Raw genomic sequence first — 72,089 nt, forward strand, 5'->3', positions numbered from 1 at the left:
TATCAAATGGACAAAAGCCCAGCTCACAACAGGCCCAATCCAAAGGCAGCCCAAAATAGCTTGCTCGCTAGGCGAGCAGTCCCTTCGCCTAGCGAACATTTCATCATGACACTCGCCCAGCGAAGCATCAGATCCAGGAAAAAGCCCAGAACTAGCTTGCTCGCTAGGCGAGCAATTCCTTCGCCTAGCGAAGCTTGCGAAAATCTGAAGTTTTGGACCTCATTTTAAGCCCATTAGGTCACCACCACTACTACTATAAATACCAGCTCCTCAGCCACGAAAAGGACAGACACACAGACCCAGAGGGAGAAACACAGAAACCCTGCTGATCCAGAGAATTCGGAAGACGGAAACCCTGAAGGCCGCTCACCCGCCTCGAATCTACAGTTGATTGAAAAAAATGTTGGTGTTAAATGTAAAGTTTTTTAAACAACACTTAGCTAAGTAGATTATCTACTAAAATTAATCCAAATTTACCTGAAGCATGTAACTGTAATATGCTCGACATGACACTTTTCGTCCATTGCAATTTGTTGTCTTGATGTCCCAACCATGCGTCCCAAATGGAAACAATACAGGGTATTGCAAAGGATCCTAATATCCCTTTGTCTCTTGAACTTTCTTGAGATTTCCATCATAATGAATGACATTAATATCCCTTCCATAATCCATAGAATCTGCATCACATCCAACTGTTGGTGTAAGCCCTAGAGGTCAATACTTTTGGTACTTGTATCGAATTATTTATTAATAATAAAAGGCATTTTCTTTATTATGGTTGATTAATAAAGTCCCTAGAATAGATAGTCCGTTTAATGTATTAAGTGTGACTTAATCATGAGAACACATTAAACATAAGGGCACTATTCTTAAAGTATTCGTAGTCGAGCTTTAATGTGAAGTGGGATAACATTAAAGCATTAAGACTATTATGTTTGTAGACTGATGATCACATCTCATGGATCATGGATAAAGAGTTATCAAGTCTTAAACGTAGGTATGAATATTAGGAGTAATATTTATACCGGATTGACCCGCTATGAGAATACTATATAGAAAGTTATGCAAAGTGTCATAAGTTATTCTCATGGTGATAATAGTGTATACCACTCTTCGACCTGAAACCACTATGGATCCTAGATGTAGAGTTGAGTGCCTTATTACTGATCCAACGTCATCCGTAACTGGATGACCATAAAGACAGTTGATGAGTACTCCACGAAGCATGCTGAGGGACATGAGTGTCCTAGATGGAATTTGCCAATCCTGCTTAACAGGATAAATGTCTATGGGCCCAATATTGAACTGGACAAGGGTGACACGGTCTATACCTTGTGTTCAATATAGACATAAGGGCAAAGGGGTAATTATACACATAATTATTATCACAGGAGGTTTTGTCAGATCACATGACATTTTCGTGACTTGGGTAGCAATGATGTGTTGCTAGATACCGCTCACTGTTTATTATGTTAAATGCGTGATTTAATATAATTGCCAACGTCGCGAAAACCTATAGGGTCACACACAAAGGACGGATTGATGAGAGATAGAATAATTAAGGAACACTGTAAGGTACGGTGCACTTAAGTGGGAGACGAAATATGGTAAGGTACCAAATACTTAAGTGATTTTGGCATATTATTAGATATGGGCCAAAATGCACTTAAGTGGGCTTTTTGGCTTGAAGCCCACACAAGTGGTTCTATAAATAGAACCCCTTGGGTAGAAGCATTGTCACTCCATTCCACTCAGACAGAAATTCAAGTAGAGACTTGGAATTTTGTTTCCCTCTTTCTCTTACTCAAAGCCTTCATTCATAACAGCTAGCACTGCGATTGAAGGAATCCGTTCGTGTGGACTGAGTAGAGACGTTGTCATCGTTCAACGTTCGTGATCGCCCCGTGGATCTGTATCAAAGGTTTTGATTATTATCAGAGATCTGCACCAAAGGTTTGAATCGCCACAAGAGGTAACGATTCTATCACTGATCATGCCCATTCGTAAGGATCACTAAATGGAGAAATTTTTAAATTCAGAACGTATATCACTTTGGTGCTCTTTAATCCACCTCAATCTCCCTGATTCAATTTTGACATATTTGTCTACAACATATTATTGCAACAGTCGACCCGCATTTAACAACATTGATTGATCATTTGGGAGAATCTACAGTTGATTGAAAAAAATGTTGGTGTTAAATGTAAAGTTTTTTAAACAACACTTAGCTAAGTAGATTATCTACTAAAATTAATCCAAATTTACCTGAAGCATGTAACTGTAATATGCTCGACATGACACTTTTCGTCCATTGCAATTTGTTGTCTTGATGTCCCAACCATGCGTCCCAAATGGAAACAATACAGGGTATTGCAAAGGATCCTAATATCCCTTTGTCTCTTGAACTTTCTTGAGATTTCCATCACAATGAATGACATTAATATCCCTTCCATAATCCATAGAATCTGCATCACATCCAACAATAATTGCCGCAACTTGCTCAGCAGTTGGAAGATTGTATTGATGGTGATTACTTGGACGCTCCTTAAGTATGAGGCTACATTCACTGATATTCGGAAGTATTGAAAGTTGCTTGAACCTAATTACAAAAGGATTAAACTGATGGAGCATTTTCTGTAATTTGTGAACTACATTTAGATGCAGCTGTGGATTTTCCTGCATTCTATTATGTAGCTCATTATCGGTGTCGTAGATGTATAGTTGTAAGAAACGCGGCCTGACACCATCATTTGGATAGAAACCTCCTATGTTACGGTAAAAAGCACCTTGAGCACGAAATGTGTATATACCACGACCAGATGCAAGAATATTCTCATCAACATGAACACCAATTGAAGTGAATGAAAGCACATGGTTATAACTTCGAATATGTTGCCTAAAATGTTTTCCTTCAGCTGAACCATCCAAAAATAATTGTTGCAATTCTATAGGAGCATCAACCCGTGAGAATGATACATTTCCACCCTTACAACACGTGTCACGTGATTCATGATGAAACAATCTTGCATTGCAGTGTCTACAGGTAAATGGATGAGGCAACCAGGATTTTGCCATCATCATATTATTTTTGAAATTTCGAGCAATATTGTGCTTTGCTCGAAAAGCATGTCCTGATTCTACAGGCAAGAGTTTGATATTGATTACTAAATATTATCCAAAATCTAAAATACAAATAAAAAATATATGCAAGATGCCTCAATTATTATATTTTAATATTGCATGATTTTAAGTTTTACGTCACATGAGCAAAGGCTACATTTATTTGAAGCAAAATTTTTACGAACATACCTTGAGGACGACGTGATAATGCACCATTTTCTCTGGCGTCCATGTTAACATATGATATTACTGCATCCTACAAAGCTTCATCAACATCCATATCATCTGATACAAAAATAATAATTAATATATATACATTTGTAAAAATGAATACTCGCATACTTAGAACTATATCACTTATACCTGTATCGAATTGGCTCGTGTTGTTTCATTGATTAGGTGATGTGCAATTACAATCTGCGGGTTTAAATACATAAAATAAGATATGACGAAAGCGAACAAAATTATGAAATGTAATATATATATATATATATATATATATATATATATATTATATATATATATATATTGATAATCACCAACCAAGTGCAACATCATTAACATGTGTAATTCTACTTGGGCCGGCTTCACTGTCATGAGTTCCTTGAAAGTGTGATCTTGGAAAAGTCATATTTGTAAAATTTTGAAATGGAACTCTCGACTGAATGTTTATAGGGCGAGATGTTTGAGCTTGTTTCTCTTGCTCTTTTCGCCGCCTATAATTTTCACGTCGTCTCGACAAATTGTTTTCTCTCTGCTCGTTGCTCATATTTTGTCTCCTCTTCCTTTTATTTTCGGACCTTCTTGACCTCTATTATTGACTTGATATTTGACGGGTATTATTTTCCATTTTATTAATGTAATTTTCAACTGGAAATTATACTGAATCCTCTACAAAAACAATTGATCGAAAACTGATATATCATCAGAAGATGATTTGATATAAATTTTCTTCTTCAATCACTACATATTATAGACTAAATAAAATTAATTATGCATGTTATAAGTTACCTATACCTATATATAGATGCCATAATTTATCTTTAGTTCTTTTTAAATAAATAACACAATATAATTAAAAAAATTGTGTACTTGGTAATTATTTTCATACTATATACTAATTTAACTTGATAAATAATTTACGTTAAAATTAAAATTTAAAAAAATTGTATTCTATAAGAGAGAACAAAGTCAAAATGCAATGCAAAATAAATATGAAAGAGCATATCACAAAGTTGATTATACAAATATTTTGAAGTTATATTCGTTTGTATTTTGTTACTTATCCTTTCTTATTTTTGTTAGTGGTGTGGGGTGTTTCTATATGTATCTTAAATGATCAATGGATGCAACAAATTCTAGTCACATTATATTGTTCATGTGTCTACAAAATATGCACTTATAATTGTAAATGAGTTTAAGTTATTACTTACATGTCAGCCACGTGTGAAAGAAGCATTTATACCTGTTACTACTTAGGCTCCATTTTTACTTCATCTCTTCAAAGTTTACACTTTTCTCAAGTTTAGTTTATCAATTCTTCAAAACATCTTTATCCTTTAGAACACAACTACTCACCATGACTTGCTTCAATCCTAATCTCCCACTTCTTGCATCTCTATGTGCTTTCCTTTTCCTTTCTAATCCAGCTCACTGTAGTGATACTTTTCTTCTCTCTAACACTTTCTATTCCCTTACATTTTTAAAAATTTTTTTATCTCTTTTGGTTACTTTTCCATAAACTTTAAATTATTTCAGTAACTTCAATTGAGTCATGCATCTTTTTCATATTTCTGCATTAAACTTTGAGAGTTTTTATAAGAACACCACACAATTTCAAGTATACTATAAATTTAAATATGTTGTTGATTTCCGCAAATAACCTACATAAATGTTGCATGACGTACATAAATGTTGATAAATTGATGTTAACGTTAACACTACAACAGATGGAGTCATAATATAAGAATTTAATTATTAAAAGTGAAATAATTATAAATAGGTATAAGTGATATTTTTAGTGAGATTTCATTTCCGTTTTTTTTTCATATAATATTGAATTTGCGCATTCAAAATAATTTTAATAATTAAATTATTTCTACTTAATCTAACACAGTTAAAATACATTAAATATATCACTTATGTAATAATTATGTAATATATTATTGTATTACACTTTATTTAAAATACGTTAAAATAAGTGTTGCAGTGAATAAGATGATTTTATTATTCAAATTATGAAAATATATTAAAATAAGCATTACATTTTGTATGTTACCCAAAATACGTTAATATTGTTTTCTTTTAAGTAATAAAATATTATGTTACCCAAAATTTCCACCAATTTATTTATTATTAATTAATAGTTAAATTTCGTTCAACTAATTATTTTAATAATTAATTAATAATTAAATTATTATAGTATGTCAGTCCATTAAATCAATTTAAGTTGTGAACATCACACCCCCACTAAATCAGTTGTGGATTCTGTCTGTTGCATTTTGTTTAGGCCGTTACCTAAATATATAGGTGGTCTTTTTATTTTATTTTTAAGTTAATTAATATAATTAAATATAATACATTACATAACTTCGATGGATTTATATTTTGATTTTGGAAACAAACTCATGATCACAAAAACTATCATTTCACTATCTTACTGAGCATATCAGTTTGCGAAATTGTCGAAGAGGACGGAAAGGACTACAACATAAAGAGAAGACATACAATGGGTACTGAAGTAACACATTCTATGGTGAAGATTAAAAAACTTTTCTATTGAATGTGATTTGATTTTGTTTATTTAATTTAACATGTTCAATATTTTTTAGTGTGGACATTTAATATATCTATACAGTAGAAATTGAGTGTTTTAAAGTAAGTTACTCTAGTGCTACTGCTTGTATTTTTTCATTATCCTTTTGCTTCTTCAATAAGATAGTCATCCATAGAGTAGCGATAGCTTTTCTAGTCCAATAATTCTTTACTGAATGATGAGTAATTTTATGTTTATTCCTAAGAAATATATGATCTATTTTATGCTCGATTAATATGCTTGCCCATTAGAGTAATGACTAATGTCACTCGGTTTGTTTCTTTGTTTAGTTATCTTTTATAGCTTAGTAGCTTTTGTTCAAATATTATCATTTTCTTCATATGTTTTTTTCCTTTATGTGACCTTCCATCACAGCTTTTGAAAAAGTGCTAATATGACAAATCTCACACCATAAACTTTGAACCTTCTTTCTTTTTGTTAATGCACTTTTCTTTTCCACTTTCACAATTGCAGAATGAAGGACTATAAATAAGTTAAAAAAGTTGATTATACAAATATGAACGAATCCTAACGAAAATTCCAGTGTTGCTTTCGAAACACATAAAGCAAAGAAGTCATAGATAGTAGTTAGAATTTCACGTACCTTCAAGAAGTTTATGGCAAGGCAGTTCAATCGCGAAGGTGGCCGTTGGATGTATCAGCGGTGATGTCGGAAGTTCAACGGTGATGTCGGAAGTTCAGCGGTGCTTTTGGTTGTTGTTGTAACCGGAGGAAATGAAAAAAATGAAAATCGTGAATGTTCGTAGGATCGTTGTTGGTGGTGCTTCACGTGAGAGATGAAGGTTTATGTTATGGTGAAAGGTAAATATGGTTGGTAATTGTTTTTGTAGCAGCCAATAATAAGAACATTGATATTGAGAAGTTAAGGAAATATTTTGGTGATGTCACAGAAACTCCCATTTACACTTGGATTTTATGTGTGTAGCCAATGCATCCATTATTTAAAATTAAACTGCCATTTCCTATATGTTGTAATTGCTATTCCTATTTTGTAGCAGTTATGCTAAATTTGATAACAGGAATAAAAATGTGAGAAGTTATAAAGTGAAATATTTTGTTAAACTGTTCCATAAGTGTAGGATGGTATGAGTGCCACATATTATTATTGGATAAAAAGAATTAAAAAATATAAGGGTAAAATCGGGAGAAAAATAGGTCACTCTAACTAGTTGTATCCCCTTTATCTATAGGTATAGATCTATAAATAGATTAATATTGAGATTGTAAGGTTAAATTAATTTTTTTATTAATCAAATTATCATTAGTTGATATATTATTTAATTAGGGTCATAATTGGATTAATAGTATTATTATTAAGATTATTATTATATACTCGTTAATGTTGTTCTATTTCGAATAAATAGAATTGCTTAGTTGGTTTCAAAATGAGTACAAAGAGTTAAAAAAGAGAATGTGTTCAAATCCTATATTTTTCACTTTTAGTGTCTTTTCTCTTTTATTTTTTTTCTTTACTTCTAACTTTTCTATTTTATTTATTAACCTAATTTTACCTATAAATAAAATTCATACCTAATTTTACCTATGAATAAAATCCATTTTTCTCATATTTTTCTCATCCACAATTTATAAATCATACCCTAAAATGTTGTTGTTCTTCATATTGAAGAACAATAACACTGAAATCCTAAAGCTCCAACGTCATCATCATCATCGATCTTTTCTAAAAGGACGCGGGAAAAGAAGAAAAATTGTGAGAAGGTTGGGATCGAAGACGTAAAGAACAAGAGGGAATAAAAAAACGAATATTATCTCATTTATAGAATTGGTTGAATTGTTTATGTTTGGTGGATGTTTTATTTCGATATGACTTCTCATATTTTATTATGGTTTAAATTCGTTAGTTAATTCTTCAATCAATTTTTTTATCTAATATTATAAGGCATTTTTTTAAAATAAATAAATTCTTTTGAATCAATTTTTAAAGTAATTTTTTTTACTAATATCATAAAGCATTTTAAAAAGAAAAATAAATTTTTATAAAAAAAATTTAATAACTTTCTTTAACAAATACAATTAATTAATATAATATTTTAACATGAATAATTTTTTTTAATAAAATCATAATATATTCAAATCTAAAAAATGAATACCTGGTTTAATTTTTAAACTCAAATCTCATAATTTCTTTCAAGTTAAACCCAAATCATATTTCAAATACTCTAAAACACAATTTCAAATCTTTAAAAATATATCATAAACCTTCTTAACAAATATCATAAAATCTATATCATAAATCTTTTTTTAACGAACAACATCCTATTTCAAAACCACTAAATTTTTCAATAAAATACATACGTCAATTATACTAAATTGAATAAAACTAAAAACTCAAATTTTAATTATTTTAATTATTTATAATTTATATTAAGAAAAAGAAACAAAATTGTTTAGTTTCTAACTAATAATAAGATAAAATAAATATTTTATTCCCAAATAATAATTATAATCAACATGGAATGAAAATATAAAAAAATATGTAATAAGGGTTGGGATTAGGGATTAATTCTAGAATAATTAGATATATTGAAATTAGGGATTAATTTTTAAATGAGTTAATATAAATAATATAAAAAAATAGGGTTAATTATGGGATATTAACTAATTTGGAAAATTATTGTTAATTTATGGGATAGAATAATTTAGGGTGATAACAATTGGATAATTTAGGGATAATTATGGGATAAAATCAGGATAAAAGATATATCATTTATCATTTAATATTTAATATTATCATTTATTTATTTTCTTAAATAAATTAAATATTATAATTTTTTGCAAAATAATTAAAGAATAAAATCAATTCATCACACTTCAAACTGTAAGTCCTCTACCCTAATGTATTGAGACATTTTCCTAAAATCAATTACTTCTCCTCCCCCGATGCGTGAAAATTTTCAAGGGATAAAAACAATCAACAAACAATCTTTTTATACAAGAACTACGGTACTATGATCCCTTGCCTAATGTGAAGGTACATAGGCATAGAGTTGTAAACTCTAGCGAGTACGATAATAAAAAATCTTTTTTGGATCTCCCATTTGTTTAATTAAAATATTTACTCAATAAAAATATGATAAATAATTAATAATTACACAATAATCAAACGAACATCTGTAAGCCCACACTAACCCTAGAATTGAAGGAGGACCTCATTGAATGCAATGAAGGTAAGGGGTGCATAGTATATTTTCCGTACTTAACTGACTCCCGAACCTAGCATCTCACCCTTAGTTATTAGGTATTCTCATTATTTTCATGTTCCTTAGGAACGAATAAAGGATGATGATGACTCTGTCATTTTTTCATCCACGACAACAAAGATTGAGTTTTACTAATTAATTTTAAAAAAAATGAAGAAAAAAAATTTTAACAAAGAAAAAATGGAATTTTAAAAGGCGCCAAGTGAGAAATACTAATTAAACAATTGAAGAAACATAAAAATGAAGTAATCGGGATTCGAAACGACTTCCCTAATATTTATATTAAAATTCGAGGTAATAGGTTATATTAAAAATAAAATAGCCGAAACTGTTAGCTTCTTATTTTTTTAACTTTGACACTCCCAATGTATATATATTTTATCTAAATTTTCTCTAAATAAAGAAAATTAAAATTTTTAGAATTTTGAAAAACTTTTGTGATGTATCCGATATTTGGATAACTATATTGATTTTTTTAACAAAATCTTTGAGTTTTGGAAATATGAATGAGTTTTACCGGATTTTCTTAAAATCTACCAAATTTTTTAAGAAATCGTGAAGATTTACCAAATCTTTTGGAAATATTTGGTTTAATTAAATTTTGTTTGTTATATTTTATTTCATTTTTTTTTAAATACATGAAAATGTGTTGGGTTTTTGAGAAAATCTGGTTTAAGCTAAGTATTTTGGTTGATTTTTTTTATATTTTTTAGAAATACATGAAAATTCACTTGAATTTTTAGAAAAATCCAGTGTTGGACAACTGTTTTAAAAAATCCAAGAAGTAACATCGTATATAGGATATTCTAAAAAATCTGAGAAGTAACATGGTATATCGGATATTTTAAAAATTCAGTATTTGTGTCTCTTTATTCACCGCTGAAGCTGAATATATTGCTGCATGGAGCAGTTGTATCCAATTGCTTTGGATGAAATAGATGTTGAAGGAGTATAATGTCGAACAAGATGTCATGATATTATTCTATGAAAACACGAGTACCATTAATATTTTAAAGAATCATGTCCAACACACTAAGCCCAAGCACATTGACATAAGACATCATTCCATCAGTGAACTTGTGGAAAATAAAGTTGTAAACCTTGAGCATGTAGTAGCTGAAAGATACTTGTTGGCATATTTACTAAGGTCGTAGATGCAATTCAATTTGAAAGGTTAAGGGGTGCTATTGGTATTTTCTTATGTGAGAGTTTATAGTAATCAAAGCTAGGGAGGTGTGCAAGGAGAACAAGAAAGTATATCTCTCTCAAGGTCTATGTGCACGTGAAATGAGGTTGATTATTCCAATTTCAAACTCTCATTTTGATTGGTCCATCGTTACAAGCAAGGAATGTATTCTTCTCTTTCTCTTTTGGACTCGGAATTTTGTTCAATTTCCCCTCTCTCAAGTCTTTCTATTTTTTTCAAAAATGACACACTCATCTGAAAAGCTAAAGCTAAAGAGGTGAATATGCTGGAAGATAAGTCTGGGAAGAAGGCTAGCGCTCAATAGTCACTGAAGAAGGATTTGAAAAAATCTAAGGTTGGGACACATGTTGGACCATCTGTGACTAGGAAGAGGCATGTCACGAAGATGAAATATTTGAAGAAGAAGCCTCTTCAAATATATGATTCTTACTCAGATACTGATGAAGATTGTGTCACTTTCATTTAATCAAGTGGTTGGTCTGAAGATCTAGCATGAAGTTTAATATTTCCAGAAGTTTTTGTATGGTTGTATGTTCCTTATTTTTTGGTCTATAATAATTCCTAAACATTCATGGATATGTTATGTTAGTGCTCATCTATTTTTATGGTTATGTTACCACAAACAATGTTTCGCTGATCTGATCTATTTTCTATTTTTGCCAAATTGTGGCAAAAAGGGGAGTAGTGTGTGTTAGTAGTGTGTTCTAACTACTAACTGGGTTTGTGGAGCTTTGTTTAACATGAGTGTTGCAAGGTGTGTATGTGTTATTGAAGTATTGATGTGTGTGCTCACATGATGGATCATCTATCCCCTGAGCATGTGTGAGCTGATCTACTAATTATGTGTATGAACTCTGATGTTATGATGTTTGATATGTAGTAGTTATGAAGTATGCTAACTTCTTATTTGAATGACAACTGACTATTGACTCTAATTTGTGCACATGCTGACTAATTGTGTGTTTGTATAATTAAGGAAGCATCATTGTGTGATTGACTGACTGATGTGTAACAACCACTTGATCTACTGATATTTGAAGGTGGCAAGAAACACAAAAAATGGGGGTTTGAATTGGGTTTCTAAAAATGAAAACTTTTTCAAAACCAACTCAATCAAACAATAACATGAACAAGAAAAATAACAAGGTTATTTTTAAATTGGTTCGCTATTAACGAAGCTACCTCCAGTCCATCCTACCAAGGTGATTTTGTCTTCTCAACAAGGACTTAATCCACTATAACTGAAATTGATTACAGACACCACAAAGACAAATCGTCTTTGTGTTTTTGAGTCTATCTGACTAAAACCTAGTCACTCAAGGAAACCACTCAAACAATTTGGGATTTATAAGTATGTGTTTACAATATTGCTTCTAGAAAAGCAGATTAACAAAAGTTAAGTATAATGAATCTCTCACACAGTAATGAGCAAAAACTCTATGTGTGTTTACAAAAACTATACACAAATAAAATCAAGTTTAACAAAGAGCGTGTGTATAAGCGTGGTATTGAACAGTGAATTAGCATTAGCCACCTGTCCAATCTTCCAAGTCTTCTTTATATAGGCAGTTAAAAGATTCATTGGAGGGTAGAACTGGAATAACAAATTCTTTCATAACGGTTTGCATATATGAGGCAAAATGGTACAATAGTATTGTCATTAGCCTACAAAATCAGTGTAGTGGAGGGAAAGGTGATCTTATACTGTGTACTATTTTCCTGACATAAAACCTTTTGATCTTATCTTATAATTTTCAGAGGCTTGTAATGAAATGACGTTGAACCATGCTTAGAAGGATAAAGAGACTAATTGAGAGAATCTTCAGAACCTCGATCTTCAGAGTCTTGACACATTTCCTCAGAACCTGCATTTGGGTCAAATAAAAGGGTTTACACATATTTATGTGCCAGAAACCCCATGTTTAGGATCAGAATCACTAACAGGTCACTCTACTATGAAGAATGTACGGATAACGGGCTTAATGTGATTGCTCCTGAATGAAAAGGACCCAAAAAGAGATGAAGAGGTAGGCCTAGGTATTGTGGGATAATATGGGTTGGTTAATATAGGAATGGAGTTTATGTCTGTGTCTGCGGACAAGTGTCATCACGATACCCTTGGTTCGCTCAGTTAGTACCTATCACGACATCCCGACTTGAACTTAGAAGCCCTTTTAGCCTGAATCACTCGTCGACACCGGTTTTTCTTCTTTTGAGCTTTTAAGTGTTTTGCTTGAGGACAAGCAAGGGTTAAAGTGTGGGAGAATTTGATGACACTGAAATTCACCGTATTTTCGACTCCGATTTCGCATGCATTTTAGTTGTTTTACTGTTATTTTGTTATGTTATTACTATGTTTTTCTTTGTTTTCAGGTTTCCAGTCTAATCGGAGCCCCGATCGAGAAAAGGAGCGAAAATGAGCTAAAAAGCCAAAAAATCAGCATTTTACACTTGTGGCTCCCACTGTGGTTGGCGCCATGGCTCCAGCCATGACGTGTCCCAAATCTCAACCTCTCCTCAACTGCCACGCCTCCCATGATGTCCACTTGGGCGCTGCACTTTACTCCTATGGCGGGCGCCATGATGTTGTGGCGGGCGCCACAACAACAAAAATGTTTCCCTCCCAATTTCAAACTTAGGGGCATCCTTGTAATCTCCTTGTTTTTTTCTTGCCTATAAATAGAGCCTTGATTTCACTTGTTTAGGCATCCAAACTTAGTTACAACTAGGCATATATCAGTATTGTGTAAAAGTGGTAATCGCTTCACATCGGAGTGTTGCCACACTGTGTAATCGAGTTTGTAATCGAGTTTGGAGCACTTTGGAAGGAAGTTTAATCCTGCCACCATTTTCATTTCTGTTTCGCAGTTTATTCGACTCTCTAATTGGAACAGGTTTTATTGTTTTACCTTTGTCTACTTTACTTTCCCGCATTGTCTTTATTTTGTTTACTTTCCCGCACTTCCTTTATTTTGTTTACTTTCCCGCAATCTCACTTTACTTTGTTTATTTCTTGCACCGCACTACTTTTATTTATTTCTTGCACCGCACTACTTTTATTTACTTTCCGCATTCACACTACTTTTATTTACTTTCCCGCACTCGCACTTATTACCTTTTATTTTATCCGTTTTTATGGTAAAAATTAAAATGCATTTTTACTTTACCATGTCTGGCTAAACCTATAAAGGTTAGAATGTAAGGATCGTAATTGAACCGATAATCCGTACAATTGTTCGTAAAAACACTTAAGGGCTATTTTGACTTTCAACTTAAGTTTTCCTGCATTTAATTTCCATTGGGTAAGATCGAAAGTCGTTTGACATCTGTTTAAACTTAGTTGTTTTTAACTATTTCAAATACAGCGAAATTGCTTTGTTTAGTTCATTAGGAGTTTTTAACTTAAAAAGAAAAGTGATTTTAAAACTATTTTCGGACGCGTTTATAAGTTTAGAGTCTGGTTCGTGAGAACCTCTTTTGGTTAAGAAATCCAAGTCAAAATACTTTTCAACTTAGTCAAGACACTATATTTCTTAAAAATAGGTTTACTACTCTAACGCAATGCGCGCTTTTTTATAAGTGACAATAAGAGGGTTTGATTAGGGAGTACAACTCGGTTCTGAATACGCGAAAGCGACAGTTCCCGTTAAATTGATTCTTTTCAAAGTAGGAAACACTGCCCATAAGAAATTCTATTAGCAAGTACTTGGATTATTAATTTATTATGTGAATTACATTCGAACATGTCTTTATTAATTGAATTTAATTTAATACTTTATTTTTCATTGTGCACTCTTAAAAACCCTGTTTCGATTACCTTAGATAAACACCGTAACAATAGATAACGATAGATTGACATTTGGTCTCTGTGGATTCGACAATCTTTTATATTACTCTGACGCATTCGTATACTTGCGAAAAACACGCATCAGTGAGTAGGTTTGGTAGTTTTAGAACCAGATGGTGTTTGATGTTGTGACATCTTGTTGTTTTTGTGGAAAGGTTTCAGTTTCCCTAGCAGAGAAGTTTGATGAAGTCGCAGGAAGTTGGAAATGTTTGAGTAGAGGTTGCGTGTGAAAAGGTAATAGATGGAATTTCCAATACTAGGTGATGATTTACCATAAATGGGGCACTTTATTTTAAGTAAGCAGACAATAATTTTATTACCTTTTCCACTCCAAATTAATTGCTACAAATTCTCATAAATAAAAATCCCTAATTTCCCTCTTAGAAATTCAAATTGATTTGCATCCAAGGCCTTTGTAAAAATACCAGCTAACTGCATTTCAGTAGCAACATGCTCTAGGGCTATAATTTTATCTTCCACTAGTTCTCTAATAAAATGATGACGAATATCAATATGTTTTGTCCTGCTGTGCTGAATAGGATTCTTAGAAATATTTATAGCACTCAGGTTGTCACAATACAATGTCATGACATCTCGTGTGACATTGTATTCAGTCAACATCTGTTTCATCCATACCAGTTGAGAACAACTACTTCCAGCTACTATGTATTCAGCTTCAGCAGTGGACAGAGACACACAATTTTATTTCTTACTAAACCATGATATTAAGTTGTTCCCCAAGAAGAAGCATCCTCCTGATGTGCTTTTCCTATCATCAGCACTTCCAGCCCAATCAGCATCACAGTATCCAGTCAGCACAGATCCAGATCCATGAGTGTACAACATCCCATAGTCACTAGTGTCATTGACATATTTCAGGATCCTTTTCACTTGGTTTATGTGACTGACTTTTGGTTCAACTTGATATCTAGCACAAACACCTACAGCAAAAGCAATGTCAAGTCTGCTTGCTGTGAGATATAGCAGACTCCCTATCATGCTTCTGTAGAGACTTTGATTTACACTAACACCATTTTCATCTTTAGAGACTTCCAGATGAGTAGGAGCAGGTGTCCTTTTGTGACTTGCATTCTCCATGCCAAACTTCTTAACAATATTTTTGGCATATTTGCTTTGAGATAAAAAGATAGAATCTTCCATCTGCTTGACTTGTAGCCCAAGAAAATAGGTCAACTCTCCAACAAGGCTCATTTCAAATTCAGACTGCATTTGTTTAACAAAATGTTCCACCATCTTATTTGACATCCCACCAAACACAATATCATCCACATATATCTAAGCCACCATGAGTTTTCCCCCTTCATTTTTGACAAATAAGGTCTTATCAGTGCCTCCCTTCCTATATCCATTGTCAATGAGAAACACTGAGTCTATCATACCGAGCCCTAGGAGCTTGTTTCAAACCATATAGGGCTTTCCTCAACTTATACACATGCTTTGGAAGATTTGGGTCTGTAAACCGTTTAGGTTGTTCAACATACACTTCCTCATTTAAGTACCCATTGAAGAAGGCACTTTTTACATCCATTTGGAACAGTTTAAACTTCAGAATACATGCTACTCTGAGCAGTAGTCTAATGGACTCCAGCCGAGCTACAGGGGCAAATGTTTCATCAAAGTCAACTCCTTCAACTTGAGTGTATCCTTGTGCTACCAATCTTGCTTTATTTTTAGTAACCACCCCTTGTTCATCAGATTTATTCTTGTAAGCCCACTTTGTTCCAATAACATTGACTCCTTCGGGTCTTGGAACCAATTCCCATACTTCATTTCTCTTGAATTGGCCTAACTCTTCCTGCATGGCATTGATCCAGAATTCATCAGTTAAGGCTTCTTTGACATTTTTGGGCTCAATCTTGGACACAAAACAGCCATGTGAGATCACTTCCCTTGATCTAGTGGTGACCCCTTTTTTTGGGTCTCCTATAATGAGATCTTTAGGATGATCCTTCTGAATTCTGATAGAGGGTCCCTTATTAATTTTGTCAGCTTCAGGTTCATCTTGAGTGGGTTCACTCTCATTACTTTTGTCTGGGAAATTAGCTGGGGCATCATTTAGAGATGTCTCAACATCGTTTGTGACATCAGTCTGTTGATCATCAACAACAACATTGATAGATTCCATCATTACTTTTGTTCTGGAATTAAAGACCCTAAATGCTCTGTTGTTTGTTGAGTGACCCAGAAATATTCCTTCATCACTCTTGGGATCCATCTTCCTTCTTTGTTCACGATCAGTCAAGATATAAAATTTACTACCAAACACGTGGAAGTATTTTACAATAGGTATTCTTCCTTTCCAGACTTCATATAAAGTAGTTGGAGTCCTTTTCTTCAAGGTTACTCTGTTGTGAACATAGCAGGCTGTGTTCATAGCTTCAGCCCAGAAGTGGTTGGGCAATTTCTTAGCATGAATCATAGCTCTGGCAGATTCTTGGAGAGTTATATTTTTCCTTTCTACCACACCATTTTGCTGAGGGGTAATGGGAGATGAGAACTCATGACTAATTCCTTCAGATGAACAAAATCCAGCAAATTTACTGTTCTCAAATTCTTTCTCATGATCACTTCTGATTCTGATAACCTGACTTTCTTTTTCTCTTTGAAGTATTAGGCAAAGATCTTTGAATACCTCAAATACATCAGATTTTTCCCTTATAAAATTTACCCAGGTGTATCTGGAGAAGTCATCCACCACCACATAAGCATACTTTTTCCCACCAAGACTTTCCACCTGCATAGGTCCCATCAAATCCATGTGGAGAAGTTCCAGCACTTTGGATGTGGTGTCATGTTTGATCTTCTGATGTGACATCTTTGTCTGTTTTCCAATCTGACACTCCCCACAAACTCTTCCTTCATCAATATTTAAGTTTGGGATTCCTCTGACAGCTTCAACAGATATAATCCTCTTCATTCCTTTAAGATGCAGATGGCCCAGTTTTTGCGTTGCCATATTTTTACCACAGCTTCATCAGTAGAAGAGGGTTGAGGAATAGGTTTCATGTTGTCAGTTTCAATAAGTTGAAATGCAACAGGGTTGTTTCCAGTGTTGAAGGTTGTTACGCTCTTGGTGTGAGTAGAGGAAGCCATTGCAGTGAAAGAAGAAGAACAAAAACCGATAAGAACAATGTCGTTGTGAGAAATTGCAGAGAAAATGCGCAGATGAAGAAACAGGAAGAAAATATTGAATGTAAAAAAGCGTTATTTATAGGAAAACTAGATGACAACCAAGGGTCAACCGATTGACGAAAACTGTCAGACTAAGAGGTATTGGGAAAGTTAGCAACATTAGTTGAGATCCCACGACTTAGGAAGTAGCTCCTAATGATGACAATGTTTCTGGGAAATCGTGGCGCAGGGAAAATCATCATTGCACAGAACATCATTAATGATTAGACATCCAACCAAAATTTGGAAAGTAAAAAAAACCAAGTTTCTCGGTCGAAGCGTCTCAGTCGAAACTGGCCTTTTAGGGGGGAATTTGTTAGCTGACAAATCTCGACCCCGACGAAGGACGAAATCAGGACGACCAATAGGAGGTCGAAAGTAGAGTCAGCGAAGGGGGAAATCAAGAAAGTTATGCCGATGAAGGAGGTGATTATGTCGAAACCGAAGGCAAGCGTATCATGATGGGAACTGATAGTGGGAAGCAGAAAGTGGAAAGTTACTAGAGATGTAGGGGATAGGCTCCGACACGTGGTGCATCATGAATGGGTCATAGCCTCTTAGAAGTTATTTTTTATTACTATTTAAGTATATGTGATTTTCATTTCTAAAAGGGGTGGCATTTGTAACATTGAAATAGGAAAATACTTGAAGTATCAAGCGTCTGAGAGAAAAGAGTTAACTTCCTGCAAAATATACTTCTGCTTCCACATTTATTTTCAAACCATTTAACTTGTCAAGTTATTTTCATTTGCTTTGTTCATTTACATATTTATCTTGTTTTGACCATTTCTTATTGTTACTGTATTTTTCTATTCTGAAAACATTTCTCTTATTGTTCTAGTATTCCAAATACTTTACCAACAGACACACCATATACTTAACACATATCAGCCTAGGACTTTGTAGTCGTTCCTGCAAGTAAACCTCGATAGGAAGACTAGAGATTGTTGCGTAAATAATTTGCCAATCGACATGTGTTTATTCCTTCCATGGCCCCCTTTTCTTACCAAAGTCATGAACCAAATTGGTTCAAAAGAGAATTTCTTGCTCTTCATGTTGAACATAAAGCTGAGGCTATTGAGATCTGAAAGCCTTCTTTACCCCCAAATTGTTGCCGACTAGGCTTGAGACTACCAAAGACATCTTAGGGCTTGTTGATTATCAACCTAACATGGTGACTCGACAATTTGGGTTTATCCAGATCTTACTCAATTCCCTTTTTAGTTGGAAAAAGATCTATGTCTTAGCAATGTCGAGATAACTGAAGAAGAATGCTTAACACGCCTCACTCGACAATCTGATCGGTCCGTCAGGATTATCTCTCTGACGGGATACAGAGGTCAGATTCCCACCCTTCAAAATTCGATATTCACATACTCTTGATATATCCTCTCACGAGAGACCATCAACAGGGTGTATATGTCGTATTTCCCTTGTATGTTTCTATCAAGATCATCTTGGCATCAGTGATATTCTTTTCCAAATGGGTGACCGGAGTGAGACTCGCTAGACGTGGGGTTATCAAACACATGTGATCAACTTTTCTTCTAAAATCATAAAAGGTTCGGGCATAGTTAATATCTCTTGAACGAATTTGACCTTCCTTTTCCCATCTTTGGCCTGAAAGGATGGTCGTTGATAAGGTGATTCTCAAAAATCCAGCACTACAGGCCTTATTAAGCCACATCTACTTCAATTGAGACTTGAGTAAATCGGTTGATATAAGACCACAAGATTTCTTTCTTCCTTTGAACAATCCATGTTAGAGCGGCCTAAATGATAGAACCTCGCTTTCGGGCTGTGAATTATGCCGAAAACCTGTTACGGAATTCCTCCCAAGAATCAATGCATCCATCAGGTAAGCTGTTGAGCCATAACCGAGTTGGTATGCCCAAAGTTAGTCAAACAACTTGCATTGGAAGCATCCTCGGCACTAAAGTAACTCAGTCGTTTATCTATTAATTGCATATGTTCATCATGATCTCCCTTTCCGTCATAATCAGTTACTTGGGTGGCTTCTACATAGACTTTGGGATCCTACTTTCCAAATTTTGTCTTAACAGCGGTTGCTTTGGTTGCACCTTATTCGGGTGAACTTATGCTTGAACCAGGGTCAGAGCATAACTTCATTGGTCTTCTCCGAGGCTCGGAGGGGAGTCTAGTGTTTTTTACTTCTACACTAATCCACTCATCCCAGCTGGTTCCGGGATCGCAGCGCGAGTCTTTCTTGAATTAGCCTCTTGAATTGTATTCTCGCAGAAGGGAGCGTTATGAAGGCCCTGTTAAGGCCTTAAAGTCTTTCTTCAATATCATTTGATTTTTGTTGTCAAACAATGTTGAACACATTATTCAATAAGTCATTGTCGCATTGTACGTCGAGGTTTGCTTGCAGCGTGTGAAAGCCAGGTAAGGTTTCATGTTACAAAGTCGAAACTGGAATAAGAGTCTCTAACATATTGATCAGAGCTGACTTCGCTACATGTGAAACTCGTACTTGATCCGGGTGTGAAGGAACTAATGCTCTAGAATCTGCAGTGTTTTGTTGCGGAGGAATAGGCGGTTGACTACTTGCTGCTAAGGCGGCAACGACAACTTTCCGTGTAGTGGTGGATCCAGTAGTTTTGGATCCAACCATATCCATTGAAGATGAAAATCGATGATCCAAAAATCTTGAGGAAATGAGAGTGAAGTTGTGCTAAGTTGATTTAGAACATGATAGGTATTCGTGTTCGATTATGATTGTTTTCTCCAGTGACTAGAAAGAGTAACAAGCCGCGAAAGTCGGATAACAAATGCAAATTTACAAAATCATAGAAATCAAAAGTCGATTCTCATTGACGACGTCAATATTAAAACCAAAAATGAGGTATAGACGACGTCAATCTTAAAACCAAAAATGAGGTATTGAACGAAGGTGACGGTGATCGCAACCTCCAATTTAATAACAATATCAACAAAGAAAAAAAAATGAAAACAAATGACGAATAACAAAATGGCGATGAGCATTTATGTTAAGGTTAAATATGTCTCTGTGTTTTATATATCATCATTTAGCATATATATGACTTAGTACTCTCAGAAAACTCCATTCAATTATAAATTAACTTGTTTTCAAAGTTAAAATATTTGTAGTAAAGTATTTAAGTTTGGTTTTTTAAAGAAAATAGAGCCAATAATATTACCGGATATCAATAATCATATACAAGTATGAAAGGAATACAGACCAAAGGAGGGAACTCATAAAATATACAAATAAACAAGTAGCAGTTAGCTAAACTTACATCATTCAGACTTTTAGCTCATCACAGACTTGGTGTAACCCAAATTGGATATCCTAAACGACGATCTGTAACTAGTGGATAACCGGCCAACAGCTTAATGCTTTCGTATGATAAACTAAAGATGCCCAATTCGTCTTTGCTAGAAACATCGTTAAAGGAAGACCTCGACTCTACAAACAGCATCTTTCCGCCCAATGTTTGAATTTTTTCCCACTTTAGGGTATTCCAATTCATCTTTAAAATTAGAAACCACGCTGTCTGATACGAAGAGACCAACAACATGTCCTCCCCGGAAAATACAACATAGTAAATTTGATTCCCTAAATTGACAGAGTTTGTCGTCTCGATAATGGAGACTCGAGGACCTTCAACATCGCACACTACTGTCGTTCCTTCCATGCTCACAGCATAAAACAAATTGTTTTTGGATACAACGTCCATCCATACGTGATATCCGTTCACATTGAAGAGAACCCAGGAATCATGGCCTTTTCTATAGAATGCTAACGCACTAGAATTAAGAATGGCGAATGCAACAAAGTCGCTGCTAAGCGAGGGGCTAGACGATAAGACAACTTTATTAAGGAATGAGTTACTATTACATTTCAAACGCTTTCTAACAAACTTTGGCAAAGTGTAGAGAGAAGGAAGAGAAAGTGTGACGCATGTTATAGGGTTGAGAAGACGAACCTCGGAGATTTCGTGGAGAATGACGAGCCAGCCATAGGAGGAACCGCAGATACGAGTGCGGTGAGAAGAAGATAAAGGGAGATTGAGGTGGTGGAGTTTGTTGGTGGGTGGGTCCAAGAAGGATTTAGGAGAAAGCATGAGCAATGGGAATTGAGGTGGTAGATGGAGAGGGGTTTCAGGAACGCTGCGACAGACGCATCGGAATCGGAGATAGTCGAAGTAGATTGTCAGTTTTTTGGATATTAATTCAATGATTTCTTGTGGTAATTCCGCCCACCCCACGCCCATTATTTTCCCCTCTTTTATTGGGAATGGAGGAACACCAAGACTTGTTCTGATCTTCGATTGCTTCTCATATAAAGCCATTAACCTGACTCAACAAATATGATTTTATTTAGAAAATTGTTCACAACAAACATAATAACAGTAATCAAAATCAAGAAATTCACAAAAATACCTATCTTTCTGGACCAGGAAATTAACTATTAAGTTGTGAAATTAAAATTACATAATAATTAGAGTCAATTAACTTGAATCAATACTGTAAACCCTAAATAGGATCAACTAATAATTAGAGCAGAGAAATAATAAAGAAAAGAAGAGCAATTCAAACCCTAACACATTTCAATATATATAAATGAATAAGATCAAAAATATGTGTTTCTTACTTTGCCGCGTTACAGTGTAATGCACGCTTCGTCCAACTCTATTTCAGAAGCATTTGCCCAATATGAAGATAGGTTTTGGAAAATTGTGCTTTTAAAATACATAGAGCATTCTCATTTTTTTTTAAATTTGGTGGTAAGGTTATAAATTTGGTTATCAAATATATCAAAAATTCAGTATATACAGTGGTGTGGTCGAAACATAGATTTTTACGTAGATCCATTTTTGCAGTGTTAGTAAAATTAGGTATTTGAGTTTTGCTTAGGGAGCAAGCAAACTCAATCTATAAATAGAGAGTAAGCAAAGTCAATCTATAAATAGGGAGTAACCCCTTATCATTGTAAGATAACACATACTTGCAGTTGTAAAGAATAAAACTTTTAGTTTGAGAGCAGAGAGAAACCCTGCAGAAATTTCTTCTTCTTCTTCCTTTTCTCGTAAATCCTAAATTTTCTTTTTTTTTCCCCAAATTCAATTTTTTCTTTCTTATTCCATTACAATTGTGCAGTGAAATCTTGCAACCAAGATTTATTGATTCACTTGAGTGAAGAGTGATGAGAGAAGAGTGAAGAACAAGAGGACTAATCAACCAGAAATATTGATTCTTGTTCATCATTCCATTACAATTATGCAGGGAAATCTTACAATCAAGATTGGTTTATTCACTCGAGTGAAGAGTGAAGAACAAGATGAGTAATCAATCAGAAAGATTGATTTTTGTTCATCAAGATTCAGTTCAGAATTCTCCATAGATTTTGGTGAATTTCTTGAAAGGAAACTGGTGAATTTCCAACATCTGATATCTAGAGCATTGGCTGAGCGGTTCGTGGGAAGAAAAACATGATGGTGATAAATCATCCGAACAGACATTTTCCGACAAGTCTCCCATTCTGAAGAATCAAAACTAAGATAATTGGTGTAAATAGATAAAGGTTGTCTTTTGCTATCATGATCTTTGGGATCTTGTGAAGGGGGGAGTGACGCCGCTTGCAGCAAACACGATGGATGAAGAAAAGGATGCACACAAAGAATTGGAGAAGAAAAATTATAAAGCTCTTTTTATGATCCATGAATGCGTTGATGCAAACAATTTCGAAAAGATTAGTGATGTTGAATCAACGAAAGAAGTATGGAAAAATCTGGAAAAATTATTTGGTGGCGTAGAAATGTGAAAGAAGTGAGGTTACAAACTCATATGTTCTTTTGTGAGTTTGTAACCTCACCTCTTTCACCTTCTCTCCGCCTCCAAACGATTTTCCAGAATTCCCCATGCTTCTTTCGTTGATTCAACTTCACTAACATTTTCAAAATTGTCTGCATCAACACATTCATGGATCATAAAAAGAGATTTATAATTTTTCTTCTCCAATTCTTTATGTGCATCTTTTTCTCCATCCATCATGTTTGTTGCAAGCGGTCTCAATCCCTCTTTCACAAGATCACAAAGATCTTAATAGCAAAAGATAACTGTTAGACGGTGTGGCTAGTGATCGAGAGGGGGGTGAATAGATCACCTCTTTAAAATTTAACGGATTTAACGTTTTATCAGAGTTTTCAAAGTTGGCGGAAAAATCAGTCCCGAATCGACTTCCGTCTATTCTGAACCGCTACTAGAAAGCCGGACACACAAGTGTAATTGCTGGATTTTAATGAGAATGACAGAAACAATTCACACCAGAATTTTAACTAATTGAATGCGCTTATCATTAAAGTCTATTTCCAATGAATAAAATCTAGCTAACCGTTTTATCAAACAGTTGGTGTGTGTGTGATCGTTAATGAACAGCAATGGAGTTTGATTAAAGTTTTCTTGCCACTGCTGTCTTGAACAAGAAGCAATCACCACACACTAACTGATATTGCGAAAACAGTTTGAAAAACGTAAAGAGGAGTAAGGTAAGAATACGATACGCAGAGATTTGGTAAGGAAGTTCCCCACGTCGTCCTCGCGTGTGGGTACGTCTCCCTCTCAATTTCAAATGAAATTGAGAACTTTGATTATCAATTATTGCCGAATCCGTTGATACAAGGTTTTGATACAAAGACAGAATTCTAAACTCTAAGAACCTCTTCTTGTATAAACCTTCACTTGATCTGAGCACGATCAAGATTTTCCTGCACAAAGTTGCAAACAATTCACCGGTTCCACGACCTGCTTGCGAAATCCCCCGATCTCCAAACGCAACGCTGCGGCTGAATATGTTCTGCAAATGTGACTCCCAACCCTCAAGAACACTCCAGTTCTTGAAGGACAAACCAGTAGGTTTTTCCTAGAAACCCCCTTCAATCTTCGACTCAGCTAGATCCTCGATCGTTCCACTGCAAACCACAGCTAGATCCTTGATCGTACCACTGAACGTTATCTCGATGCTTCTTTAATCCAAAGAACAAGAATGGTTATGTGTAAATGTTCTTGAAGAAAAGTGATTGAGAAGATGAAGAAGATGAAGTCTCTTTCAGGTTTCTAATTGCTCACAAACAATTGCTCCAACACTGCTTTTTGATCTGTGTTCAATTGTTTTCCCTCAATGAATTCGTCATTTTGCACTGCTGTTGTAACCTGTCTTTTATATGCTGCAAAAACAGTTACTGTTATACCACAAAACAGCTTTATGTATTGATACATGATAGTGTGCATCGATGCATACTGTAAGTAATGTAAATTTTGGTGAAATTTATTATTCATGTATCGATGCAAAAGTCGTGTGTATCGATGCAAGTGCTTATTACACTAGTATGTATCGATGCCTGGTGCGTATGTATTGATACACAGGCTATTTCAATTTGTCATGTATCGATGCAGGGATCGTGTGTATCGATGCATAGAGTATTTTGTCTTCCATGTATTGATGCATGGCTCGTATGCATCGATGCATACTGAACAGAAAGGTTTTGTGATTTATTTCATGCTGCATGTATCGATGCAGAGGCTTTATGTATCGATGCTTACTGACATAAAATGCATTTTAATTGATATTTAAAGGGAAATATCAATGTAGGTTTATATGTACAGTTATGCAACAATATAGTGGGATGAAAAACATAATAAACACACATGTATCATGTAATGCAATGCACAACCAACATTTGGATGATGATCACACAATTTGCTATCATTAAAAATTAATTCAAGGTAAAGAATTCTCTCACAAACTCCCCCTTTTTGATGATGGCAAATTCTTGGCAAGATGTGTGATACTCCCCCTGAGTTTGTGCATATCTGCAGTTTCTCCCCCTTTGTCAACATCAAAAAGAGGAAGAGACAAATTTATCAAGGTAGCATAGTGTAGCAAGACATGGCAAACAATGGATAACAGGCTATCAATCACAAAGAATGAAGCATCAAAGTAAAGAATCATTCACAAAGAATGAAGAATAAGGGCAATAACAATAGAGATAAACAGAATTGGAAAAGCGTTTTAAAGATACGAACGAGTTTAAGAGTTACATAAGCTAAACCATAGTGTTTAACAAAAGAAAAACTGGAGCAATATGAGATGAAATGAGATGAAATGCAGGTGGGTTAATTTGGATTGTTGCCACCACAGGACTCCTCATCATGTCTGTCAGGATCTCGGTAGCTTGGCGGAGGCGGAGGAGGAGGCATTGTGTCCGGATTTTGGCCCATGAAGGAGTATTGCCTAAATCGGTTCTGAACTTCAATGCTTCTAAAACTGTCCATAATCCAAGGATTTTCACGGCAGTCATCCATAAAGCCGGACATTTCGTTGTAGAAAACTTGATGCCATTTAACTAAGTCTTGGTGCCAAGCGTGTTGATTGTGATACATCCGTGTATGCTAATCATGCCAGTCTCGATGCTCGTTGTGCCATTCAGATTGTTGAACATGCCAGTACCGTGCTTCTTCATGGCGTTCTTTGTTGACAATTTCCATCTGTTGAAGCATATGAGCAATGTCCGCATTTGGTGTTGGGGCTGAAGTACCACCGGAGAATGGAGGGGCTGTAGGTTCAGGTACGTAGTTGGTAGGAGACCACCTTCGTGGCACCCACTCACCCCAGCCAGTATTGGCTTCAGCTTGTGGTGCATCTGTTTCAGCCGCATCCTGCATCTCTTCATCAAGCTGATCTTCAGCAAGATGGATGCGTTCCGAAGGCACGTCAAAATTGTAAATTCTGGTTTTGGATTTTCTTTCGAAGAAATAGAAGCATTTGCGGTCCTTGTCCCACCGATATCCCATATGCGATAGAGTGGCAGAGTCAAACTCTTGAGCTGCAGATGGAGATAGGAGAGGCACAATAGGTATTGCAACTTTCCAAAACTTAAGAATTTTCATTATCTGAGAGGCATAACCTAAAGCCACATTCTTGGAGCTATCTCGCACAAAGAATAGACGTTTTACAAAGTAGTTCGCCCAATTTAGGAGAACCTTATTTTGCAGAATGTAGAGAAGATGTATGCTAGGCCTATCCAACCGAGAGTGTCCGCTGTTTGTTGGACGCAGAATATGTGTGATAATCCAGTGAAGAATACGCGGAGTTTGCTTAATCATACCTGATGTGACGTGTTCGTCCTCACTCAACGGTCTATCAATCTTTAGGATAGAAGTTGTAAAGTCCTGTATGTCAAATTCAGGATCAAAATGCAGGTCATGCCAGCACTTGAAAACCATCGACGGAGACGGCATTTGAAATACCGTTTCCCAATCAGAGGCTTCAAAGGTATATGTTCTGACTCCGATAGAACACCGGAACATATAGCCTCTACCAGTTTGTAAACCAGCATAAAAGGCCCGGATGAAATCCTCATGATACTCATCTTTTGTAGATAGAAAGGACCCAAGTCTTTGTGCATGTAAGAGTTCAACTACTTCATTTAGGTGCAGATGAACGACATCTGTTTTATCAAAGATATGAGGTTTCATTACCAACCTGGCCTTGAAGGATTCCTCAAATTCAGCAGCAATGGCAGGATGAAGAATGTCTAAGGCATTTGAAGGAACATCTGGTGGTTGCTGAGAAGTACCGGCTGCTTCCTTTCCCTTTCCTTTTCCTTTGGCTTTGGCTGGAATAGTGCGTGGAGGCATGGTGATGTGAGATTTAGGGTTTTACCAAGTTTGTGAGAGAGAGTGAAGATGAGGAGGATTAGGGTTAGCCACTGGTTTTGGGGTTTTTGAGGGCAGATGAGATGAAGTAATGAGATAGGAAGTGATATGATTGGCTGATGTGTCGATGCATGAGAGAGAAAGAAATGCATTTAATTCAGATAGCATCAGTATGTATCGATGCAGATAGTCATGCGTCGATGCCAAGTATTCAAAATTGTCATGTGTATCGATACATGCGATGGATGCGTCGATGCCAAGTGTTTACAATTGCCCTGTGTATCGATACATGCGATGGATGCATCGATACATCCTGAAGCAGTTTTTGAAAAATTGAATTTTAGAATATATGGATCGATGCAGGCTTCGTTTGTGTCGATGCATACTGATGCTGAACCAGTTTTTTTATGAATTTTAATGGAGTATGAATATGCATTATGCACTGTTATGATGATTATGCTCAACAGAGATTCAGAAGTCAAATTGTTAGTGTGCACACAATATGGACAGGAGTATATGCAGTCAAATTTTGTATCAACTAGAGTAAGAACATTTGATGTAACATACACAATCACTTAGCAATAAGAAAATTGTAGAAAGGATTGATATTACCTCTGTTGGAGAACTCGTGTGATGGATAATTGACATCTAAAACAACTCTTATTAACCATGGTGAGGCATAATATAATTAAGAGATAACATGCTTATGACATCAATTGAGAAAGATCTAAGATTCCCAATTCGCGACGAATGTTGAAGAAAGGTTCCGTTGCCAATGGTTTAGTGAAAATATCAGCGAGCTGATTTTTGGAATCGACGTGCTCAAAGACAACGTCTTCTTTTTCAACATGGTCACGAAGGAAATGATGTCTAATCTCTATGTGTTTAGTGCGTGAGTGTAAAACAGGGTTTTTAGTAAGGTTTATTGCACTAGTGTTGTCACATTTGATAGGAATACGTTTGAGTTGAATGTTGAAGTCTTATAGTTGCTGCTTCAGCCATAAAATCTGAGCGCAACAACTACCGGCTGCAACGTATTCTGCCTCTGCAGTTGACAAAGCCACAGAAACTTGCTTTTTGCTATGCCAACTGACCAAGGAGTTTGAAAACAGGTGACATGTACCACTTGTGCTCTTCCTATCTGATTTGCAGCCAGCAAAATCAGAATCGGAGTACCCTACTAAGCTACAATCACTTCCTTTGGAATACCAAAGCCCATATTTAGGTGTTCCGTGAAGGTATCTAAATATGCGCTTTACCGCTTTAAGGTGCGATTCCTTAGGATTTGATTGATAGCGTGCACACATACAAACACTAAACATGATGTCAGGTCTAGAAGCAGAAAGATACAAGAGAGATCCAATCATACCTCTGAACCTTTTGACATCTACACACTTACCATGCTCATCCTTGTCCAGATTTCCGTTGGTAGGCATTGGGGTGTCAATCGATTTTGAGTCATTCATTCCAAAGCGCTTGAGTAGTTCTCTGCAGTATTTTGTTTGACATACTGCTGTACCCTCATCAAGTTGCTTTATTTGCAGTCCTAGGCAGTAGTTCAGCTCCCCCATTAGACTCATCTCAAATTCACCCTGCATAACCTTAGAAAATTCTTCGACCAAGTGTATGTTAGTTGAACCAAATATGATATCGTCGACATAAACTTGAACTAAAAGAATGTGCTTCCCTTTGTGTTTAATAAAGAGTGTATTGTCCACTTTACCTCTTGAATATCCATGATCAATTAGGAATTTGCTAAGCCTTTCATACCAAACTCGAGGGGCTTGTTTAAGACCATACAAAGCTCGTTTTAATTTGTAAACATGATCTGGATTTTCAGCATTTTCAAAACCGGGAGGTTGTGAAACATATACTTCTTCATTTATGACACCATTAAGAAAGGCACTCTTTACGTCCATTTGGTAAAGCTTAAAATCCTTAGAACACGCATAGGCAAGCAAAAGACGTATAGCTTCGAGGCGAGCAACTGGAGCATAAGTTTCCTCATAGTCTATGCCCTCCTCTTGGTTATATCCTTGTGCTACTAAGCGTGCCTTGTTCCTAGTAATCACTCCGTTTTCATCAAGCTTGTTTCTAAAAACCCACTTAGTGCCTATGATATGATGATCTCGCAGACGAGGGACAAGTTCCCAAACGTCATTTCTTTTAAATTGATTAAGCTCTTCTTGCATGGCCATTAGCCAAAATTCATCAATCAAGGCCTCTTTGGCATTTTTAGGTTCTACTTGTGAAACAAACGCGAAGTGAGAACAAAAGTTACTTATCTTAGACCGGGTCATTACTCCCTTTGAAATGTCTCCCAAAATGTTGTCGATGGGATGGTCTTTTGAGGATCTCCAAGCTGTTGGAAGATCATTCACTTCAGCTGTCTTTTCTTCCTCAATTTCTTCATGACTTGTATCTTCCTCCTTCTCATGGGCAGCTGTTTTGGACTGATCAGTTTCCTCAACAGCTTCCTTGAGTATGTCTTCTGTAGATACACCTGCGTCATCAAAAGAAATACCTTTTCCGACATTTTTTGGATAAGACTCATCAAAAGAAACATGAACCGACTCTTCAACAGTAAGTAAACGCTTATTATACACTCTATATGCTTTACTTGACATTGAGTAACCAAGAAAAATACCTTCATCCGCTTTTGCATCAAACTTCCCAATGTTTTCCTTACCGTTATTCAAAACAAAACATTTACAACCGAATACGTGAAGATGTGACAAGTTTGGTTTTCTTCCTTTCAAAAGTTCATAAGGAGTTTTGTTCAAAATAGGGCGAATTAAGATTCTGTTTAGAACATAACAGGCTGTGCTAACAGCATCAGCCCAAAAGTATTTTGGTAATCCACCCTCATTAAGCATTGTTCTTGCCAACTCCTCTAAAACACGATTTTTACGCTCCACAACGCCATTTTGTTGTGGAGTGCGAGGGGCTGAAAAGTTATGCTCAATGCCATACTTGTCACAAAACTTCTCAAAGTGATAATTTTGAAACTCACCACCATGATCGCTACGAATTGTAACTATTTTGGAATTCATTTTGTTTTGGGACAGATTTGCAAAATTTTTAAAAGCAGAAAAAGTTTCATCTTTGCTATGAAGGAATATAGTCCAAGTGAATCTAGAGTAGTCATCAACTATTACAAAGCCATAGTAATTTCCACCTAGGCTCTTTGTCCTAGAAGGTCCAAAGAGGTCCATATGGAGAAGCTCAAGGGGTCGTGAAGTTGAAATTACATTTTTAGATTTAAAAGACACCCTTGTTTGCTTTCCCATTTGGCACGCGTCACATAGGTGGTCTTTTGAAAATTTTATTTTTGGTAGACCGACTACTAGATCCTTAGATACAACCTTGTTTAGCAAATCGAAGTTAACATGAGCTAAACGTCTATGCCAAAGCCAAGAATCATCATTCAAGGTGACTAGACATTTAGTATTTGTTAACGGTACATCAAACAAGTCAAGCATATAGATATTGTTTACTCTTACACCCTTAAACACAATGTTTTGTTCAGCATGTTCAATTATGCAGCAAGTTTTTGTAAACGAAACTTTATAGCCCATGTCGCATAGTTGACTTATGCTTAACAAATTGTGTTTAAGTCCCTCAACTAAATGGACATTTGAAATAGTAGTGGTGGAGGGATTACCTACACTACCTTTGCCGAGTATAGCTCCTTTGTTGTTGTCTCCATAAGTAACATATCCCTTTTTCTTCGCCTTGAAGTCTATAAAAAGCGATATGTCACCGGTCATGTGCCTTGAGCAGCCGCTGTCAAGAAACCACCTTCTATCTACGGAGGCAAGGCACTCATCCTACAACATCAAAAGAGAGAAGTTGGTCCCCAATTTTCATTGGGTCCAAGAGGGTAAGTGTTAACATGGTTGCCTTTTGGCTTCCATTGATAAATACCTTTAGGGACTAGAAATCTCCTAAATTTGCATTTCTCAATGGTATGGCCAGCACGACAACAATAATGACATAAACCATGATGATGTGTTTGTTGTTTCTTGTTCATTGAATCCTTTAGAATAAAAGAGTATTTTGCATATGGAGGATTCAATGACTTCTTAAACAACTTGGGGTCAACGGCATAAGTAATTTTAGGTTGTAGCGCTTTCTCTAATTTGACCTTAAGAGTGTTTACCTCTTTTTGCCAAACATAACAAGCGTCACAATACCTAACTCTACTACATCCGTCAATGTCAATAGTTTTTGAATTTTCTGCAATACTAGTTTTCAATGCTTCTAAGTCAATTTCAGCTTTGTTTACTTTACCTTCCAAAAAAGAGAAAATATGTTTGTCGGAAGATAGTCTTTTAAAAGCATCTACAGCTTCGTTATGCAGTTTTTCAAAAGCTATTTTTAGTTCCGAAAAAGACATAGAGGAGAAATTATTGTAATACGCTTGTTTTACCTTTGTGTCATTGTTTTTCTTCTTGTGGTAGGACAGATTTTTTGTGTGAGCCATAAGGCACAGATTTGCAGCTTCATCATCATCACTTGAGCTTTGTGTGCTTGATGAATCACTATCACTTTCCCATGCAATATATGCTCTTCTTTGTTTGCTGTACCCTTTTGGCGAATCTTTTCTTTGATCCTTATATTTCATAGGGCAGTCCGTTTTATAGTGTCCGGATTTACCACAATTAAAACAGGATCCTCTTCCTCTACTCTTCTTGTTTTCTTCTTGTTTCGAATTTGTAGATTGTTTTCGAAACCTCATGAGATTTTTGTCGGAATGCTTGACTCCATTCTTTCGAATGAATCTATTGTATCCCCTTACAAACAGTCCCATTTCTTCATCATCCGAGTCTTTGTCACTACTTGAATCATTGTCGCTTTGCTCTTTTCGTGAGGACTTAGAGCTAGAGGCCACAAGAGCTATTGGCTTCTTCTCTCCCTCTTTGTCTCTTTTCTTCTCCTTTTCCTTCTTACTTTTATTCTCATATTTTTCAAGACTTTCCAAAGCTTGCTGATGTTCTTCTAGCTTTCCAAATAGAGTTGTAATCGTAAGTCTTGTAAGATCGTTGGCTTCCTTGATTGCTGTAACTTTAGGTTGCCACTCCCTGCTAAGACACCTGAGAATTTTATTAGTAGCAATTTCATTGGAAATAGGTTTTCCAAGATCATTCAATTGGTTAGTTAGATGGGTGAATCTCTTTTGCATGTCGGAGATGGATTCTCCTTGTTTCATGCGAAAGAGCTCAAACTCTTGATTGAGTGTGTTAATGCGGGACTGTTTTACTTCAGTAGTACCCTCATGGGCAACTTCTAAAGCGTCCCACATTTCTTTAGCTGTCGTGCAATGGGATACTCGATAATACTCATCAACACCAAGTGCTGAAATTAACATGTTTCGAGCTCTCCAATCACACGACCACTTTTTCTCATCTTTCTCATTCCAATCATCTTCTGGTTTAGGTACTATGGCGCCAGCCGCATTTGTCATAGTGATTTGAAACGGACCGTTTTCAATGGCAGCCCATACTAACCTATCCACAGAATTTATATGTGTTTCTTACTTTGCCGCGTTACAGTGTAATGCACGCTTCGTCCAACTCTATTTCAGAAGCATTTGCCCAATATGAAGATAGGTTTTGGAAAATTGTGCTTTTAAAATACATAGAGCATTCTCATTTTTTTTTAAATTTGGTGGTAAGGTTATAAATTTGGTTATCAAATATATCAAAAATTCAGTATATACAGTGGTGTGGTCGAAACATAGATTTTTACGTAGATCCATTTTTGCAGTGTTAGTAAAATTAGGTATTTGAGTTTTGCTTAGGGAGCAAGCAAACTCAATCTATAAATAGAGAGTAAGCAAAGTCAATCTATAAATAGGGAGTAACCCCTTATCATTGTAAGATAACACATACTTGCAGTTGTAAAGAATAAAACTTTTAGTTTGAGAGCAGAGAGAAACCCTGCAGAAATTTCTTCTTCTTCTTCCTTTTCTCGTAAATCCTAAATTTTCTTTTTTTTTCCCCAAATTCAATTTTTTCTTTCTTATTCCATTACAATTGTGCAGTGAAATCTTGCAACCAAGATTTATTGATTCACTTGAGTGAAGAGTGATGAGAGAAGAGTGAAGAACAAGAGGACTAATCAACCAGAAATATTGATTCTTGTTCATCATTCCATTACAATTATGCAGGGAAATCTTACAATCAAGATTGGTTTATTCACTCGAGTGAAGAGTGAAGAACAAGATGAGTAATCAATCAGAAAGATTGATTTTTGTTCATCAAGATTCAGTTCAGAATTCTCCATAGATTTTGGTGAATTTCTTGAAAGGAAACTGGTGAATTTCCAACATCTGATATCTAGAGCATTGGCTGAGCGGTTCGTGGGAAGAAAAACATGATGGTGATAAATCATCCGAACAGACATTTTCCGACAAGTCTCCCATTCTGAAGAATCAAAACTAAGATAATTGGTGTAAATAGATAAAGGTTGTCTTTTGCTATCATGATCTTTGGGATCTTGTGAAGGGGGGAGTGACGCCGCTTGCAGCAAACACGATGGATGAAGAAAAGGATGCACACAAAGAATTGGAGAAGAAAAATTATAAAGCTCTTTTTATGATCCATGAATGCGTTGATGCAAACAATTTCGAAAAGATTAGTGATGTTGAATCAACGAAAGAAGTATGGAAAAATCTGGAAAAATTATTTGGTGGCGTAGAAATGTGAAAGAAGTGAGGTTACAAACTCATATGTTCTTTTGTGAGTTTGTAACCTCACCTCTTTCACCTTCTCTCCGCCTCCAAACGATTTTCCAGAATTCCCCATGCTTCTTTCGTTGATTCAACTTCACTAACATTTTCAAAATTGTCTGCATCAACACATTCATGGATCATAAAAAGAGATTTATAATTTTTCTTCTCCAATTCTTTATGTGCATCTTTTTCTCCATCCATCATGTTTGTTGCAAGCGGTCTCAATCCCTCTTTCACAAGATCACAAAGATCTTAATAGCAAAAGATAACTGTTAGACGGTGTGGCTAGTGATCGAGAGGGGGGTGAATAGATCACCTCTTTAAAATTTAACGGATTTAACGTTTTATCAGAGTTTTCAAAGTTGGCGGAAAAATCAGTCCCGAATCGACTTCCGTCTATTCTGAACCGCTACTAGAAAGCCGGACACACAAGTGTAATTGCTGGATTTTAATGAGAATGACAGAAACAATTCACACCAGAATTTTAACTAATTGAATGCGCTTATCATTAAAGTCTATTTCCAATGAATAAAATCTAGCTAACCGTTTTATCAAACAGTTGGTGTGTGTGTGATCGTTAATGAACAGCAATGGAGTTTGATTAAAGTTTTCTTGCCACTGCTGTCTTGAACAAGAAGCAATCACCACACACTAACTGATATTGCGAAAACAGTTTGAAAAACGTAAAGAGGAGTAAGGTAAGAATACGATACGCAGAGATTTGGTAAGGAAGTTCCCCACGTCGTCCTCGCGTGTGGGTACGTCTCCCTCTCAATTTCAAATGAAATTGAGAACTTTGATTATCAATTATTGCCGAATCCGTTGATACAAGGTTTTGATACAAAGACAGAATTCTAAACTCTAAGAACCTCTTCTTGTATAAACCTTCACTTGATCTGAGCACGATCAAGATTTTCCTGCACAAAGTTGCAAACAATTCACCGGTTCCACGACCTGCTTGCGAAATCCCCCGATCTCCAAACGCAACGCTGCGGCTGAATATGTTCTGCAAATGTGACTCCCAAACCCTCAAGAACACTCCAGTTCTTGAAGGACAAACCAGTAGGTTTTTCCTAGAAACCCCCTTCAATCTTCGACTCAGCTAGATCCTCGATCGTTCCACTGCAAACCACAGCTAGATCCTTGATCGTACCACTGAACGTTATCTCGATGCTTCTTTAATCCAAAGAACAAGAATGGTTATGTGTAAATGTTCTTGAAGAAAAGTGATTGAGAAGATGAAGAAGATGAAGTCTCTTTCAGGTTTCTAATTGCTCACAAACAATTGCTCCAACACTGCTTTTTGATCTGTGTTCAATTGTTTTCCCTCAATGAATTCGTCATTTTGCACTGCTGTTGTAACCTGTCTTTTATATGCTGCAAAAACAGTTACTGTTATACCACAAAACAGCTTTATGTATTGATACATGATAGTGTGCATCGATGCATACTGTAAGTAATGTAAATTTTGGTGAAATTTATTATTCATGTATCGATGCAAAAGTCGTGTGTATCGATGCAAGTGCTTATTACACTAGTATGTATCGATGCCTGGTGCGTATGTATTGATACACAGGCTATTTCAATTTGTCATGTATCGATGCAGGGATCGTGTGTATCGATGCATAGAGTATTTTGTCTTCCATGTATTGATGCATGGCTCGTATGCATCGATGCATACTGAACAGAAAGGTTTTGTGATTTATTTCATGCTGCATGTATCGATGCAGAGGCTTTATGTATCGATGCTTACTGACATAAAATGCATTTTAATTGATATTTAAAGGGAAATATCAATGTAGGTTTATATGTACAGTTATGCAACAATATAGTGGGATGAAAAACATAATAAACACACATGTATCATGTAATGCAATGCACAACCAACATTTGGATGATGATCACACAATTTGCTATCATTAAAAATTAATTCAAGGTAAAGAATTCTCTCACAATAACTTTTATCTACTTGCACCAATTCTCGCAATTCTGATTCTTTAAAATTGGGAGACTCGCCGGAAAATGCTCGCTCGGATTATTCATCGTGTTATGCTTCCAAGAATCGCTCAACCAGGCTCTGATACCAGATGTTGGAATTAAACCCAAAATTATGAGTAATTCTGAGTCAATTTTGATGAACAAGATTCAACCAACCGATCGAACTCTCACTTGTTCTTCACTCTTCATTCGAGTAAATCAATCAATATTGGTTGAAAGATTGTATCGTTGCACAATGATGATGAAAACAAGAAAAGAAAATTGAATAAGAAAGAAGATTAGAGTTTGACAAAAATTGGAGAAGAAGATGATTTCTGCAGAGTCTCTCTACCCACAACCTGCAACTGCAAGTGATTATAAGATTGTTATGAAAATATGGGTTACTCCATCTATTTATAATTGAGCTAGCTTGCTCCCTAAGTTAAAACCCAAAAATTACAAAGACCAAAAATACCTATTTTTAGTCTAAGTGGAAATCCTGTGTCAAACATCCTGCTTCGACACTTCAACATCTAATACAACTCGACGCAAAATACATGTTTCGACACATCCTTGTTTATGTCGAACACTACCTGCTTCAACACAAGGAGTTACAATTCAACATGCAATTTCATGACATTATTTTTTAAAATAATATTGACATTTAAACTCTTGAGAAGCATATACAAAGATTTCACTTAATATTATATTTTCTATATCTGCTACAAATATTATTCCCACAACATAAGAGCAGGACCGACCCTGAGCAAGGGCAAGAAGGTCCTTAGCCCTCCAAATTAAGGGGTCTCATTTTGTTTTAAAATAAGAGAAATATATATTTAATTATCTATTAAATAAATTATAAAATGAAAATAAATATGAGTTTGTCATTGACCAAACAATAGAAGATTGATTTTTAAACATGGTTGTAAAGGTTGTGGATTCAATTTTCCTTGTTATACATTTTTAGGTTTGATCATTGCATGGTTCTTGCTTATGTAAAAATATTCTCTTGTCTAAATTTTTTTACCATAGTTAGTTTATAATCTTAATTTGATAATTATCACTTGTGAAAATGTTTATATCAAGGTTGATCCTAATACTGTTTGTTTTCGTTGTGTTTGAATTAGAGAAGGAAGTAGTTATAACTAATGTCAATGCTGACGAATACAAGAATTTAATAAAGTGAATACAATAACATTTTTTTATTTGAGTAATAAAAAGTTATTCATTTTTAAAAAATTATAATTTTTATTAGAGATCCATTTTTATTATTTGTCCTGAATCTTTAAAAAAAAATAGAACCACCCCGCATAAAAGAATATATAAGAATATATGTGTTTTAATTTATTCATCATCGATTAATTGAAACTCCTTTAATAAAACACCAATGAGAGACAAGAATAACATATTTTAGTATATAAAAGAATATCACACAAACACACACGTATACACGCTATGTTAGTGTGTTTAAAGTAAGCAAGATTAGTGCAATAACACCATAATCTTGCTATGCTGCAACCTAGATCTCTCAAAGTCATTACCATTAAAAAAGAGAACACAAACCAAAGTATTTAAGCTATAGTCAATATATTATAATAGTAAGCAAAGTGTTAAACAAGACAATTTTTCGGTCATCCCGGATTTGGTGTAATCCAAATTGGACATCCCAAACTACGATCTATATTTAGTGGATAATGGGGCCATAACTCAATGCTGTTATTTGATAAACTAAAGATGCTAATATCATCTTTCCTAACAGAATAGATACAATTTCGACGACATCCAACAAAATCAGCAGCAGAAAAAGAAACACAAGACTTTTGCCCTACAAACAACATGTTTTCGCCCAAACTATGAATTTCTTCCCACTTTAACACATTCCAATTCATCTTTAAAATTCGAAACCTTTCTGTCTGAGATGCATTTTTCTTTAGTAAATACCGATAAACCAACAACATGTCCTCCCCGGAAAACACAGCATAGTAAATTGCATTCCATAAATTGATAGAGTCTGTCGTCTTAATAATGGAGACTTTAGAGCCTTCAACATCACACACCGCTATCATTCCTTCTGAGCTCACAGCATAAAACAAACCGTTTTTGGATACAACATCCATCCATAGGTGATTTTCATTCACACTAAAGAGAAACCAAGAATCGTAGCTTTTTTTACAGAATGCTAACTCACTAGGATTAAGAATGGCCAATGCAGCAAAGTCGTCGCTACGCGAAGGGCTAGACGACAAGACAACTTTGTTAAGGAAACGGTTATTATTATGATCCAAATGCTTTCTAACCAACTCCGGCAAAGTGTAGAGAGAAGGAAGAGAAAGTGTGACTTGTGTTATAGGGTTGAGAAGACGAATCTCAGAGATTTGGTGGAGAATGACGAGCCAGCCAAAAGAAGAACCGCAGATACGAGATAGAGGGAGATTGAGGAGGTGGAGTTTGTTGGCGGTGAGGTCGAAGAAGGAATTGTGAGAAAGCATGAGCCATGGGAGTTGAGGTGGTAGATGGAGAGGGGTTTTGGGAAGAGAGGAATTCCAGGTGCGACATACGCATCGGAATCGGAGATAGTCGGAGTAGATAGTCAACCTTTTGGATATCAATTCAATGATTTCCTGTGGTAATTCAGCTACGCCCATTCTTTTTCCTTCATTTGTTCTACTATTCATCATCATGATGAAGAAAAATTGAATAGGATGATTCTGTTTAGAAACTTGTTCACAAGAGAAATCCTTTATAATGTCTAAACCCTAAATATGATCAGAGAAACCGTTAACATAGGTTAATCTTAATATCTTAATCTTAATATATATATATATAAATTCAAGTTGACAACCCTATTCACGTCTTATCATGATAGAACTTTTAACAAAACCCCTATTCACGTGTAATCATGTTATTTACTTGATCCAACATTAAGAATAAATAATAATAATAATAATATTCAACCATCACTATTAATAATAATAATAATAATAATAATAATAATAATAATAATAATATAATATTTAGCTAATAATAATATTTTTTATTAAATTGACTCTACATTAGTAATTAATAATAGTAATAATAATAGAATATTAAGCTACAATATTAAAAATAAGAATGATTTAATTATTTCTTTATATATTTTATAATAGATAAAATTATTTTTTATTAATTTTGAATTAATATAAAGAATTGACATTTATAAATAAGAATAAATATATTTTATTTAAATAATTTAAATTAGATTGGATGAATGACTCAAAAAGTGATATAGAGTGTAAAAGACAATACAATTTATATATTTTATTTAAATAATTTAAATTAGATTGGATGAATAACTCAAAAAGTGATATAGAGTGTAAAAGACAATACAATTTATATATTTGAGGTGATTGACTAAAAAAACACTATAAATTTATAAGATAAAATTTATAATTTCTCACGACTAAATAATTTGTCTATATTACCATAATATAGACAATTAAATGACGAAGAAGAACTTTAGTTTCATCCAATTCACTCTTCCTTGAATTCTTTCCTATTAAATCTCTTTATGCATTCTTAAATCAAGTTGACTAACACAAAATCCTTAAACATGAAGCTTCACGTGTATGAAGGTAAAATATACTCAGAGAAACCGTAAACATAGGTTAATCTTAATATCTTAATCTTAATATATATATATATATATATATATATATATATATATATATATATATATATATATATATATATATATATATATATATATATATATAAATTCAAGTTGGCAACCCTATTCACGTCTTATCATGATAGAACTTTTAACAAAACCCCTATTCACGTGTTATCATGAGAGAACTTTTAACAAAACCCCTATTCACGTGTTATCATGATAGAACTTTGAATAAAAACCTTAATCATGTTATTTACTTATCCTACATTAAGAATAAATAATAATAATAATAATAATAATAATAATAATAATATAAATAATATCATATTTAATTAATAATAATAATTTTTATTAAATTGACTCTACATTAATAATTAACAATAGTAATAATAATAGAATATTAAGCTACAATATTAAAAATAAGAATGATTTAATTATTTCTTTATATATTTTATGATAGATAAAATTATTTTTTATTAATTTTAAATTAATATAAAGAATTGACATTTATAAATAAGAATAAATATGTTTTATTTAAATAATTTAAATTAGATTGGATGAATGACTCAAAAAGTGATATAGAGCGTAAAAGACGATACAATTTATATATTTGAGGTGATTGACTAAAAAAACACTAAATTTATAAGATAAAATTTATAATTTCTCACGACTAGATAATTTGTCTATATAACCATAATATAGACAATTAAATGTAGAAGAGGAACTTTAGTTTCATCCAATTCACTCTTCATTAAATTCTTTCATACTAAATCTCTTTATGCATTCTTCAATCAAACCGACGAACACAAAATCCTTAAACCTGAACCTTCACATGTATGAAGGTAAAGTATATTTTAAAAAATGATTTTGATATATGAGTTTAAATTTTTTTATTTTTGTAATATATTAATGACTATTAATATTAGTCAATGATTTTATATCCCAAGATTATCATTGACTCCTTCTAGTAAAAGAATATCTTTCAAAATTCAAGAATGTCAATTTTCTTTAGTTGTTTCATTTGCAATGACTATCGATAAAAGTAAAGACAATCACTTAAACATGTTGGAGTATATCTAACACAACAAATTTTCTAACACAAATATATATTGCCATATCAAAGGTTACTTCAAGGAAAGGATTGAAGATATTGGTGACTAATAATGAATGTGAACATATAGATACAACATTAAATATAATTTACAAAGAAGTATTTAATAATATTATTTTATTAATTAATACTCCTTTCTTTAAATTTATACATTTTAAATTATCATAGTATTTTTTTTCTGATTTATTGTCTTTCACATTAAAAAATTAATAGTATAATTGCATACATAATCTAAATGGCCTGCAAGATAATTTTATATGCAAATAAAAATTTAAATATCAATTATTTTTAAAAAAATGTAGTTTTATTTCTAATATACCTGGCGAAGTATGGGTCAAAAATAAGAGTAATTGAAACTCTAAAACATTTCGATATAAATGAATGAGTTTAGAAATATGTGTTTCTTATTTTACCGTATTACATTATAACGTAAATCATCAACACCTTTGTTCTAGCTCTCTTTCATAAGCATTTTCCAAATATGAAGTTCAATAGAGAAGAGGATTTATATAGCTTTCTCTAACTATTAGAGATTTTGTTTCAACACTCTTACTATAACAAATAACACATGTCATGTCGGACACAATTAATTTCATCTTAGTTATAATATCAAGGTAACGAATGATAACATGAAAAGTGGGAACTTTACTCACGGTTTAAAAATAACTGAGGAGTTAGTTTAAATGGTCATGAGTTTGAATCTCAACAATAGTTTTTTTATATTTTCGAAAACCTCTTGGTTTAATAACAAAATTGAGTGAAAAGATATATATATATATATATATATATATATATATATATATATATATATATATATATATATATATATATATATATATATATATATATATATTAAATACTCATTATATTGTTTACAAAAAAATATTAATAAATTAATTTGTTCACAAACTACATTATTTACACCAAATATTACACTGTTTACACAAAATATTCAAGTAAAAATGTTGTTCTTCATCGTCATCGTTGTCGGTTAAGAACAAATGCTAAATCTCTTGGAGAAGAGCAAATGTTGGGGATCCTTGTTTCATTGATCTTGAGGAAGATCAAATGTTTGATATAAAACAAAAAAATGTTACATAAATAAAATAAATATTCAATTAAGAGATTATGTTAGAACACAAATCTTTGAACTGATTTTTTTCTTCTGAACTTGCAATTCATCACATAAATCTTTGGCGTTATGATTAAACATATAGGATTTCACAAAAACGCTTGAGTTTCTTGTGGATTCACTACTATCAAATTTTAATATTCAGAATACTTTTATAATAAAGGTTTTAGGTTTCAGGAGGATCACTAATGATAGTGTCTTGAGCGTTGATACTCATTAAATGGACGACGAAGATTTGTTTAAGGACGCTGAAGAAGCTGAAGAAACTGAATAAACAAGGTTATATTTACCTCGATTGTTACTCAAAGCCGAGGTAAAATCTGTTTCTTTTTAAATAAAAAAACAACAAAATATGTTTCAACCAAAATGCCACATACCTCTCATTTTTTTGTTAAAAATCAAGGGGATTTTTTTTTTAATACTCAAAATATTAAAATAAAATGTTTAAGCAAATCAAGAGTTTAACAATGACTTAGAGTCTAGGTGATTGACATGCTCATGGCCCTTTATAAGGCATATGGTCAACCCCAATAAGCTAAAAAGTCAAAGGAGGCACTACACTAAAAACTGGAATAGACAGTGCACCTTAGAGGGCGCTTTATTACAAAAGCGCACTCTAAAGTGAAGAGAAAAAATAAGGAGCGAACAACTGGAATAGACAGCGCACTTTAGAGGGCGCTTTTGTAACAAAGCGCCCTCTAAAGTGAAGCGAAAAAATAATGAGGAAATGGAGGGACACCAATAGAGGGCGCGTTTATGAAAGCGCCCTCTAAGGGTACCCTTAGAGGGCGCTTTTAAAAAAGCGCTCTCTAAGTCCATGTACATTTCCAGTTTATAAGGCGCTTTTGGAAAGCCTTAGAGAGCGCTTTTAGAAGCGCCCTCTTAGGCCCCCTTTAGAGGGCGCTTTTTTTACACAAGCGCCCTCTAAAGTCCCCTTTAGTAAACATTAAAATTATAACATATACTGCATGTCTCTTTATTTTCCCTTGCTATATGCTATTTCGTTTACGTAACTGGGTTTTCTCTCTACTGCGATTACTCTCTACTGCGATTACTCTCGTCCTCCGTTCGTTCTCCCTCCCTCACCGTCGTCGTCGCCGTCGCCTTTTTCTGCTGCTGCGTTCACGTTCACTGAGTTATCTGCGTCCACCGTCGCTGTTCACTTTCTTCTCCATCGTTACCGTCACCTTGAAGGTATTTCTCTCAATAGTTTGTATTTTCAGGTGTTTGATTAGGGCATTTTCTAAACTGAGTTTTACATTTTGTGCATTATGTTGATTAATGTTGTTTAGGGCAAACGAGCACTATATGGTGTTCATGAGCACCTTGTTGAAAATCATTTTTTGTTATTTTTTTGTGTATGGTTTTGATCACTGAATGTTGTATGTTGTATGGTTATGTAAGGTTTTTTATTTCTGATTGAAAACTGATGTCATTTGGAGTGTGTTTGAGCTTGTGCTTGGAAATTTGATGATTATGGATGCAAGTTTGTTCATGTTCCAAACACCATAAGTTTGCATTGGTCTTTTGTATGCAGTAGGTGTGTGTGAGTTTACACTACGCCAAAAATGACTTTTAACAGCGCATCTTAGACAGCGCTTTTAAAAGAAAGCGCTGTCTAAGGTTAAAATTAAAATAAAACACGGAAAATGTTCCAAAAAAATAATGAAAGCGCTGTCTAAGGGGGGGTCTTAGACAGCTCTTTCTAAAAGCGCTGTCTAAGACCCCCCCCCTTAGACAGCGCTTTTAGAAAGCGCTTTTAAATATAGACCTTAGTCAGCGCTTTTGATAAAGCGCTGTCTAAAGTCTTTAAATTAAAAAAAAAATTAAAACCAAAAGCGCTTTCGAATAGGTTTGATATTTTCTCTTTTCGTTAAGTTATTTTCTGATATTTTTGTATATCCATGACGGAACGTTCTCGAAAAAAAGAGAAGGTTTTCAGAACAATGGAAAACGACAATGTCGTTTTTAGAAACGGAAATCCAGTTCTCGTCGCTCAGCCACTCACCGTTGTCCGCGCCCTAACCAGCAATGGCGGCGCTCGTGTTCTTGCCACGCCGCCTACTCTGAACCCTAACTCCGACGAGTTCGAAGCATGCAAAACCCCGATGATCAAGGTGAACGACGAGCCTCAAGAAGAAGATGTCAAACCTTCCGTGGAGCGGCGTTCAATGCTCCCGTTTGACGATTTTCTAAAGGCTACGAACACACAAGTTGTCACTGTTGACGAATCAATGAAATTAATGGAAGTTGAATCAACGATTCCAAAGAATACGGAGAGTGCCGATGTTGATGTGGTTTATGAGACTCAGGAATCGGTTAAGACTGGATTCGTAGATGAATCGCTGAAGTCAACGGAAGTTGAACTACCTATTCAAACTGAGGAAGAAGCTGTCAATGTCAATGTGATTTGTGAAACACAGGAATCCATCATCGCTGATCCGATTAATGAAGCAACGCGGATTCAATCAAATGAAGAAGCTTCCAAGGAGAAGGAAGTAGATATTAATGATTTGGAGGTGTTGAAGGTAGTGAAAGGGAAAGAAGCCGCTGTTAATGACGAAGTTAGTGTTTTGAAGGTGGTGAAGAAAGATGCAGTGGAAGAGAAGAAGATTCCGAATCTTGAGGATGGTGAGTTTCCTGTTGAGCCTGGGTGGTCATTACTCGGAAGGAAGATTGAGGTTGCTACTTCCACAGCTAGAGGACTAAGGAGATTGGTGGATAATGAGATTGTTTATTTCAATTTCCCTGACCCAAATACCTCTTACAAGTTCCAATGGATTGTTCGCGTCTCAACCAAACGTTCTGGAGTGGTAATAATAATATCAATTGATTGCAATGCTTACTATTTGAAATATTTTATTGTGTGTAATTTCCCTGAATTGTTTTGTTATTAAAATGCAATGTTGCTTGATTTGATGCTTTTGTGAGAAGGAATCGAAGTCATATATTTTGGTTATGTTGTTGTATTTAACACTTTAGGTTGGGAGGCTGCCAATGGAATGGGCAAAATCTGTCATGTCTCTTGTGCAATCTGGAAATGTTAGGGTTCAAGGCCGATGCATTGCCACACCATATAAATTGGAAATGATGCAAGAAATAATGTTGTTAGTGAGGTATGGGTAACTTCTTGTTTCCTTATGTTAGTTTAGTTTAGTTTAAATGATGTTGATGAAAGCTTTCCCTTTTACTTAGTTTTGTGCCTGTAACTTGGCTATTTCATTTGAATATGATGTTGAGTTTATTGGTGGATGAACCCATTCGTTTGATTTATGGACAGTTTTTATGTTCATCAATCTGTATTCTTGGAGTCTGTTGATACCTCTTGGAGGCTAGAGGCTTGTGGCCACATTAACTCTGCTGCTTACCCCCTCCTTACACTGTTAAACATGCTAGAGATTGAGCCATATAGGAAGGTATTGAATCACTATTTTTTAATTGTTTTGTTTGTTTGTTTGTTAGTGTTGCATTTGTAATGTGCTTTTGTTATTTTAACTAGGCTGATTTCACCCCTGAGGAAATGAAGGCTCGGAAGCGGATTCTTAAAGTATGTTCAATTATTTTCTTTCTTTCCCCACTTTTATAGAGCTTTCATGATATTATTGTTTAAATTGAATTGAATGTTGTTGTTGTTGTGAATGCATGCTAGATGCCTAAATTTTCTGTTTATATTACTAGCTTGATTCAGATGAAGCTTCAGTTTTGCCTGTTAATAAGCGAAGAAAAGGCATCAGTGAGCCACTTCCTGAGCCAAATAAGAATGAACAAGCTCTTTCAGAGTCAGCTTTGAATAAACTTGTTGGAGCTGCTGAAGTCTTTGACTTAGAGGTGTATAAATTGTGTTCCAATTTCAATTGATAGTCTTCAACTTCTCTTTCTTCTGTGTCTGTGGCCAACCCATTTATGTCTTACGTATCTTTAGGAGAAAAAAGCACCAACAACCCTGATGTGTAGTCTAAAGCCTTACCAGAGTCAAGCTCTGTATTGGATGACAGAAATTGAGAAGGGAGCTGATGATGAAAATGCTGATAGAAATCTACATCCTTGCTGGTCAGCCTACAATATATGCAATGGGTAAGTACTAATAGTACATGGTTCCTCAAACAAAACGTAGCTTTTACCTCAATATCTGTATACATTTTAACCTGACATACTTTTTATCAGAAGGACAATTTATGTGAACATATTTACTGGGGAGGCGGCAAAGAAATTTCCACAAGCAACACAGAGAGCAAGAGGAGGAGTGAGTTTGTTTAAAGCCATCAATTTTGAAATACCAAATGCGACATGCACTTTGAACTGTTTGTCTTATTGCAGTTGTGTTTGTTTATTGTAGATTCTGGCGGATGCAATGGGACTTGGAAAGACTGTTATGACAATTGCTTTGATTCTAAGTAATCCAGGCAGGGTGAAGTCAGAAGACAGTAACGCAGAGAGCCTATATGACAACATTTTCTCAACTAAGAGGAGGAATATTAACAATGTAGAGGGTGGCACTCTGATTGTTTGTCCCATGGCATTATTGGGTCAGTGGAAGGTGAGATTCCTCTCTAATTAAGCCAATTAAAAAAGCATGGTTATTCTTTTATATTTAAGCCAATTAAAAAAGCATGGTTGTTCTTTTATATATATCTCAATATTTATGTGAAAGGCAATTTACAATGGTTTATAATATCCAGGACGAGCTTGAAACACATTCAAAATCAGGCAGCATATCCATATTTGTTCATATGGTGGGGGTAGAACTGATAATGTTGATTTGTTGTTAGAGTACGACGTTGTCTTGACAACATATGGTGTCCTATCAGCTTCATATAAAAGTGTAAGGAAATGTTTATTTGTATTTTATTTTCATAAATTTAAATAGTGAACCTCCTCATTTTGGATTCCCTGATTCTTTGAAACCAGGATGGAGAGAATAGCATCTACCACAGGGTCCAATGGTTCAGAGTGGTACTAGACGAAGCTCACCATATTAAAGCCCATAAAAGTCAGGTTGCCCAGGCTACTATTGCCCTGTCCTCACACTGCCGCTGGTGTCTAACTGGAACACCGCTTTAGGTTAATTATTGAGAAACATTTTGTGTAATTTATAGAATTGCTAGTAGAAAAGTACTCCTCCCATATAATGAGCTCATAGTTATTAAGCAAAAGAGTGTATTGTCAAGAATCTCTTTCTGAAATTGTGATGTTCTCTGTTTCAGAATAGTTTGGAGGATCTATTCAGTCTCCTGTCTTTCCTGCGCGTTGAACCTTGGTGCAGCTGGCAGTGGTATGTCAAATATTAGGCTATCTTGTAGCTAGTGTAAATTGATCAATGTTTTGGAATAAAAATCATTTGAAGACTACTATTTCATTTGTTAATCTGCTTTGTAATATAGGTGGACTAAGTTGATTCAAAAGCCCTATGAGCAGGGTGATCAAAGAGCCCTGAAATTGGTCAAGGGAATTTTGAGGACCTTGATGTTAAGAAGAACCAAGGAAACAAAGGATAAAGAAGGAAGGTAGTCATTCTTACTTCATGTGAATTGTCTCTTTCAGTATGCATGAGTGAATTTCTTAATTTATAATGATAGTTATCAATTATGCTTATGTTTTTTCAGGCCTATACTTGTCTTGCCACCAACTGATATTCAATTGATTGAGTGTGAACAGTCAGAATCTGAACGGGACTTCTATGATGCTCTCTTCCTGAGATCTAAAGTAAGTTGTCCATAGCTTGCTGCTATCTGTAAATATTTGAACAGAAACTTGTTTCACAATTGTCATCTTTTCATAAAGTGGTAGTTTTGGAAACTGTAATTTCCCTCTAATGTTGCTTTTACTAGAAACTTTATAATTGTTAGGATATTCAAAGATACTACCTTAGTTATGTATTTTCGTCTGGATTAATTGTTTACTTTAATAAGTAGGAAAACCATGGATAAAACATGGATCTGTGCCGATCGAATGACCAAAGAGTACGAGAGTGGGGTTGCGGAATTCGTTAAGTATGATGTTCAACACGCTGAAAACCCCAGACGAATGCATTGTCCTTGCTTGCATTGTTGTTATATTGGTAAGGTTGACGCACATGGATTGAAATCGCATTTGCTGAGGCATGGAATTGATCAAAGTTATCAGTGTTGGATATTTCATGGTGAGAAAATTAACGAGAATGTTGAATCGAGTGGATTAATAAGTTAGTGACTTAGGTAAATTATCCATGGTTTCTTTATTTTATTTTTTCAATTGTTTTGATTATAAGTTATATGTGATAATGCATGATTTCATTATATTTTTGTTTTCAATTGCTTTGATTATAAGTTATATCTGATAATGCATGATTTCTTTATTTTTTTGTTTTCAATTGCTTTGATTATAAACCTGGAAAAAATGTGGTTTAAAACAAAAGCTTCAAAAAATTTCGTATACCTTAGACAGCGCTTTTGTAAAAAGCGCTATCTAAGGGGGGGATTAGAAAGCGCTTTAGGCAAAAGCGCTGTCTAAGGGGGGGGGGGGGCTTAGACAGCGCTTTTTGAAAAGCGCTGTCTAAGGTATACCTAAAAAATTAAAATAGGAGGGTCTTAGAAAGCGCTTTTGGCCAAAGCGCTGTCTAAGGGGGTGGGGCTTAGACAGCGCTTTTCAAAAGCGCTGTCTAAGGTATACCTAAAAAATTTAAAATAAGAGGGTCTTATAAAGCGCTTTTGGCCAAAGCGCTGTCTAATGGGGGGGGGGCTTAGACAGCGCTTTTAAGATTTAAAAAAGCACTGTCTAAACCTTTAGCAGCGGAGGTTTAGACAGCGCTTTAAAGCGCTGTCTAAGGCTAAAAAAAGCGCTGTCTAAGGTCTTGTTTGTTGTAGTGTTGTATTCAATAATGATGAAAAAAAAGAGAGTTTAGATTGTTGTAACATGAGAGAAATGGAAGGTATATGAATGTGTTTTTTGTGTAGCTTCACGAATATGGTCATTGTCTTACTTGGGTCTTATTGAATCATTTCTATACTACAGATAAAATGGCTAGTAACCAAGATGATACCCATGACGCGAGTGGATCACGTAACAATGTTGAAAATGAAATCAAACGAGGATTGACTGTTATGAAGTCAATCATTCGTGCAAGAGACAAGGGTGAAAAATTCGAAGTACATTGGAGTGCTGAAGACCAACTAATTGAGCCTAACGGTTCAATGTTGGCAAGTTACATTGGTTTCCTTGTTCGACAACATATTCTGATTACATGTGATAATTGGAGAAGTCCGGAATTGAAGGTTGGCAAAGAAAAAATATGGTCCGAGATATAGGTACTTACCATATATTGTTATATGTTTTTTTTGTTGACTATTTGTTGACCATATATTGTTATAATATTACTTATAATAACACACTCCATGTGTATGTTTTTTAGAGATCCTTTCACATCGATGAAAGCCGGCAAAAATATTGTATTCAATTGGCCGGAAAAAGACTCCGAGGATTTCGATCCTTTTTGTCCAACAAATTTCTCAAGGATGAGGAAGGAAAATTTGTTGAAGCAGAACGGCCAATGAAGTATGCGGAGATTATTTCAGCCGAAGAATGGGATAACTTTGTCGCCAAACGAAGAAACGAAAAATTCCATGTAATGTCTATTAATTATGGTATTATACAATTGTTAAGTTACTTGGTTCTGATATGCCTTAAACTTTTTTATCCAGGAAGTAAGCGACAAAAATCGGAAAAGGGCATCAAAACCCGCGTATCCGTACAAAAAAGGGCGTACGGGATATGCACGGTTACAACAAAGAATTGTGAGTATATTCAAATGCTATGAGCTTATACATTGTCACAATATGTTATAATTGATGATCTTATAATCTGATTCAATGTGTAGCTAGCCAAGGAGAAAAGTGACGCAACATCTCTTCCGGAGCACGTATTGTGGAAGGTTGCTCGGGTTGGGAAGGATGGGGCTGTCGTTGAAGCGGTTCAAAATATTTATGACGAATGTGTTTGTATATATAACATTATTTCTTTAATTATATCGAAAATTTTGTTAGACATATAATTCATTTTTAATCTCCTCTAATAATATTTCAGGAGACTTTATCCCAAACCTTACCTTCAACCGAGATCCAGGATTGCAGGAGCCTACTTAGTCGAGTACTAAATGTTCCTGAGTATTCCGGTCGTGTGAGGGGTAAGGGTTTTGGTGTGACTCCGTCGTCATTTTATAAAAAACCAAAAACAAAAAATCCTACCAACAAAGAGGTGATGGAGACCTTGGCGGAGTTAAGGGCATAAGTACTCGAACTGCAAAAGGAGAATGCAAGGTATAGAGAGGAAAGGCGCGGTTTCGAGGCAAAAGATACTAGTGACCGAGCTAGTATCAATTGTCAACCGAAATTTCCCGAGGTAATTATATATGTTATTATGAAATTAAAATAGCACTTTTTTACTTGACACATATACACGTTAACAATAACATATTTATTATTGGTTTAGGGCATTACACCTTGTTAGCTGTATCTATCGTCACCAACTTATCGCATAGTTGGCAAGGGAAAAGTGCACAACACTTCGGGTGAATTACTTCACCATAATCCCCTCCCGGTGGGATATATGAAAGTTTCGGTTGACCTTGTATTAGATACGGACACGCTTCTACCATTACCTGACGTTGTTTCAGAGACAATGTTGATGCGAGATGCAGTCGGATCCTTTGTTGGATGGCCGTCAGATCTAATTTTCCCAGATGCCGAGGTATATATGTTCTAAATGATTATGAATATTTAGTATTCACATTTCAATTCAGCTACAATTATGATATTTAATCAATCCTTATTACATGGTAATGTTAGACTCCTACAAGACCCACACATAAAGCTGGTAAAGGGATTTCAAGACGCATCGAGTCGGTTGCATCTCAAAAAGAGGTACAAATATATATACCCATTGAATTATATACGCAACGATTCTGTTGCATCACAAAAAGTCATGATTTAATTTATATGAATTTTAGGTTCCCGGTCGAATGTTGAAAAAAGCTGGTAAGGATATTCCAACGAAGTCTGGGACAAAAACAAATCCTAAATCTCAAAAAGAGGTACAAATATATATACCCATTGAATTATATACACAACGATTCTGTTGCATCACAAAAAAGTCATGATTTAATTTATATGAATTTTTAGGTTCCCGGTCGAATGTTGAAAAAAGCTGGTAAGGATATTCCAACGAAGTCCGGGACAAAAACAAATCCTAAATCTCAAAAAGAGGTACAAATATATATACCCATTGAATTATATACACAACGATTCTGTTGCATCACAAAAAGTCATGATTTAATTTATATGAATTTTTAGGTTCCCGGTCGAATGTTGAAAAAAGCTGGTAAGGATATTCCAACGAAGTCCGGGACAAAAACAAATCCTAAATCTCAAAAAGAGGTACAAATATATATACCCATTGAATTATATACACAACGATTCTGTTGCATCACAAAAAGTCATGATTTAATTTATATTTTTAGGTTCCCGGTCAAATGTTGGACAAAGCTAGTAAGGAAATTCCAACGACGTCCGGGACAAAATCTCAAATTATGATGCGTCTTGAGAAAATGGTGGAAGAGTCCGATATTATGCACGGCGCCATCCGTAGTGTAGATATGGATGAAGGTGTTTTCGGAATTGCTCATTCTGAATTAATTGCAAAGGAGGACATGCAATAACTTTTTGAACATGAAGAATTGGGCATCGCTGTCATTCATACATACATATGGTACTCCGATCAATCTATTATTTACTTAGTTGAACAATTTATTTACATATTTCAATGAGTAGTCTAATGTTTATTATGTTTCTATTTAAGGTATATGTATGACACATTGATGCGGGGAACTGAATTGTGTAACCGATTCAATTTTATTGCTGCTTCCCGTATCAACACAACGTTTATAACGAAAAATCCAACATCCGTAATGAATGAACTAGTCGATAGATTCATGGTGGCCGGCGATAATACTACACCCAGTTTGTATTTTTTACCGTTTAATTCTGGCAACGGGTTAGATTTTCTTTCTAATAATTTCATTCTAATCTATGTATATCTTTTACGTAGAAAATTTTCATGCATCTAAATTTTTGTTTTATTTTACAGTGGTCACTGGGTGTTGGTTGCTATGGATCTTTCGAGACTAATGGTGTATTATCTCGATTCGTTACCGGGTGATTGGAGTAAATATCCGAGTATGAAGAAGACGGTTGACGCGTAAGTGAAATTCCCCTAAATATTCGTGTGTATTTGTATATTTAATTATGTCTGTCAGATTGATCTCAATATACGTTTTTATTTTGTTAGGGCAATACTAAAATTTAGAGCGAAAAAGCATTATCGTAATAGGAAGGACATTACCTGGGTCAGAGTTCAGGTATATATTAAGTTTCTTAGTTTTTGCTTATAATAGTGTTTGTTTTTTGCTTATAATAGTGTTTGTAAGAAATTAACTATATATATATATATATATATATATATATATATATATATATATATATATATATATATATATATATATATATATTGTTTGTTTTTCTGTGTAGTGTCCTCAGCAAAATAATTCGATCGATTGCGGATTTTTTGTATTGAGATTTATGAGAGATATCATTGCGTTGAATCGTATAGACATCCCAAAAATGGTATGGAATAATAACTTAGGGTTTATTTTAATATTATCGGATATTTCATCTAATTTGTTACTAAATCATGAATATGTTTTATTCTCTTAATTGTAGTACTTTGACGAATACAAATCTTACTCAAGAGCTCATTTGGATGAAATGAAGGATGAATTGTGTCAATTCATTATTGATCATAGAATCATATAGGTTGTAGTTGTTGTACATATATGTATGGAATGTTGTTGTACATGCATGAATATCAATATATTAATGTTGTATATATGGAGGATTAATGTTGTATATAAATGGATTCATGTTGTATATATCAATGGATTAATGGTGTATAACATTGGATTAAAGGATGAAATCAATATGAATTTTACACTGTTGCAGCATGCGAACAGGTTCCCAATTAAATACCCACTGTTTTTCAAACAAATTTTTTTAAAATGACTAACACTTTAGTGGGCGCTTTCTGTAGGAAGCGCCCTCTAAACACTTTACATTGACAACTTTAGAGGGCGCTTTGTCCAGAAAGCGCCCTCTAAGGTGGCCCTTTATGGACCACTTCAGAGGGCGCTTTTTTCTGAAAGCGCACTATAATGTGGCCCTTAAAGGGTCACTTTAGAGAGCGCTTTCTCCAGGAAAACAAAGCGCTGTCTTTACCTATGCCAGCGCCACTTTAGAGGGCGCTTAAAAGCGCTGTTATAGGCCAAAATAAGCGCCCTCTTTTCCCTTATTTGGCGTAGTGAGGGTCATTTTGACTTTTGTAGTCCCTCTTAGGGATTTGTTTTAATTCAGAAATATTGCTTAAAACGTAATAATTTGTGGAGTTATGCCAGAGAGATATTACCATTGGTAACTAAGACATTTTGTCTTATTAAAACACATTAGTAAAAAATAATAATTATGATGATTATTTGTTTTAATAGCAGGGATATAATAGATTATAATAACGTTATTAGTTAAATGGGAATATATTAATATTAGTATTATTTTTATTTTTTTACATATTAATATTAAGTTATATTATTGTTACTAGCGTTCAGACGGGCACTCCCGTACCCGTCTGTCCGCTTTTTTTAATGCGCACAACAGAGAAAAATAAATATTTGTTTTTCTTTTTATGAGGTTTCTACGGTAGGTCGTATTAAAAATAATATTATTACATTTTGAAAATGGTAAATAAAGATATTCAAAATTATATCGAAACATGGAAAGTAATATTGATATTGTGTAATCAATGACGTTCTTTAAGAGGAATGCCGAACATGAAATCTCTATTCGAAGTATTTTCTTTTTCCCTGCAATTGTTTTCCGTAGTAAAGAAAAAATGTAAGACTCTTAAATTAGATTTTTTTTTAGAGAAAAAGATAGTAAAATTAATAGTAAGTAGTGTAATATACCTTTTGCTTACCTTATAAAGATTTGAATCAATTCTTCGTACATCCCTTTATCAATGCGCTCTTGAGATTTAAAAAACTACAAATACATGACGAAATGTCATATTATAAAAGAAATACATTCAGAACACTTGACTCGTTTGAATATAATGTGGTTTATTGCGACACAAATAATATATGGAGAATGGAGATACTTTGTTTTAGTCTAGATTTGGTAGAACAAATGACTTGTTTCTGAATTACCTGGATTTCTGGTAAATAAGGAAAACAATGGACTTAGTAAATATATATGGTTTTATTTACATAAACCACAAATAGAAGTTAAATTCATGCATTCAAAAATAATCTAGAGTAAATATATTCTTAAATGAATTAAATAAAAACCTCTCCATCCTTTGAGATATTATTTCTCTTTTCACCATTTTCCAAAGTTGTGTTTTATCTGTTATCACTGTGGAGCTCCAATCGATGGAGTAAACTTTCAAACGTTTGACCTGTTTCAATGAGGATGATAAAAATGTTACTGAAAGAGTGATAAATCTTTATAATTTTTTTTATACGTATTACGGAAAAGATAAATACACCTTATTGTTGAGTTTGCCGATGGATGAAATACTTTGTTCATCCTTCCATGTGTTCCATTTATCTTCAAAGTCTGTTATCTAAAATTTATTGCATAAGAATAGTGAGAATAACTATCACCCCATTTATATCTAACATAAAAGCATAAAATAAATGATTACGTATAACTTACTTTCATGTCGAAGCAAGTTTCAACATTCTTTCGTCTCAACTCCTTACATAATTGAAAGATTTCACCGTGTTCTAGTTTGGCTGTATATTAAAGCAAAAGAAAATTATATTTAGTTATTATCTATCTATGATATAAATAATACAATATAATCTTGGTATGTCGTGTAACCAAAATGGGAATCAACATGTGAGCAATTTTTTCAATGTACTTAATAAATACCTGCGGGTGCGATAAAAGAATTTGTTTGTATACTACATTTTTTGTGTAGTCACCATCTTCTCCTTTCAATTTTCCTTCCCTGGTTAAAACTCTTGTTGTAGTCTGTGAAACACCCCTGGATAAAGCCACATATAACTGTCCATGACTAAAAACATGTCGTGGAAGATATATTCCAACATTTGGAATGGTTTGTCCTTGTGATTTATTTATTGTAATTGCAAAACTTAGTCGCACAGGAAACTGCTTTCTACTAAGGACAAAAGGAAGTCCATCACTTGCAGATGTTTTTATTTTAATTCTAGGCAAAAAAGCACGTTTTCTTGCGTTGCTTCCTGTCAAGATTTCCACATCCAACATATTCATAAATAAACCACGACATAATAACCGGGTCCCATTACACAATCCATATCTAGGATCTAGATTTCGTAACAACATCAATGGTGCACCCTTTTTTATCTTTAGAATATGTGGTGGCAAACTACCTTGTGGAATTGAGTTTAAGAATTCTTGCTGGTATAAATTATGATTATCTCCTTCAACCTCGTCAAACGATAACAAATTATGTTCTTCTCCTGGAAACTGATCGATAATCATATCATTCAATTTATGGACATCATCATTTGTTGGTGTCAAAATAGCTCTTTGTATCATAAATGGGGCATCCCAACCATGCAATTCTAAATTAGGAAAAATATGTTGGATAAGTACTTGTATGGAATGTTCACCATCCCATGGGATTGCAATATGTAAAGGTAACCTCACCATGTCATCTGGTTTGGTAGGTTCAACACCATCACCAATGCGAATAAGAAATTCTGCAAACTCTTGATCATGAAATGATCGCATATTTTGACGCAAATGCAAAATCTTGGTATGATTCCATAAATGAGACTGAACAATACACGCTGAAATCATTTGTGCCTTAGTACCTTTTCTTACAATAGGAAGAACTTGACGAAAATCCCCCCCCCCATGATCAGAACTTTTCCACCAAATGGAGCATTGTTGCTACAAATGTCTTGTAATGATCGATCTAAGGCTTCCAAACAATTTTTGTTTGTCATTGGTGCTTCATCCCAAATTATTGCGGCAGCAACTCTAATGAGATTTGCAAGATCCTTTTGCTTTTGAATACCACAAATGGAACTCGGTTGAATATCAATAGGTATCTTAAATCGAGAGTGTGCAGTCCTACCACCGGGTAACAATGTTGCAGCTATACCAGATGATGCAGTTGCTAAGACAATTTCTCCTCTACTTCTTAAACTTGCCATTAATGTTCTATAAAGGAATGTTTTACCTGTTCCTCCTGGACCATCAACAAAAAATACCCCACTGTGTTTTTGAACAATTACATTCATAATGGTGTTGAATGCAATCATTTGATCATTATTTAACTTAGCAATAGATTCAATATCTTCATTGGGGATATCGATCGCTAACTCCTCTTGTATGATACTTGGAACTGCACCTCTGTCTATTGCATTAGGGGGTAAAGATGGGAGATCGTAATCTTCAATCTTTTTACCGTGCAGGTTTAAGAGTTCATTCAAGTCCTTCAACAACATATTAGTTAAGTCTGATTCCACAACATTGTTAGCTATTTGATAATCCTCTACCATATGTGTAAAAAACTCATTCCAAAGGCCTCTAACATCAGTAGGTTCACAAAATATTAAAATCGTCACAAATAACCTTCGTAAAGAATATGGCATTCGGAGACTCGTAACCTCAACGAAACAATCACGAATACTATGATCAGTCTCTAGAAATCCCCTATCCTCGGCTGATTTTTTGAATATACTGAAAGTCATGCCATTATTTGTAAGAAGATATTCCCAACTGGTTGGACCTGTGACATGAGATAACAACAGTCGCAAGTAAAACTTATCTCCCTCCGAAGGTGATACCGTATAGATTCTCCCGATAACTTTTCTTGTTGATCGCCTATGATGCCATTCCATATCCCGCTTGTTCCAACAATAATGCTCTGGAATCTCTCTATACATATACTTTCTTGCATGTGGATCTCGTAGATTCAATGCAAAGAATTGTGTGAGCATTGTTTTGGAGTTGCGTTCATTATTTAACACATCTGCAATTTGCTGATGATCATAAAAGCGCACTTGATGGCGGTTCGGCAAGTGGATATGTAATATTTCAACCGAAGGATATAATCGGTAAAAAGTGAATCGAAATATTTTCCATAATGCCTCGGGAGCACAAATCCATCTTGCATCAACATATTGCTGAACTTCATCCATGTATGATCCTTTATGAACCTCCATAGCCACACGATCAGGGCCCTTGTACACATATTTGTATAGATACTTGATACTTTTAATGCTACTGCAAATCTCTACATTGATGTGACAATCATACTTTAACAGTAACCAAGGGTTATAAGGAACCACCCATCTATTATCGACAGACCTATCTTTACCTAACGATACAGACTCATCAAACCTTCTCCTATACTCGGGATATGAGTCAGTGCCTTGACGTGTTTCATCCAAGAATTGTTTGGGATACCTTTTTTTACAATGTGCGTCTTTCATACATGGAGACTTTCGGTTGATTATGCCGCAAGGTCCGTGGATCATATGTCTTATAACAGCTTCATGCAATTGTGGTTCACATTCTAATTTAGGTATTTCTGCTCTTACCATACTATGATAATCTTTTGGGTCACGCAACTTATCGTTATTTTCTAAGACCAACAACATATGCACATGCGGCAGTTCTCGCTTTTGAAATTTAGTTACATACATGTAGCTTTTAACTTTGCCCAAGACTCCTTTATTAATAACATCATCCTTCAATTTCTCAAATTTCGAACGAAATATTCTTGTTAGCAAATCTGGACGATCTTGTGGTGTTTGAAAAGGCAAAAGTTATGATGTTATCTCACTCCAAGAAGGATTGCATGTCATTGTTAGAAAAATATCTGGTTTACCGCCATCTTCATAACGTTGTGTCATGTCTCGACGACCGCCAATAAATGATGATGGCAATATTGTTCTTTTTCCAATGTTCTCTACGATGATTCATGAAATGCATTAGTATTAGAATATATGAATTATTAGCATTAGAAGTACAACTAATTATTAATCTAAAACTGTATATTTATGCTATATAAATTTGTACCTGCATTAGTTTCACCAACATGCAAAGCATCATGTAAACCTTGGTACAATTCAGAACGTATATCACTTTGGTGCTCTTTAATCCACCTCAATCTCCCTGATTCAATTTTGACATATTTGTCTACAACATATTGTTGCAACAGTCGACCCGCATTTAACAACATTGATTGATCATTTGGGAGAATCTACAGTTGATTGAAAAAAATGTCGGTGTTAAATGTAAATTTTTTTAAACAACACTTAGCTAAGTAGATTATCTACTAAAATTAATCCAAATTTACCTGAAGCATGTAACTGTAATATGCTCGACATGACACTTTTCGTCCATTGTAATTTGTTGTCTTGATGTCCCAACCATGCGTCCCAAATGGAAACAATACAGGGTATTGCAAAGGATCCTAATATCCCTTTGTCTCTTGAACTTTCTTGAGATTTCCATCACAATGAATGACATTAATATCCCTTCCATAATCCATAGAATCTGCATCACATCCAACAATAATTGCCGCAACTTGTTCAGCAGTTGGAAGATTGTATTGATGGTGATTACTTGGACGCTCCTTAAGTATGAGGCTACATTCACTGATATTCGGAAGTATTGAAAGTTGCTTGAACCTAATTACAAAAGGATTAAACTGATGGAGCATTTTCTGTAATTTGTGAACTACATTTAGATGCAGCTGTGGATTTTCCTGCATTCTATTATGTAGCTCATTATCGGTGTCGTAGATGTATAGTTGTAAGAAACGCGGCCTGACACCATCATTTGGATAGAAACCTCCTATGTTACGGTAAAAAGCACCTTGAGCACGAAATGTGTATATACCACGACCAGATGCAAGAATATTCTCATCAACATGAACACCAATTGAAGTGAATGAAAGCACATGGTTATAACTTCGAATATGTTGCCTAAAATGTTTTCCTTCAGCTGAACCATCCAAAAATAATTGTTGCAATTCTATAGGAGCATCAACCCGTGAGAATGATACCTTTCCACCCTTACAACACGTGTCACGTGATTCATGATGAAACAATCTTGCATTGCAGTGTCTACAGGTAAATGGATGAGGCAACCAGGATTTTGCCATCATCATATTATTTTTGAAATTTCGAGCAATATTGTGCTTTGCTCGAAAAGCATGTCCTGATTCTACAGGCAAGAGTTTGATATTGATTACTAAATATTATCCAAAATCTAAAATACAAATAAAAAATATATGCAAGATGCCTCAATTATTATATTTTAATATTGCAAGATTTTAAATTTTACGTCACATGAGCAAAGGCTACATTTATTTGAAGCAAAATTTTTACGAACATACCTTGAGGACGACGTGATAATGCACCATTTTCTCTGGCGTCCATGTTAACATATGATATTACTGCATCCTACAAAGCTTCATCAACATCCATATCATCTGATACAAAAATAATAATTAATATATATACATTTGTAAAAATGAATACTCGCATACTTAGAACTATATCACTTATACCTGTATCGAATTGGCTCGTGTTGTTTCATTGATTAGGTGATGTGCAATTACAATCTGCGGGTTTAAATACATAAAATAAGATATGACGAAAGCGAACAAAATTATGAAATGTAATATATATATATATATATATATATATATATATATATATATATATATAATATATATATATATATATATATATATATATATATATATATATATATTGATAATCACCAACCAAGTGCAACATCATTAACATGTGTAATTCTACTTGGGCCGGCTTCACTGTCATGAGTTCCTTGAAAGTGTGATCTTGGAAAAGTCATATTTGTAAAATTTTGAAATGGAACTCTCGACTGAATGTTTATAGGGCGAGATGTTTGAGCTTGTTTCTCTTGCTCTTTTCGCCGCCTATAATTTTCACGTCGTCTCGACAAATTGTTTTCTCTCTGCTCGTTGCTCATATTTTGTCTCCTCTTCCTTTTATTTTCGGACCTTCTTGACCTCTATTATTGACTTGATATTTGACGGGTATTATTTTCCATTTTATTAATGTAATTTTCAACTGGAAATTATACTGAATCCTCTACAAAAACAATTGATCGAAAACTGATATATCATCAGAAGATGATTTGATATAAATTTTCTTCTTCAATCACTACATATTATAGACTAAATAAAATTAATTATGCATGTTATAAGTTACCTATACCTATATATAGATGGCATAATTTATCTTTAGTTCTTTTTAAATAAATAACACAATATAATTAAAAAAATTGTGTACTTGGTAATTATTTTCATACTATATACTAATTTAACTTGATAAATAATTTACCTTAAAATTAAAATTTAAAAAAATTGTATTCTATAAGAGAGAACAAAGTCAAAATGCAATGCAAAATAAATATGAAAGAGCATATCACAAAGTTGATTATACAAATATTTTGAAGTTATATTCGTTTGTATTTTGTTACTTATCCTTTCTTATTTTTGTTAGTGGTGTGGGGTGTTTCTATATGTATCTTAAATGATCAATGGATGCAACAAATTCTAGTCACATTATATTGTTCATGTGTCTACAAAATATGCACTTATACTTGTAAATGAGTTTAAGTTATTACTTGCATGTCAGCCACATGTGAAAGAAGCATTTATACCTGTTACTACTTAGGCTCCATTTTTACTTCATCTCTTCAAAGTTTACACTTTTCTCAAGTTTAGTTTATCAATTCTTTAAAACATCTTTATCCTTTAGAACACAACTACTCACCATGACTTGCTTCAATCCTAATCTCCCACTTCTTGCATCTCTATGTGCTTTCCTTTTCCTTTCTAATCCAGCTCACTGTAGTGATACTTTTCTTCTCTCTAACACTTTCTATTCCCTTACATTTAAAAAAAAAATTTATCTCTTTTGGTTACTTTTCCATAAACTTTAAATTATTTCAGTAACTTCAATTGAGTCATGCATCTTTTTCATATTTCTGCATTAAACTTTGAGGGTTTTTATAAGAACACCACACAATTTCAAGTATACTATAAATTTAAATATGTTGTTGATTTCCGCAAATAACCTACATAAATGTTGCATGACGTACATAAATGTTGATAAATTGATGTTAACGTTAACACTACAACAGATGGAGTCATAATATAAGAATTTAATTATTAAAAGTGAAATAATTATAAATAGGTATAAGTGATATTTTTAGTGAGATTTCATTTCCGTTTTTTTTTCATATAATATTGAATTTGCGCATTCAAAATAATTTTAATAATTAAATTATTTCTACTTAATCTAACACAGTTAAAATACATTAAATATATCACTTATGTAATAATTATGTAATATATTATTGTATTACACTTTATTTAAAATACGTTAAAATAAGTGTTGCAGTGAATAAGATGATTTTATTATTCAAATTATGAAAATATATTAAAATAAGCATTACACTTTGTATGTTACCCAAAATACGTTAATATTGTTTTCTTTTAAGTAATAAAATATTATGTTACCCAAAATTTCCACCAATTTATTTATTATTAATTAATAGTTAAATTTCGTTCAACTAATTATTTTAATAATTAATTAATAATTAAATTATTATAGTATGTCAGTCCATTAAATCAATTTAAGTTGTGAACATCACACCCCCACTAAATCAGTTGTGGATTCTGTCTGTTGCATTTTGTTTAGGCCGTTACCTAAATATATAGGTGGTCTTTTTATTTTATTTTTAAGTTAATTAAATATAATTAAATATAATACATTACATAACTTCGATGGATTTATATTTTGATTTTGGAAACAAACTCATGATCACAAAAACTATCATTTCACTATCTTACTGAGCATATCAGTTTGCGAAATTGTCGAAGAGGACGGAAAGGACTACAACATAAAGAGAAGACATACAATGGGTACTGAAGTAACACATTCTATGGTGAAGATTAAAAAACTTTTCTATTGAATGTGATTTGATTTTGTTTATTTAATTTAACATGTTCAATATTTTTTAGTGTGGACATTTAATATATCTATACAGTAGAAATTGAGTGTTTTAAAGTAAGTTACTCTAGTGCTACTGCTTGTATTTTTTCATTATCCTTTTGGCTTCTTCAATAAGATAGTCATCCATAGAGTAGCGATAGCTTTTCTAGTCCAATAATTCTTTACTGAATGATGAGTAATTTTATGTTTATTCCTAAGAAGTATATGATCTATTTTATGCTCGATTAATATGCTTGCCCATTAGAGTAATGACTAATGTCACTCGGTTTGTTTCTTTGTTTAGTTATCTTTTATAGCTTAGTAGCTTTTGTTCAAATATTATCATTTTCTTCATATGTTTTTTTCCTTTATGTGACCTTCCATCACAGCTTTTGAAAAAGTGCTAATATGACAAATCTCACACCATAAACTTTGAACCTTCTTTCTTTTTGTTAATGCACTTTTCTTTTCCACTTTCACAATTGCAGAATGAAGGACTATAAATAAGTTAAAAAAGTTGATTATACAAATATGAACGAATCCTAACGAAAATTCCAGTGTTGCTTTCGAAACACATAAAGCAAAGAAGTCATAGATAGTAGTTAGAATTTCACGTACCTTCAAGAAGTTTATGGCAAGGCAGTTCAATCGCGAAGGTGGCCGTTGGATGTATCAGCGGTGATGTCGGAAGTTCAACGGTGATGTCGGAAGTTCAGCGGTGCTTTTGGTTGTTGTTGTAACCGGAGGAAATGAAAAAAATGAAAATCGTGAATGTTCGTAGGATCGTTGTTGGTGGTGCTTCACGTGAGAGATGAAGGTTTATGTTATGGTGAAAGATAAATATGGTTGGTAATTGTTTTTGTAGCAGCCAATAATAAGAACATTGATATTGAGAAGTTAAGGAAATATTTTGGTGATGTCACAGAAACTCCCATTTACACTTGGATTTTATGTGTGTAGCCAATGCATCCATTATTTAAAATTAAACTGCCATTTCCTATATGTTGTAACTGCTATTCCTATTTTGTAGCAATTATGTTAAATTTGATAACAGGAATAAAAATGTGAGAAGTTATAAAGTGAAATATTTTGTTAAACTGTTCCATAAGTGTAGGATGGTATGAGTGCCACATATTATTATTGGATAAAAAGAATTAAAAAATATAAGGGTAAAATCGGGAGAAAAATAGGTCACTCTAAATAGTTGTATCCCCTTTATCTATAGGTATAGATTTATAAATAGATTAATATTGAGATTGTAAGGTTAAATTAATTTTTTTATTAATCAAATTATCATTAGTTGATATATTATTTAATTAGGGTCATAATTGGATTAATAGTATTATTATTAAGATTATTATTATATACTCGTTAATGTTGTTCTATTTCGAATAAATAGAATTGCTTAGTTGGTTTCAAAATAAGTACAAAGAGTTAAAAAAGAGAATGTGTTCAAATCCTATATTTTTCACTTTTAGTGTCTTTTCTCTTTTATTTTTTTTTCTTTACTTCTAACTTTTCTATTTTATTTATTAACCTAATTTTACCTATAAATAAAATTCATACCTAATTTTACCTATGAATAAAATCCATTTTTCTCATATTTTTCTCATCCACAATTTATAAATCATACCCTAAAATGTTGTTGTTCTTCATATTGAAGAACAATAACACTGAAATCCTAAAGCTCCAACGTCATCATCATCATCGAACTTTTCTAAAAGGACGCGGGAAAAGAAGAAAAATTGTGAGAAGGTTGGGATCGAAGACGTAAAGAACAAGAGGGAATAAAAAAACGAATATTATCTCATTTATAGAATTGGTTGAATTGTTTATGTTTGGTGGATGTTTTATTTCGATATGACTTCTCATATTTTATTATGGTTTAAATTCGTTAGTTAATTCTTCAATCAATTTTTTTATCTAATATTATAAGGCATTTTTTTAAAATAAATAAATTCTATTGAATCAATTTTTAAAGTAATTTTTTTACTAATATCATAAAGCATTTTAAAAAGAAAAATAAATTTTTATAAAAAAAATTTAATAACTTTCTTTAACAAATACAATTAATTAAAATAATATTTTAACATGAATAATTTTTTTTTAATAAAATCATAATATATTCAAATCTAAAAAATGAATACCTGGTTTAATTTTTAAACTCAAATCTCATAATTTCTTTCAAGTTAAACCCAAATCATATTTCAAATACTCTAAAACACAATTTCAAATCTTTAAAATATATCATAAACCTTCTTAACAAATATCATAAAATCTATATCATAAATCTTTTTTTAACGAACAACATCCTATTTCAAAACCACTAAATTTTTCAATAAAATACATACGTCAATTATACTAAATTGAATAAAACTAAAAACTCAAATTTTAATTATTTTAATTATTTATAATTTATATTAAGAAAAAGAAACAAAATTGTTTAGTTTCTAACTAATAATAAGATAAAATAAATATTTTATTCCCAAATAATAATTATAATCAACATGGAATGAAAATATAAAAAAATATGTAATAAGGGTTGGGATTAGGGATTAATTCTAGAATAATTAGATATATTGAAATTAGGGATTAATTTTTAAATGAGTTAATATAAATAATATAAAAAAATAGGGTTATTTATGGGATATTAACTAATTTGGAAAATTATTGTTAATTTATGGGATAGAATAATTTAGGGTGATAACAATTGGATAATTTAGGGATAATTATGGGATAAAATCAGGATAAGAGATATATCATTTATCATTTAATATTTAATATTATCATTTATTTATTTTCTTAAATAAATTAAATATTATAATTTTTTGCAAAATAATTAAAGGATAAAATCAATTCATCACACTTCAAACTGTAAGTCCTCTACCCTAATGTATTGAGACATTTTCCTAAAATCAATTACTTCTCCTCCCCCGATGCGTGAGAATTTTCAAGGGATAAAAACAATCAACAAACAATCTTTTTATACAAGAACTACGGTACTATGATCCCTTGCCTAATGTGAAGGTACATAGGAATAGAGTTGTAAACTCTAGCGAGTACGATAATAAAAAATCTTTTTTGGATCTCCCATTTGTTTAATTAAAATATTTACTCAATAAAAATATGATAAATAATTAATAATTACACAATAATCAAACGAACATCTGTAAGCCCACACTAACCCTAGAATTGAAGGAGGACCTCATTGAATGCAATGAAGGTAAGGGGTGCATAGTATATTTTCCGTACTTAACTGACTCCCGAACCTAGCATCTCACCCTTAGTTATTAGGTATTCTCATTATTTTTATGTTCCTTAGGAACGAATAAAGGATGATGATGACTCTGTCATTTTTTCATCCACGACAACAAAGATTGAGTTTTACTAATTAATTTTTTAAAAAATGAAGAAAAAAAATTTTAACAAAGAAAAAATGGAATTTTAAAAGGCACCAAGTGAGAAATACTAATTAAACAATTGAAGAAACATAAAAATGAAGTAATCGGGATTCGAAACGACTTCCCTAATATTTATATTAAAATTCGAGGTAATAGGTTATATTAAAAATAAAATAGCCGAAACTGTTAGCTTCTTATTTTTTTAACTTTGACACTCCCAATATATATATTTTTTATCTAAATTTTCTCTAAATAAAGAAAATTAAAATTTTTAGACTTTTGAAAAAATTTTGTGATGTATCCGATATTTGGATAACTATATTGATTTTTTAACAAAATCTTTGAGTTTTGGAAATATGAATGAGTTTTACCGGATTTTCTTAAAATCTACCAATTTTTTTAAGAAATCGTGAAGATTTACCAAATCTTTTGGAAATATTTGGTTTAATTAAATTTTGTTTGTTATATTTTATTTCAATTTTTTTTAAATACATGAAAATGTGTTGGGTTTTTGAGAAAATCTGGTTTAACCTAAGTATTTTGGTTGATTTTTTTTTATATTTTTTAGAAATACATGAAAATTCACTTGAATTTTTAGAAAAATCCAGTGTTGGACAACTGTTTTAAAAAATCCAAGAAGTAACATCGTATATAGGATATTCTGAAAAATCTGAGAAGTAACATGGTATATGGATATTTTAAAAATTCAGTATTCACCGCTGAAGCTGAATATATTGTTGCATGGAGCAGTTGTATCCAATTGCTCTGGATGAAATAGATGTTGAAGGAGTATAATGTCGAACAAGATGTCATGATATTATTCTGTGAAAACACGAGTACCATTAATATTTTAAAGAATCATGTCCAACACACTAAGCCCAAGCACATTGACATAAGACATCATTCCATCAGTGAACTTGTGGAAAATAAAGTTGTAAACCTTGAGCATGTAGTAGCTGAAAGATACTTGTTGGCATATTTACTAAGGTCGTAGATGCAATTCAATTTGAAAGGTTAAGGGGTGCTATTGGTATTTTCTTATGTGAGAGTTTATAGTAATCAAAGCTAGGGAGGCGTGCAAGGAGAACAAGAAAGTATATCTCTCTCAAGGTCTATGTGCACGTGAAATGAGGTTGATTATTCCAATTTCAAACTCTCATTTTGATTGGTCCATCGTTACAAGCAAGGAATGTATTCTTCTCTTTCTCTTTTGGACTCGGAATTTTGTTCAATTTCCCCTCTCTCAAGTCTTTCTATTTTTTTCAAAAATGACACACTCATCTGAAAAGCTAAAGCTAAAGAGGTGAATATGCTGGAAGATAAGTCTGGGAAGAAGGCTAGCGCTCAATAGTCACTGAAGAAGGATTTGAAAAAATCTAAGGTTGGGACACATGTTGGACCATCTGTGACTAGGAAGAGGCATGTCACAAAGATGAAATATTTGAAGAAGAAGCCTCTTCAAATATATGATTCTTACTCAGATACTGATGAAGATTGTGTCACTTTCATTTAATCAAGTGGTTGGTCTGAAGATCTAGCATGAGGTTTAATATTTCCAGAAGTTTTTGTATGGTTGTATGTTCCTTATTTTTTGGTCTATAATAATTCCTAAACATTCATGGATATGTTATGTTAGTGCTCATCTATTTTTATGGTTATGTTACCACAAACAATGTTTCGCTGATCTGATCTATTTTCTATTTTTGCCAAATTGTGGCAAAAAGGGGAGTAGTGTGTGTTAGTAGTGTGTTCTAACTACTAACTGGGTTTGTGGAGCTTTGTTTAACATGAGTGTTGCAAGGTGTGTATGTGTTATTGAAGTATTGATGTGTGTGCTCACATGATGGATCATCTATCCCCCGAGCATGTGTGAGCTGATCTACTAATTATGTGTATGAACTCTGATGTTATGATGTTTGATATGTAGTAGTTATGAAGTATGCTAACTTCTTATTTGAATGACAACTGACTATTGACTCTAATTTGTGCACATGCTGACTAATTGTGTGTTTGTATAATTAAGGAAGCATCATTGTGTGATTGACTGACTGATGTGTAACAACCACTTGATCTACTGATATTTGAAGGTGGCAAGAAACACAAAAAATGGGGGTTTGAATTGGGTTTCTAAAAATGAAAACTTTTTCAAAACCAACTCAATCAAACAATAACATGAACAAGAAAAATAACAAGGTTATTTTTAAATTGGTTCGCTATTAACGAAGCTACCTCCAGTCCATCCTACCAAGGTGATTTTGTCTTCTCAACAAGGACTTAATCCACTATAACTGAAATTGATTACAGACACCACAAAGACAAATCGTCTTTGTGTTTTTGAGTCTATCTGACTAAAACCTAGTCACTCAAGGAAACCACTCAAACAATTTGGGATTTATAAGTATGTGTTTACAATATTGCTTCTAGAAAAGCAGATTAACAAAAGTTAAGTATAATGAATCTCTCACACAGTAATGAGCAAAAACTCTATGTGTGTTTACAAAAACTATACACAAATAAAATCAAGTTTAACAAAGAGCGTGTGTATAAGCGTGGTATTGAACAGTGAATTAGCATTAGCCACCTGTCCAATCTTCCAAGTCTTCTTTATATAGGCAGTTAAAAGATTCATTGGAGGGTAGAACTGGAATAACAAATTCTTTCATAACGGTTTGCATATATGAGGCAAAATGGTACAATAGTATTGTCATTAGCCTACAAAATCAGTGTAGTGGAGGGAAAGGTGATCTTATACTGTGTACTATTTTCCTGACATAAAACCTTTTGATCTTATCTTATAATTTTCAGAGGCTTGTAATGAAATGACGTTGAACCATGCTTAGAAGGATAAAGAGACTAATTGAGAGAATCTTCAGAACCTCGATCTTCAGAGTCTTGACACATTTCCTCAGAACCTGCATTTGGGTCAAATAAAAGGGTTTACACATATTTATGTGCCAGAAACCCCATGTTTAGGATCAGAATCACTAACAGGTCACTCTACTATGAAGAATGTACGGATAACGGGCTTAATGTGATTGCTCCTGAATGAAAAGGACCCAAAAAGAGATGAAGAGGTAGGCCTAGGTATTGTGGGATAATATGGGCTGGTTAATATAGGAATGGAGTTTATGTTCGTGTCTGCGGATAAGTGTCATCACGATACCCTTGGTTCGCTCAGTTAGTACCTATCACTGCATCCCGACTTGAACTTAGAAGCCCTTTTAGCCTGAATCACTCGTCGACACCGGTTTTTCTTCTTTTGAGCTTTTAAGTGTTTTGTTTGAGGACAAGCAAGGGTTAAAGTGTGGGAGAATTTGATGACACTGAAATTCACCGTATTTTCGACTCCGATTTCGCATGCATTTTAGTTGTTTTACTGTTATTTTGTTATGTTATTACTATGTTTTTCTTTGTTTTCAGGTTTCCAGTCTAATCGGAGCCCCGATCGAGAAAAGGAGCGAAAATGAGCTAAAAAGCCAAAAAATCAGCATTTTACACTTGTGGCTCCCACTGTGGTTGGCGCCATGGCTCCAGCCATGACGTGTCCCAAATCTCAACCTCTCCTCAACTGCCACGCCTCCCATGATCTCCACTTGGGCGCTGCACTTTACTCCTATGGCGGGCGCCATGATGTTGTGGCGGGCGCCACAAGAACAAAAATGTTTCCCTCCCAATTTCAAACTTAGGGGCATCCTTATAATCTCCTTGTTTTTTTCTTGCCTATAAATAGAGCCTTGATTTCACTTGTTTAGGCATCCAAGCTTAGTCACAACTAGGCATATATCAGTATTGTGTAAAAGTGGTAATCGCTTCACATCGGAGTGTTGCCACACTGTGTAATCGAGTTTGTAATCGAGTTTGGAGCACTTTGGAAGGAAGTTTAATCCTGCCGCCATTTTCATTTCTGTTTCGCAGTTTATTCGACCCTCTAATTGGAACAGGTTTTATTGTTTTACCTTTGTCTACTTTACTTTCCCGCACTGCCTTTATTTTGTTTACTTTCCCGCACTTCCTTTATTTTGTTTACTTTCCCGCAATCGCACTTTACTTTGTTTATTTCTTGCACCGCACTACTTTTATTTATTTCTTGCACCGCACTACTTTTATTTACTTTCCGCATTCACACTACTTTTATTTACTTTCCCGCACTCGCACTTATTACCTTTTATTTTATCCGTTTTTATGGTAAAAATTAAAATGCATTTTTACTTTACCATGTCTGGCTAAACCTATAAAGGTTAGAATGTAAGGATCGTAATTGAACCGATAATCCGTACAATTGTTCGTAAAAACACTTAAGGGCTATTTTGACTTTCAACTTAAGTTTTCCTACACTTAATTTCCGTTGGGTAAGATCGAAAGTCGTTTGACGTCTGTTTAAACTTAGTTGTTTTTAACTATTTCAAATACAGCGAAATCGCTTTGTTTAGTTCATTAGGAGTTTTTAACTTAAAAAGAAAAGTGATTTTAAAACTATTTCCGGACGCGTTTATAAGTTTAGAGTCTGGTTCGTGAGAACCTCTTTTGGTTAAGAAATCCAAGTCAAAATACTTTTCAACTTAGTCAAGACACTATATTTCTTAAAAATAGGTTTACTACTCTAACGCAATGCGCGCTTTTTTATAAGTGACAATAAGAGGGTTTGATTAGGGAGTACAACTCGGTTCTGAATACGCGAAAGCGACAGTTCCCGTTAAATTGATTCTTTTCAAAGTAGGAAACACTGCCCATAAGAAATTCTATTAGCAAGTACTTGGATTATTAATTTATTATGTGAATTACATTCGAACATGTCTTTATTAATTGAATTTAATTTAATACTTTATTTTTCATTGTGCACTCTGTAGCACCTCAAATTTGCACCCATCCTTTTGTACATTCATTTCATATTAGGTCATTGACATAACATGGTCCACTGCATAACATTGCATTGTTCATTTGCCCAAGTGCAAGCCACTCAGAAGAATTAGGTCAAACTGGTCAGGAGATCCAGTCAATCAAGCAAGCATGTGCTATTTTCATTGGAACAAAGCCCTATGGTTGATTTATCAAGTTCATATGGTCTAAGGATCATTGTGAAGTGGTTTGGCCAAAGATTGGATGATCAAAGCTCAACAGTCAAGCTGAATTTCTTCAGAAACCCTAGAAAGTCAACTATGGTCAACTGTGCCTGATTTTATGGATTGGAAGGTGTGAGATGGTTTGAAAGGCCTCATTCATGTCCATATAAGTCTCATTTGACATATCAAAGACCAAGGTTGAAGATTTGAAGGTCAGATCAAGAGTTTCCAAAAATAGCAGGTGACCTGTAATTTCAGCTGCCCAAAATGGAAAGTTTTTCTCCCCAAAATTACTTCATGATACAAGCTTCAAATGGAATTTTGTCCAACATGAAAGTTGAAGATCTTGATCTCACCATTCCAAAAAGTCCAAGAACTTGAAATTCCCATGTGTGGTTAGCAAGATATGGTCCAATCATTTTCAGAAAATGCCCAAAATCAAAGTGCCATAACTTTCACATGGAGTGGCCAATTTGGATGGTTTTTCTTTGAGCAAATCACATTTGATGTGTACTTTCATAATCCATCATCACATTTTGCCAAAAGTCTTCACATAAAAAGGTCAATTTTCAAGTGCACTAATTAAAATCCAAGGGCAAAATGGTCCAATTTGAGAAATACTTGGAATTTTGAAATGGGACTTTTTGCAACACCTTCCAAATGGCATTTGTGACTTGTTTGAACCAAGTTGGACAGAAAAATCAGCTGCATTAACCAAGGGCATATTGGACTAAAGCTTGAAAATGCATATTATGCTAATCATCTTAATTTGTTAATCTTGGATTAATTTTGGATTAAGGGATTAGTATATATTGATAATTATAACTGTTTTGCTGGGCACTAATCATTTTCTTCAGATCCAAACAGAAAACTTTCACAATTCTCTCACTTTTTTCACTTTGAACTTTCACATTTTTTTCCAAATTCATCAATATTTCACCATTGTTCTTGCAAATTCTTGGTGTAGTTTTCATCTGCAGGTAGATCCAAGGAACTGTTGCAAGCATTTGAGCCAAAGAATCCATCCAAATCGCAACTTTCCAAATTCATCCAAGGCATAATAGTTGAAGATTGCCAAGAATTGAAGCTGCTTCGAGCTGAAAGGTGGATTCTATCATCTTCTCCACACCTCAACACGCATCTGTTTTTGACTTCCAAAGCTCGAATTCAACAACTCCATAACTGCACCTCGATCAAGGTTGGAAATCGAACTCAATAATCGCTTCAATTAGGATAGGGATTTGATAGATTGTTCATTGTAGAGTAGCATAAAGCTTGTATCATGCGTTTTCATTGATTATTGAGAGAGAGAGATCTCGGATTTAAGTTTGGATGCAACAACTTCTTTCAATCGATTCTTGCTGTATATGAATTTCTGGACAATTTCGTTTGCATATCTGGAATGTACATACTTAGACCTTTCTATCCATATAAGATTTGTGCATTTTGCTGGAGGATTGATCGAAACCGAATTTGGAGGTGATGAACTTTTTGAACGCGCGAAGAACATTCATAAAAATCTGGAAATTTCGCTTGTAGTTCCGCTTCAATGCATAGCGTTTTCAAAAACGTGTTTCCCCCCTGTGTTGACCAATAGGAAGCTGACACGGTATTAATGCTACACGCAGCGTTTTGGCCTGGCTGGAGATAATTACAACTCTGCCACTCGTATCATATTTAATCCATAATCCCTTAAATAACCATTTCATTATTTAACAAATCTTCAAAAAATCCAAGCAAATCCATTTTTAATCCAAATTT

At 34.0% G+C, this 72,089-nt stretch overlaps 2 protein-coding genes and 2 pseudogenes across 2 annotated transcripts; 1 reads left to right on the forward strand and 3 right to left on the reverse strand.

Annotated features, from left to right (window-relative positions):
- Positions 1–20,725: 20,725 nt before the first annotated feature.
- Positions 20,726–21,682, reverse strand: LOC127078537 (putative F-box protein At2g33200). The gene has a single exon (XM_051018985.1). It carries the CDS (start codon positions 21,680–21,682, stop codon positions 20,726–20,728), a length of 957 nt encoding a protein of 318 aa, XP_050874942.1.
- A 15,790-nt stretch (positions 21,683–37,472) lies between these two features.
- Positions 37,473–38,486, reverse strand: LOC127078538 (probable F-box protein At1g44080). The gene has a single exon (XM_051018987.1). The coding sequence runs from the start codon at positions 38,484–38,486 to the stop codon at positions 37,473–37,475; it is 1,014 nt and encodes a 337-aa protein (XP_050874944.1).
- A 6,402-nt stretch (positions 38,487–44,888) lies between these two features.
- Positions 44,889–47,542, forward strand: LOC127087118 (DNA repair protein RAD5B-like; annotated as a pseudogene).
- Positions 47,543–54,633: 7,091 nt separating this feature from the next.
- On the reverse strand, positions 54,634–58,179 carry LOC127078539 (uncharacterized; annotated as a pseudogene).
- Positions 58,180–72,089: the final 13,910 nt, after the last annotated feature.

The sequence above is a fragment of the Lathyrus oleraceus genome, chromosome 5 (assembly GCF_024323335.1).
Source record: "Lathyrus oleraceus cultivar Zhongwan6 chromosome 5, CAAS_Psat_ZW6_1.0, whole genome shotgun sequence".
Classification (NCBI taxonomy): domain Eukaryota; kingdom Viridiplantae; phylum Streptophyta; class Magnoliopsida; order Fabales; family Fabaceae; genus Lathyrus; species Lathyrus oleraceus.

Excerpts from the sequence above, each read along its gene's own strand:
- LOC127078537 (XM_051018985.1), bottom strand. The coding sequence starts at position 21,682 with ATGGGCGTGGGGTGGGCGGAATTACCACAAGAAATCATTGAATTAATA.
- LOC127078538 (XM_051018987.1), bottom strand. The coding sequence starts at position 38,486 with ATGGGCGTAGCTGAATTACCACAGGAAATCATTGAATTGATATCCAAA.